General features: G+C 40.1%; 6 protein-coding genes, 1 non-coding gene and 1 pseudogene across 16 annotated transcripts; 4 read left to right on the top strand and 4 right to left on the bottom strand.

The window, feature by feature from the left end:
- Positions 1-13,205: 13,205 nt before the first annotated feature.
- CCMH (cytochrome c biogenesis protein family) lies at positions 13,206-15,628 on the top strand. Its single transcript, XM_089615386.1, has 4 exons — positions 13,206-13,384; positions 13,888-14,049; positions 14,289-14,420; positions 15,214-15,628. Exons 2-4 carry the CDS (start codon positions 13,906-13,908, stop codon positions 15,418-15,420), a joined length of 483 nt encoding a protein of 160 aa, XP_089471512.1. The 5' UTR covers positions 13,206-13,384; positions 13,888-13,905; the 3' UTR covers positions 15,421-15,628.
- A 6,630-nt stretch (positions 15,629-22,258) lies between these two features.
- Positions 22,259-22,397, top strand: LOC149397887 (small nucleolar RNA Z247). Its single transcript, XR_016299316.1, has one exon. It is a non-coding gene; the product is annotated as a small nucleolar RNA Z247 (small nucleolar RNA).
- Positions 22,398-30,496: 8,099 nt separating this feature from the next.
- On the top strand, positions 30,497-32,722 carry LOC149397886 (Small nuclear RNA activating complex (SNAPc), subunit SNAP43 protein). Of its 5 annotated transcripts, none has more exons than XM_089614749.1 (8): positions 30,497-30,799; positions 30,931-31,015; positions 31,126-31,252; positions 31,549-31,665; positions 31,791-31,986; positions 32,136-32,181; positions 32,307-32,382; positions 32,490-32,722. In XM_089614749.1, exons 2-8 carry the CDS (start codon positions 30,959-30,961, stop codon positions 32,720-32,722), a joined length of 852 nt encoding a protein of 283 aa, XP_089470875.1. In that variant the 5' UTR covers positions 30,497-30,799; positions 30,931-30,958. The 5 variants fall into 5 exon arrangements, with proteins under 5 accessions (XP_089470875.1, XP_089470871.1, XP_089470874.1 ...); XM_089614745.1 differs by having other exon boundaries at positions 31,788-31,986; XM_089614748.1 differs by having other exon boundaries at positions 30,497-30,804; positions 30,956-31,015; positions 31,788-31,986.
- An 8-nt stretch (positions 32,723-32,730) lies between these two features.
- DIN10 (Raffinose synthase family protein) lies at positions 32,731-37,322 on the bottom strand. Of its 3 annotated transcripts, none has more exons than XM_089614743.1 (8): positions 37,118-37,322; positions 36,951-36,990; positions 36,400-36,873; positions 35,387-35,744; positions 34,376-34,835; positions 33,750-33,959; positions 33,531-33,665; positions 32,731-33,429 (listed from the first exon to the last, which is right to left on the bottom strand). In XM_089614743.1, exons 3-8 carry the CDS (start codon positions 36,823-36,825, stop codon positions 32,838-32,840), a joined length of 2,181 nt encoding a protein of 726 aa, XP_089470869.1. In that variant the 5' UTR covers positions 36,826-36,873; positions 36,951-36,990; positions 37,118-37,322; the 3' UTR covers positions 32,731-32,837. The 3 variants fall into 3 exon arrangements, with proteins under 3 accessions (XP_089470869.1, XP_089470870.1, XP_089470868.1); XM_089614744.1 differs by having other exon boundaries at positions 36,400-36,866; XM_089614742.1 differs by having other exon boundaries at positions 36,951-37,006; positions 37,118-37,312.
- A 4,360-nt stretch (positions 37,323-41,682) lies between these two features.
- LOC149397884 (WRKY transcription factor SUSIBA2-like) lies at positions 41,683-46,479 on the bottom strand. Of its 3 annotated transcripts, none has more exons than XM_089614909.1 (8): positions 46,304-46,479; positions 46,173-46,222; positions 45,861-45,967; positions 44,697-45,007; positions 44,042-44,191; positions 43,047-43,834; positions 42,802-42,960; positions 41,683-42,716 (listed from the first exon to the last, which is right to left on the bottom strand). In XM_089614909.1, exons 4-8 carry the CDS (start codon positions 44,979-44,981, stop codon positions 42,053-42,055), a joined length of 2,046 nt encoding a protein of 681 aa, XP_089471035.1. In that variant the 5' UTR covers positions 44,982-45,007; positions 45,861-45,967; positions 46,173-46,222; positions 46,304-46,479; the 3' UTR covers positions 41,683-42,052. The 3 variants fall into 3 exon arrangements, with proteins under 3 accessions (XP_089471035.1, XP_089471032.1, XP_089471034.1); XM_089614906.1 differs by having other exon boundaries at positions 44,697-44,973; XM_089614908.1 differs by having other exon boundaries at positions 44,697-44,973; positions 46,433-46,479.
- A 2,448-nt stretch (positions 46,480-48,927) lies between these two features.
- Positions 48,928-49,881, bottom strand: LOC149397883 (uncharacterized). Its single transcript, XM_089614377.1, has one exon. The coding sequence runs from the start codon at positions 49,879-49,881 to the stop codon at positions 48,928-48,930; it is 954 nt and encodes a 317-aa protein (XP_089470503.1).
- A 13,814-nt stretch (positions 49,882-63,695) lies between these two features.
- Positions 63,696-65,243, bottom strand: LOC149397882 (delta(12)-acyl-lipid-desaturase-like). 2 transcript variants are annotated; one of them, XM_089615147.1, is made up of 2 exons: positions 65,107-65,243; positions 63,696-65,002 (listed from the first exon to the last, which is right to left on the bottom strand). In XM_089615147.1, the coding sequence occupies exon 2, from the start codon at positions 64,981-64,983 to the stop codon at positions 63,832-63,834; it is 1,152 nt and encodes a 383-aa protein (XP_089471273.1). In that variant the 5' UTR covers positions 64,984-65,002; positions 65,107-65,243; the 3' UTR covers positions 63,696-63,831. The 2 variants fall into 2 exon arrangements, with proteins under 2 accessions (XP_089471273.1, XP_089471274.1); XM_089615148.1 differs by having other exon boundaries at positions 65,103-65,198.
- Positions 65,244-69,238: 3,995 nt separating this feature from the next.
- Positions 69,239-70,052, top strand: part of LOC149397881 (leucine-rich repeat extensin-like protein 2 pseudogene) — a 3,849-nt pseudogene continuing 3,035 nt past the window's right edge.

Below are 70,052 nucleotides of genomic sequence, written 5' to 3'. Positions count from 1 at the left end.
GACTATCTCTTGTGATTGCCGTAGTTCTTCCCAAATTTCCCGCGCTATTACAAACGGCTCGGGAATTTCTGGCCGATGGGCCGCTGCGGGCCGAGAGGCCGCTTCGGGAGCGGGATACTCGAAAAAATCGACACGAGGAAAAGACGTGGAATGTTTGATAAGTGTTCGTCGTCGGAGTCTTCGACAAGAACATCGGCCTCCTCAACGGTAGTTGCAACTCGATCTATTTCTTCATCGATATTGCGCGGCTCCGTCGCTTCTTCTCCCTCAACGTCTTTCTCTGCTGCCCTTGGTCTCAACATATGAAGAACGCCCACCTACAAAACCAAAAACAATTATTAATATTCCAAAAATAATTTAACATAAATTTATAAATGTTAACAGAAAAGAAGTTACCGATTTTTTTTATTCAGGACGGCCTCGTTGTCTTTGCCCATTATGACCACGTTGCTGGACCACAAATGCATCTTGGGCACTCGAATACCTTGGCTTGACCTGAATCTCATCCCAATCTCTAGGATAGCCTCGTATGCCCAGTAATGAAGAGTATGCAGATTACCCGTCAACGTGTACTTCGCGTCTTTCTGAGTCACGTACGGCTTGTCCTTCAACTTCTTCAGCAACGCCTCGTGATAGTGCTTCAAGTTCACTGAGAGGCTTGAATACGTCTCCGACCAACTAATATTTTCCCACGGCATCTTGAAGAAGAAGGGGAGGTCTTCAAGAAATTTCTACCACCTTTTTTCAATAACTTTGTTGGTCGGCTGCTCCAGTAGATAGCCCAACACAAACAGAACGAGACCGAGCTTCAACGCATCATCCTTGCTCTGACATATGTTGAACGCCGTGACCAACGCGCTCAACTTGCAACCGACAACGCCGTTCAGGTGCTCTGTGATCAACATGTCGCTCTTGCGCTCGTCTTGTTCGGTCTTAGACGGACCATCTTCGTAACTCAACCCACAGATGAAGGAGTATTCGAGGCATCCAAATCTGACTCGTTTACCGCCTATTCCAAACTGTATCTCCCCACGTGTCGTTGCCTCAATTTTACGCTGAAAAAGTGTATGTACGTGCACCAGAGAGCAACCGAGTTCGGTCTCGGTAAAAAACTACTCGAACGGAGTCCCGACTACTCAATTTTTTTATCTTGAGCTCTTCAAATCTCTTTCTTGTTATCTTCAAGATACCGGCCCCACCGTATGTGTACGATCCGGGAAATGTACGTTGTAGATATAGTTCAAATTTTCCTAAAAAAACAAAAAAATGAGGTCAGAATCATAAAGCATCGTAGAACATCGTATGAAAAAAAAAATTAAACCCATCGTACAGCATCATACGACATCGTACAACATCGTATAGCATCGTATGATAAAAAATTTGAAATTTTTTAAAGTCATCGTACAACATTGTACGACATCATACAACTGTATGAATTTCATCGTATGACATCATACAACATTGTACGACATCGTACGATGCATGAATCTCATCGTATTCCAACCTCAATTTCAAATCCTAACTTTCTAAATCGGATCCAAATCAACTCAAATCAACATAAATAAGATAAATACTAAGTCCTAAATCCTATTCTAACTATTTCCGATGAGATTTAACAAGAAATTAGTTGAGAAACTTACATTTTTCATCGTTTTGAGAGCTCAGGATTTCTGAGCTCCACCGCCGCCGGAGTTTGAAGCTTATCCATCGTACGCCATCGTAGTATATCGTATTGAATCGTACAGAGTCGTAGAATATCGTATGGAATCGTACGAGATTTTTTTAGTTGAGCGAGAGATGAGTTCGAGTGAGATAAAGTTTTTCAAATATTGGTCAGATGGGCATTTTTGTCCGTTTTGGGTACAAAAGTCCATTTTTTGATATTTTTAAAAATTAAGGTTTAATTAACTATTAAGCCTACTTAATGAAATTTCTCTTTTATTTCCCTTGGTCGAGAAAGTCTGGTCTTTCAGATATTAGTTTCAAATTATTCTAATTTTATTATCAAATTTTCTCAGTATTCATGCATTTTTTTTATTGTAATTAAAGACTATTTACAATTATTAACCTGTGAACAAATTGATTATTTTTGCAGTCAAGTTGTTCGAACGTCAATGTTTTGAATCTAGCAGTTCATCATTAGCGGGTTCAAGTTCAACCTTCTAATAGGTTGAGTCCAGTACTTATGATCTTTCAGATGTTTAGCTTCAAATTCTTCAAGTTTAATCTCATCGTAGAAGAAGAAGAGGGACATCGTATTTTTCTTAAAAACATCCAAACCATAAACTAAGTGAGCAGAATCTCAAGAAAATAGAGTACAAGGAAAATTTTAACTTTTCATTTGCATAATCTTGTAATATTATATAAAGAAATTGCCTCAACTACCACCATTTACCATTTGATAAGTTTTTTTTTTTTTTTTTTTTTTTCCAATTTTCCACCAAAAGTTTAATTTGACCTAAAATTACAATTAACATCTATTGTTGACATCTGTGAGTTTGGGTTCTCTGTTTGTTGACATAGATGTCAACAATTGAATAAATTATTGAGAGTAGAATTGTATTTGTACAAGTGGATTAGTAGTATTTTTAGCCAAATTAAGCTTTTGGTGGGAAATTGAAAAAAACTTATCAAATGGTGGTAGTTGAGAGAATTTCTCTATTATATATTGCTCAACTTATTTCATTAAATAATTATTTTTTTTATCATCTGTCTATTTCTGATCACTTATATTTGTTAATTATTTGTACTTTTCAAGTTGTGGTTAGCGGATTTTAACCAGTTATGATGGTTTTTAATTTTTATGGACAAGCTTTCAATTCTTGATATTTTGAATTAAAAAAAAATAAGTACTGTATACCAATGATCGAAATACCGTTATTGTTACTATTTCGGGACACAGATTTTACTGATATCCGAAGGTAAGCCAGAGGAATACCGTGGAATTCATAAAAGAAAAAGGAAAACTGTACCGCAGAATATATCGTTACTGTCGAGGAATACCATCAAATACAGTATTTACCGAGAGTAATGTAGTGGATAATTTTTTTTTTTTAAATCATACAAAATATAGGATAAAAATAGAAAAAGTCTACAATAATAGTTCACCAAAAATCCAACACAAACTTAATTATATAGTTCAATACAAAGTACAAAATCAAAATAATTATAATATGGGTAATTAAGTTAAATGGCCTCCCGAAAATAAGCAATTTTTTTAGCCCACTTTTCGTTAATATGCTGTAAATAGCCAGTGTCATTTATTTACAGCAGACGAAATGACGCATATGTTCAGCAGTTTCCCGCCCAAGAAATATATTCATTTAATTAAAAAAAATAAATCAGATTTCGGCATTAACTACTCGCGCGGATTTCGTGGGATATTCATTTAAACCAAATTAAAACCACCACAAGTAACCGAACGAAACACAATCCAAAAGGGAAAAAAAAATGCAGAAACCCTAAGCAGCGATTCGACATTAACCAGAGGATCTATCGCGCGTTTGAAGATCTAAGACAGAAATCAACACCGACGGCGAAATACCCAAAAAAACAGGTATACATGGACTATTTCCTTGCATGCTCAACATTTTCGTTTTTGGTTTAACATTCATACATTCATATTCTCGTTCTTCGTCCTCTTCTCGACGTTCCACGCTGAGAGGCAGATCTGCCACGAAAAACAGCCTTGTCGCCCGGAAAAACTCTGGCGCCTCTCACTTCATCCTCCTCTCCGCGATCTGCCACGAAGAACAGCCTCGTCGCCGGGAAAAACTCCGGCGCCTCTCACTTCGTCCTCCTCTCCGGGATCTGCGTCCAAAGGTCCCGATCGGAATCATGGACTCCGCGAAGAACTATTTTTTTTTTTGTTGTTGCTCACATTAATAGTGTGTTCGTGTAAATAGAAAACATATTTACAGTATATTCATTGTAAATACAAAGCATATTTACAGTATATTCACTGTAAATACAAAACATATTTACAGTATATTCGTGTAAATAAACTGAAAAAAAATTCTGGAAATATTTTGGGCACGAAAATTCTGGAAATTATGAATATATAGAAGACAAAATAATATCAATAAATGAAGAATATATTTACAGATTTTATCCATAATGAATTGCCACAAAAATAGATACTAATTACCTAAAGTCAATGCTGAAAACTTCCAAATACATAACAATAAAGGAGGTAATTACTTTCAAAATCTGCAAGAAATTTCAAATTTCAAATTTGAAAACTTCCCTATTCGGTTTCATTATTTGATTCGAAATTTGAAAGAAAAAAAAACTGCCTAATTAAAAAAATCTGCGAATTAAATAAGGGCAAAAGTGTAAACCTAATTTAATTAATAAGCTGCCACGTAAACAACATAGCTATATACAGGAAATTAACGAAAGATTGGCTAAAAAAAATTGCTAGTGTTTAAGATGGCTACGCGACCAATTATTTGTTATAATATTGATGTTAAAAATAAACTAATTATACATGAAATTTCATATTCTACAACTAATTCAAAAAAAAAAAAAACACATTCAATTCTAAACTCTATTTTCTGATGTAACCAAAAAATTTGGATGCAAACTCCAATTAAACATAATTATGAAGTTAGAAACTAAGAATTTGAACCATAAAAAACTAACGACAAATTTCGTGAAAAACAATAAATGACATCATATTTTAATAATTGTCAGTATTTGACAACTTACCGGTAATTTTCCGTCGGAATGCGTGAGAATTTTCTTAAACACAACCGGAAAGTGTAAAGATTCCCCGGAAAACACCTGAAATCTGAACGGTTTTCTCGGAATCCAGGAAAAATTCTGGTTTTGTACATATCGGTTTCCGACCGGCGGAATCCGCGGGATTTCAAACCTACTATAAATCATTTTAACCAAACGAAAAAACTAACTAAATAAATACACGTTTGATATAATCCACTATTCATAATTACAAACGGACAAAAAAGACTAAAAATTAATTATTATTATAAATCATATATGACTATGAATCAAGGAAAAAATAGTGAGCGTGAGAGAGAAATAAATACACTTAAGAAAATAACGTCACATATTAATTAATTTATTTTTCTACAAAAATATGTCTGATATTTTTATTTAATTTTTTAATTAAATTTGGTGAAAGAGTATTTGTTAGTTTTTAGTCGATTAATAGTAGAAGTGAAATTTTTTTAATTCTTAATTTAGCATGATCTAAAATACAACTTGAAAACGTAGCTACAATACTCTTATTTTAAGTAGAATTTTTACAACAAAAATACTCAATATTTTTTATTTGTAATAATTTAATATTCATTCTTTAAAAGTTGCTAGAAAAAATATTCAATGTTACAATATCCTTCCCCCTTTAATACATGCAGGGGCGGACCTGCCCTATGCCGAGAATGAGCTTCAGCCCACACTGAAATTTCAATGTAATGTAATGTGGGCTTTATATTTTATTTCAAATACTTAGATACTAACCAAAAGCCCACACTCAAAAACTTTTGGATACTAATATTAGCCCACTACACTAATACGCCCACACTGACTTTGATCTCTGGCTCCGCCCCTGAATACATGTATGTTAAATTAGATGGAAAGACACATATAAACCATCTAGATGAGAACTATTAAATAAAATAAAAAAACAAATTTTTATAACATTTGAATTAAAAAATAATTGCTCTTTTTCTCTCTCCTTGATGCATCTTCGTTTATTAAAATATTTATTTTACATTAAAAAAGACTTGAACACTTTTAAAAAAATAATAATTACAAATATGTTAAATGAACAATAAATAAAGAGTTAAAAACCCTTTTATTTTAGGGCGTTGTAGATTTGTAGTCAAAACTAAACTATAAAATTGGGATGTAGCCAACGTCTGCAAATATTTAGGAAATTAGCCAATGAAAATTATATTTGATTTAGATATCGTTATATTAAACATGTTATAATTAACAAAAAAATGTAAATAATTTAAAAATTCGACAATTAATGATAGTTAATGTATCAATGGTGAACTCCGGCGGAATTCTACAGTAGTAGACAAGATTTTTCACCCAACAAAATGAGTCTATTTTTGAAGCTCTCATCGCTACGAATTTGTAAGATTTGGAATCACTCAATTTTGAGATCATACGAGGAAGATATTGATTTTTAAAGTTTTGATTAAGAAAAAAACTGTGAGAAAAAAAAGTGACGAATCACTGTAGCAAAAAAAAAAAAAAAACAAAAAACGGCGACAAGGAAAAAATGGAAAATTTTGATGGTTTATTCAAGTGTCACCTCATCTGTTTGACTATTTTTTAGTAAGTTAGAAATTTCTTTATTTTATTTTTTAATATAAAATTATGTATATAAATATACATGCTCATGGTTAGAAAAGAGAGAAGAGTGGAGAGAGATTTTAATTTTTTTTTATTTTTGAACATAATACAAAAAATATGTTTATTTTAGTTTTGCTCACTTAAATGATTTAAACATGTCTTTTCATTCATTTTAACGGACATATAACAGAATAAAAATATTGTAATATTGAATATTTTTCTCCAAATTTTAATAAAAAATGATTATTAACTACCGATATATATATATATATATATATATATATATATATATATATATATATATATATATATATCGAGTATTTTTACGGCCAATCGCTCTTTCTAATTTTCTTTTAGACCTTCGATCGTGCAAAAAATGTGAGATTATTCCTAAAGTATGACATCCACAATAGTTTAAGAGCAAAATCCAATATGTCTAATTTAATCCAAAACTATGACGAACCTTTTTGTGCAATTATCTTTTTACCCTTTATCATTTTTCTTAGCTTTTTTTTCTCTTATTTCTCTTCAAAAAAACTAACCCACGTTATTATTAACCCTAAGATTACCAGCCCTACGCGACGAAGAAAAAGCTCACCATAAAGATTTTTTTTTTAATTTGGAAAAACTGAGAAAAAAAAATATCCGAATTTGTTTAAAGATTTATTGACATCTTTGCCTTTTATTGACATCGATGTTAATAAATCTTCAATGATTTTCCAGATTTTCATAAATTATTTACAAACTTTTTCAGAATTCTAAGAATCGTTATTGAACATGAAGTCATTGAAAAATGTCTTCTGTCAAAATGGCCGAAGTAGAAGAGTGAGACTTTGTGTCTTTTGTCGTGTAGTGAGTTACTTTTCTCTCCGTACGTTTTGAAGTTCTGTTGCTAAATTGATTATTGCAAGTTTCTAAAGTGAGATCTGAGTGCTTTCTGAGAGTCAAACGGTGGGGTTGTGGGAAACATGAGTGAAGTTATTGCGAGTTTAAACACTGGGAGTTATTATGGATAACACTGGGGGGATTTTGAGGACGAGGTGGTACAAACTTCGTCGATTTTAGCTAGGAAACTAGTAATCTCTTAGAGGGAGGACGCTAATGGAGAGAGAGTCGAGCCCTTTCTTCTCGTCGGGAAAGTGCTGTCCAATACCCCGGTGGGTGCCAAAACGATCTGGGATGTGTTCAGTACAGTTTGGAGATGCAAAAAGAACTGGATGGTCAAGGAGTTGGAACCAGGGTTTTATCAGTTCAGGTTCGACGATGGTGACGACTTGAGGAGGATCATGGGGGGGAGACCATGGAAACTGAGAGGTTCCCAGATGTTGTTGAAACAGTGGCCAGCTTAGATGTTGGCGGAGGAGCTGGACTTCTCTACTTCTCCGTTCTGGGTCCGTCTTTGCGGCCTACCACCGGGATACCACAACATAGCAAGTGCGAGAGAGTTGGCGCCGCTATTGGGTGTTTTCCTGGGCTACTCCGGCAGATCCGGGAATGATTTGAAAATGAGAGTTGAGGTGAATGTCCAGAAGGCTCTCTGTGCGGGGTTTTTTCTCGATCGAGAAGACCTCCCGCCGTTGTGGGTTTTGTGTAAGTTCGAGAATCTTGGAAGGTTGTGCTATACCTGTGGTATTTTGGGACATAACTCGGAGGCTTGCACGAAGAGGAGAGAGGCGGTCGTTAAAGCACACCATTCACCGGAAGTGAAGATGTACGGTGGCTGGATCCATGAGGAAGTGGCGACTCGCTCGTGCTTTGCCGGTTTAGAGAGGCTCATCGGGAAAGGGAAGTTCACGGAGGCAGTGGAGTGGCTGAAGAATCCTGATAACACCGGGGTTATTCCGGAGGAAAAGCTTCGTTCATGGTTGAACAGTCCGGCAAAGACCCTGTGCACAGACAGTCCGTACAGGCGCGCGGCTCGAGGAGAGGCAGTGAAGTCAAACCTGGAGCAGAGCTTGTGGGGACCGCTGGCTGGTTAGGTGATGGCCTTTTATCCTCTGGGCAAACGGAGAGTCCGGAGCGCAACTCGCTGGGTGTCAGAGAAACAGGAACAACAGAGAAAGAGCCTGGGGTTGGTACGAGAAACATGGAAGAGAACAAGAGGAATAATGCTGAAGAGGGAGCAGTGGTGTGGTTTTAGATGCTGACGTGGAGAAAAGACAGGGAAGTGTTGGGCGGGCTGAGAGTGGGCCTGAGGGATTGAAGGCCCAACATAAAAAGGCTAAGGCAAAGAGATTGGGCTTAAAACAAGACAAGACAAATGAAATTGTCCTCTTGGAAGAGCTGGACGTGGCCGAAGGTTTATCACAGGAGGGATTGGAATTTCTCGATAAGCTAGCGAGTCCACTAAGAGGGAGTGGCCAGTAAAAAAGGAAGCTTGGGCCTGGAGGAAATATTGATGAGGATATCATACACAATAGCAAGAGAAGGGTGGGAGTTACCGGGTCACGTGATGAGGCTCCGGGGTTCGCCAATATTCAGAGAGATGAGGATATCCTTTCGTTGGCGTCTAAATTTAAATTGTCCTTCGAAACCGGTGTAGGAGGCGGAAAGGATGTGTCTAATAATGATGGGAAGAATAAGGTGGGGAGTGGGACAAATCCTAGAAAGCCACAGAGAAGGGGTCCCGGAAAATCTTCTAAAAATACCCCAAAGCAGGCTTCACCTCTTGTGCTTTCCCCCTTGAGGGATATGTCGGAAGAGCTCTCAGTAAACGGATCGGCGGCCGGCCAGAGGCGGGCTGACCGGGCTCAATGATTGTGATATGTTGGAACGTTCGTGGGTTGGGAAATCCACGAGCGATGGGCCGTTTGCGAAGACTTATTCGCGAGCGGAAGCCGGACCTCCTATTTCTTTCGGAAACGAAATTAAGAGGAACCCGACTATCAAGGTTGAAGAGAAGACTTGGGTTTGAGAATGGTTTGGGGGTACAAGCGGAGGGTCGGAGTGGCGGTTTGTTCCTCGCTTGGAGAGAGGAGATTTTGGTGACTTTGCGGAGTGATAGTAAAGGTCACATAGACGTGGGAGTGAAAGACAAGGAGGACAAGTTGTGGCGTTTTACCGGGTTTTACGGGGAACCCGTTGAGGCTAGGAGACATCTCTCGTGGGACCTCTTGAGACGGCTTGATGATGGGAGTGACACGCCTTGGCTATGCGGGGGTGACTTCAACGAGGTACTTTTCGAGTTTGAGCATGCGAGCTCGGGGCGCCGAAGGGGTTCCGATATGGGGGCTTTTGGAGCCGCGCTAGACGATTGTGGTCTTTGTGATCTCAGTTACAAGGGTGAACTTCTCACGTGGAGTAATAAGCGAAGTGGTGATGCTAACGTGAAGAGCCGTCTCGATCGTATGTGTGCGAATGCGAGTTGGAAGAGACTTTTTCCAACAAGCGTGGTGGAGGTGCTAGACTTTTGGGGCTCCGATCATCGGGTTTTGGTGATTGACACGGAGTCTAGACCCTTGATCTCGGCCCCTCGGTCGAGCGCTAGAAGGAGGTGGGCTTTTGAGCCGGGGTGGCTTACCAATGACGAGTGTCGAGAGGTGATTAAGAGGGCTTGGAGCCAAGTGCTAAGGCGGAACGGGAAAGAAGTTTGTGTTGGCAAGTTGGATGAGTGTCGGGAGGCGTTGAGAGGTTGGGCGAGGACTTCTTTCGGGCATCGAGATAGGCGGTTAAAAGAGCTCTCGGCACGTCTTGAGGCCATCAACAAGGAGGTATGTAATTTTTCCAACTGTAGGGAGGCGAAGCGGTTGGGCCACGAGATTGAGTCGCTAATCCTCGTCGAAGAATATCATTGGATGCAAAGAGCCCGCGTCGATTGGCTTAAGGGGGGAGACAAGAACTCGGCGTACTTCCATGCTAGAGCTACTAGAAGAAAGAGCCAAAACACTATTCGGGGAGTCTTCGATGAGGCGGGTACATGGGTTTTGGACGAGGAAGGTGTGAGAGATGTCTTCGAGCGCTACTTCACCAAAGTCTTTGGATCTAACGGAGCCGGCGCCGAGGAGTTCCGAGCGATTACGGAGGAGGACATCCAAAGGATTTCCGTCGAGCATCGGGATTCGGTGGATGACGATTTCACCGTTGATGAGGTTGATAAAGCTCTTTTCTCCATGGGTGCTCGCAAGGCACCGGGACCCGACGGGTTCCATGCTCTTTTTTTCCGAAATAATTGGAACGTGGTGGGTCCGGGTGTGAGGGAGGAGTGCCTCGGGGTGCTCAATAAGGGTGAAAGTATCCGAAAGTGGAACGATACGAATATCGTGCTTATACCGAAAGTCAAGAAGCCGGTCAAGGTGGGGGACTTCCGGCCTATTAGCTTATGTAACGTGGTTCTAAAGATGGTGACGAAGGCGGTTGCTAATAGAATCAAGGTGACCCTCCCGGCGATTATTTCCGAGGTCCAAAGTGCCTTTGTTCCCAACCGGCTTATCTCGGACAATGTAGCGATCGCTTTTGAGCTTCTCCACTCGTTGAGGAGAAAAACTAGCGGGAAACGTGGGGTGGCGGCAATAAAACTTGACATGAGCAAGGCCTATGATAGAGTGGAGTGGGGCTTTGTTGAGACTATGATGAAGAGAGTGGGATTTGGGCCTAAAATTGTTGCGGTGGTCATGGAGTGTATCTCTACTCCCTCGTTCTCGGTGGTCATTAATGGTCGGGTGGGAGGGAAAATTGTTCCGAAAAGGGGGCTTCGCCAAGGGTGCCCCCTCTCACCCCATCTCTTTCTCTTGTGTGCGGAGGGGTTCTCCGCCCTCATCCGAGGCCAAGAGAGGTTGGGCCTTTTGAGAGGATTCGCTTGTTGCTCGGGGGCTCCTCGGATTGCTCACCTCTTGTTTGCCGATGATAGTCTCCTCATTTGTGAGGCAAATGAAAAGAATTGTCGGGCTTTGCGAAACGTGTTGGAAGTGTATGAGCGGGGGTCGGGGCAAACGGTGAATCTTGAGAAGTCTACGTTTTGTGTCTCTCGGAATGTGGGAGAGGAAGAGGCGGAGATGGTCTCTCAGTGGCTCGGTATTCCTCTCACATTGGAGCTTGAGAGCTACCTAGGACTCCCGGTTCGGGTCGGTAGAAGGAAAGTCTTGCTTTTTAGCAACATCACGAATCGGGTCCAAAAACAACTCCAATCTTGGAGGGCGAAAGTCTTTTCGGCGGGGGGTCGAGAGGTGCTTATCAAAGCGGTGGTTCAAGCAATTCCGGCCTACTCGATGAGTCTTTTCAAGCTTCCGATCACCATCATCGATGAGCTCCATCGACTCATTGCCCGGTTTTGGTGGGGAGGGGGGGGGGTCGGAGGACAAGCGGAAAATTCATTGGAAACGATGGGAGCTCATTGCGAGGCCTAAGGGTGAGGGCGGGCTGGGCTTCAAAGATCTCGGTGACTTTAACCGGGCGCTTGTTGGCCGTCAAGTGTGGCGTATGATCCGATTCCCGGAGTGTTTGATGACACGGGTCCTCAAGGCTAAATACTTCCCGAATTCGTCGGTGCTCGAGCTTCGAAGTAAGGGCCATTTCTCTCACCTTGGCATTTCGAGGATAACAGCATCTACTCGGTTCGTTCCGGGTATCGTTTGGCGAGATCGGAGATCAAAGGGAGCGCCTCGTGCTCTAGTGGGGAGGAGGCTCGATGGTGGACTAAGTTATGGGCCTCCCCGATTCCGCCGAAGATCGAGCATTTGGTTTGGCGCGTGTGGTTCGAAGCTATCCCATCCATGGGAAATTTGCGGAAGCGGGGGGTCAAATGTCTTCCTTTTTTGTGGGGCGAGCTCGGAGAGTGCGTTACATGCCGTGTGGGGCTGCGAGTGGGCACAAGCTCTTTGGCGGGCCTCGTTGTTGAGGAGGTGGGTCGGCAAGACGGGGAATCTCTCCTTCAAGGAGATTTGTTTCCGGGCAGCCTCGGCTCTCTCGGGAGAGCATTTTGAGCTCTTCTGTGGGTTGGTCTGGGTAGCGTGGTCGGACCAGAATTCGCGTCTCTTTGAGAACGCCACGAAAACGCCGGAGACGTGGGTCAACGAGGTGGCTGGCTGGATCGAGAGTTTCAAGACCTGCTCTTCGTCGCTGGAGCAGGTCGAGCGGAGAACCGAGGCCGGGGCTAAGGGGTGGACGAGACCGTGTAGCGGCGAGTTGAAGCTCAATGTCGACGCGGCGTGGTCGGATGGCGTCGTGCTCACGACGGTTGGATGGGTGATCCGTGACCACAACAGAGGTGTGGTGGGGGTTCAGTGGGTCGACTCCGCGCTTCCGCGGAATGTTACGCGATTTGTGAAGGCCTCCGGTTTGCAAGGAAGCGAGGTTGGCGGGTTTCAGTGATCGAGTCCGACTGCCTCCGGGCGACGCAGTTAATCCGCGGCGAGCAGACCCTCGGACGGCAGGGTACGATTGTGGCGGACATTATCTCCGAACTCAGGCGATTACCTCTGCGGGACGGGCTGCTGTGGATCCCCCGGAAGTGTAACACTGCAGCTCACGAGGTGGCTAAGTTCCGGCGTGATGGCTTAACTGACGATGTTGAGTTGTCTTATTGCCCACAGTGGCTTTCTCATTGTATTGCTGCTGATATTTCTGCCTCTAGTTGAGGTTCTGTTCTGTTAGTGTGGTTTGAATAAAAAAAAATTTCTTTTTAGCTAAGCACAAGGAGAGAGAGAGAGAGAGAGAGAGAGAGAGAGAGAGAGAGAGAGAGAGAGAGAGAGTAAATAAAACGAAATTAAAAAAAAAAGTTTTATTGAGAGTATTTTTGTACTAAAAAATCTAAGGTAGTCATAGTTTTGGATTAAATTATACATATTAAATTTTAGTCATAAACCAGTTTGAATGTCATAGTTCAAGAATAATCCCAAAAAATATCACAGGCCACAAAACTCAAAAGGTCCAATTAGCCCTTCTGTGGTTGGTTCTAAAGCAAAACCCAAATTTCTGTCCATCGCGGCAAAATACGGATCTTGATCGACCCATTTGCCGTGCCTCCGAACCACGGCGATCAGTCTCCGGCCTCCAGTATTTGACTATCTCTCTCTCTCTCTCTCTCTCTCTCTCTCGAGCTGTCATCTCCGATTCGTCGGTAAGAAAATTCTCCAACGCTTTTAGTCCCATTGTAATCGTATACGAGTAGAAATACTTGGCTGTCTTTCCGATTTCTTAGAGTCTTCGAAGAAAGTCGTGCCTTTTTATTGTAATTTTTCGTTTACTCAGATCTAATCTTAGTTTCAATCTGGAATTAGTCGTCTTCACTTTATAAATATCTGCTATGGAGTGCTTAAGCCAGTCTCGACTTACCTCTTGCTATTGCTATGCGGACCAATTGTTTGATGAAACGCCTGACTGAATAATAATAATAATACTTAACCCGGTTGAATTCGAATATCGTTACCGATGTACCGGGACTCAAATTTTGCTGCGTTTTTGGGAGATACCCTTGATTTACCAGGATATCCAGTGAGGGTAATGGTAAACTGTACCCCAGTTCGTAGGGAAAGCTATGGTTTTGGTGCAAACCGTACCGGGACCCCTTCAATTTCCGGTTCCCCCGAGATTTTAAACCTTAACCGGACTCTTTATCTTCAGAACTATTGCTCAGCAACCATGGAGAACGAAATGGATGCAGTGAAGAAGGCACAACTTGTTGATGCTAGAGCTCGGAACATAAGCCACAATGTCAGGTGCACTGATTGTGGGAGTCAGTCCATCGAAGACTCGCAAGCGGATATTGCCATTCTTCTTAGAAAGGTTCTTTTTCTTTTATTTTATTATTATCATGAAATGCATTCCATCTCAGCCTTCACTTTATATCACAAGTTTCTAGGTTTAGACTCTTTTAATCTTCAATTAGGGGCTGCGATTGATGTAATTCATGCTACGAAATGACATTTAATATTATTTTTCATTGATAAAATTTATTTTTGTATAATCCTATGCGGCGAGAACACATTTGGATTCATTTGTCATTTGTATTGGAATTTTGACAGTTGATTCGGGACGAGATTCATGCTGGCAAGTCAGACAAAGAGATATTCAAAAAGCTCGAAGACGATTTTGGAGACACGGTTCTATACACACCGGCTTTTGATATGCAGACCGCAGCGATGTGGCTGACACCGGTATGTTGATCGTAAAACGCTGAAAATAAAAAAGTATATCCTTGTCATCTAAGAGTTGTTGGTCTAGCATCTCTAAGGCTGTGCATAGAACCCAGGCTTTTTTTTTTTTTTTTTTTTTTTTTTTTTTTTATGGAAACTAAAGGAAATGTGAGGGAATAAGAAATATCATCAATTGTGTTTGGAAGTCAAGGAAATTTACAGACGGGAATAGGGATTACGTGTTGCCCATGAGAAGAAAAAATTCCATCATATGCAAATTTGTTAGGATTCAGAAATCCCAATTTTTAATCATCCATTTTTCTTCGAAAATTTCCCTCGATTTTCCTCAACCCAAACGACGCTAAGAAAATACAATCGAGTCTCAAAAAAATTCCATCAGATTTTTCCGGGTAGAAATAGAAACATACTCTAAGGTAAGGGAGGCAAAGAAAAGTGGAAACCCCCTATTTTTCTTGTGTTGCTTGGATTGAGGGAAAATAGGGGAAAATATCAAAAGGGAGAAAATGTATAATTTGAGAAGGGATACAATTTTCTTCTTTTGAAAATTGGTGGAAAGTGAAATCCATTCAAATTTCTCTTTTCCCACTTCCTTCTATTTTCCCTCATATTTTCACTTTCTCTCGCATTTTCCAGGTTCCAAACGGAAGAAATAGCTAATGATTTAAATTCTCTGAAACGATGGGATCGATTGGGCGGGGGACCTAGAGTCCAAACTCTTGTAAATAATTAAATAAATAGGCGATTTCTTATAAAAATGAATCGTTGACGTGTTGGGGTTTTTTCGTGTGCGCAGGCTCTAGTTGTGGGTGCAGGGGCGGCAATGTGGGTTAATCAGAGGCACAAGCAAAGGAACAACGTAGCCTTAATGGCTTTCGACCTCATAAGGCGCGTTCCATTGACATCCGGCGAGGAAAATGCTATGATGGACCTTCTCGTACCGCCTCCTCGTCAAAGATCCGCTCTTTCCTCTTTTCTTACAAGGTTTCGGCGTTCAAGTTGATCGTGTAACGCAGAGAGGCCAAATAGAGGTAGATCTGTTCATGGCATACACATGCTTAGTTTTGGTATCCTTAAAAGATCTTGTCCGATGATGGCAATCCCTTTGTGGCTACTCTGCCCAAAATCGGGTTTGTGACCGTCGAGGCTCGTCCATCCCAAGGACTGGAATTACTTAAAATTATTTTATTCATGTGAAAAAATTTTCACAAAGTGAGAAAAAAAAAGATATAAATGTAAAAAATTATCTGATGTATGATATACTGTGTAGGAATTTAGCTCTCTTATCTCTGCCCCTCTCAAATGAAAAAAAAATGTAGAGGAAGGAGTTAACTCTGGTGATTTTTATCAGTTAATTATTGATTGACAACTGAAAAGATTGGATTATGAATATTATATATTTACAAGAGAGTTTAGCTTACTGTTCCCTCTCGCCAAAAACAAGTCATTTAGGATTATCTCCTCCCATTATCTCCGGAGGCTCAAACAAATCCAGTATAGTCCCTCTCCAGATTAAGATGAAATGAAAGTTTGTTCTATGGTGAAAGATTTTAAATGTCGTTTCATAGAAGGGACCAAAACTACGGTTGTTCGAAGCATTAACGAAATGAGATTCAGTGATCAGTAATTCAGCATCGGTGATGATAAGGAATGAACTAGAAGAAGGTGAGCCCAATGTACACCCGCCTCGAGTTTATTCGGGTCCTAGAGCAATGTAGCACCATTTTCTTGTACTGGCTTTAACGACAAGCATTCTATTCTACAATACCACCGGTATATGTTATATCTATACCACTGATTAGTTGTATAGAACATAGAAAGAACTACAAAGAACATCTCCAACGTGTACTCGGATTCGATTGCATTCTTAGGGTGCCACTTCGTATTGAATTATATAATCTAAAACGGTCAGTGTGCACATTGTTAATTCTTTCAATTATCAGTCCATCTTCTAAATTTTGAAATGAAAATCAAACCAATTTTGAGATTTACTGATGTTTTATGAACAAGTATGAAATGTTTTAATAAAAATTAAGTGGATTTGGTAACTTTTTTACAATTTTTAGTATATAACAACAGGTATTAGGTCATCTCCACCCGTACGCTATATGGTGGGAATAGCGTTTATTGATCCTCCACCCGTACGCTATATCTCAAGCCAAATATGGCGTGACACTATTCCCTACTCCAAAATATTTTTTTAGTCCCCATAAAGTTTATAATTTATATATTTGTATTGATTTATAAAATTATATTATATTTATCCTTAAATTATTCATTAAATTTATTTTCAAATACAACATTAACATTTGGAGTTTGGGAAAAACTAAAACGACATTAATATTAAAAGAGAAATAAAATAACATAACAACGACATCGAAATGTAAAAAAAAAATTAAAAAAAAAAACAAAATACAACAAAATAAAATTAAACATAAATTTACAATACATAAACTAATAGTCGGGAAGATTAGCGCCGGATCCTCCAAGACCGGTGAAATATTGTGAATATGAATCAGAATTGGAAAATGGTGTTTGAGATTGTTGTTGTTCGGCTCTCTTTTGTAAAACTTTGGCTTGTTCAGCTTCCCAAAATGCACGATCCTGAGGATTTGGTATTTTATTTAAATTCATTTTCATTATTTTATTTTCTTCTCTGATTGTTTTCAAATTATTAGCCTTATTTATACTTTCTAAGATGCGTTCCCTCATATCACCTGACTTCTTCATCTGCTCAAGAAGTAGTTTATTTCCTTCATCAACCTTGCTGATAGAGGAAGCTACTTTGTCATCCGTTTTCATTTTTAGTTTGACTTTTTTTCACTCCAATCGGTCGCTCAGAAGGAGATGGTTGTCTAACCGACTCAGGAACTTGTTGTTCGGACTCCGAAAAAGAACACGAACCTCGAGATGTTTGTCTCGCACTTGAGGCCCGCCCTACTGCGTATGGCCCCCACCGCCGCTGCTGCCGAATGCCTCACCACCTCCGCCGCCACCAAGTCCATACTAATACTCTCCGTCATGAAATTTTTAAAAATTCTTGATGATGTTCCACACATGATCAAACTTCCTACCTTTCTTGAATTTTTCATCATTTGCAAGCAACACTTTAGCTTCATCCAAAAGCAAGTCGATATAACCAATTACAATAATATAATATTAAAAAAAGGGATAAAAATAGCTAAAATACTCACAATATCTTCAGCTGAAGCACCGCTTGGGTGTCTATTCTCGATTTGCCGAATGTATGGATGCATTTTCCTTGTAGCTTTCTCAATTATTGGATTCGGGACTGAATTGATCGCTTTGAACGCATCTCTGAAGTTGGTTTTTTTGCATTGTTGTAGCTGTCTTCAACACGGCTCCAAAAACTATCAGATGATTGGTATATACCAATGATATGGTCTTGAGAAATCTCCATGTAAACTCGACAAAGAAGTCGGTCTTCTTCATGAGAGTATCTAGAAGCTCGACTTGTCATTTTCTTGTAATGTATCGTACTCAAGGCTCAGTAATTTTTTGGATGAAAACACAACTTATAGAAGATACTATTTATAGAATATTTTCTCACTCAAGGCTCTCACGCTTCCCGGGCTCTGACGTGATGTGACCAATCAATGCCACTACTCATCAAATCTCTCACGCTTCCTGAACCGGTTCTGACGTAATGTGACCACTCAATGCCACTACTCATCAAAGCTCTCACGCTTCCCGGGTTCTGACGTGATGTGACCACTCAATGCCATTACCCATCAAGAATCTCACGCTTCCCGGGTTCTGACGTGATGTGACCACTCAATGCCACTACTCATCAAAGTTCTCACGGTTCTCGGGTTCTGATGTGATGTAACCACTCAATGCCACTACTCATTAAAGCTCTTACACTTTTCGGATTCTGACGTGATGTGACCACTCAATGTCATTACCCATCAAGAATCTCACGCTTCCCGGGTTATGACGTGATGTGACCACTTAATGCCACTACTCATCAAAGCTCTCACGCTTCCCGGGTTCTGACGTGATGTGACCACTCAATGCCACTACTCATCAAAGCTCTCACGCTTCCCGGGTTCTAACGTGATGTGACCACTCAATGCCACTACTCATCAAAGCTCTCACGCTTCCCGGGTTTTGACGTGATGTGACCACTCAATGCCATCACCCATCAAGGAATCTCACGCTTCCCAAATCGGCATCTACACTCAACGCCCTATAAATAGTCTCAGTTCAAATGAATTTGAATTCACATTCTCTAACACACTTCATCTTTCATCATTCATCTCTCAAAATGAGTTTTAATTCATCTTCTTCTTCATCTTCTTCCTCTGATGATGATTTTCAACTTCAAATGGCTCAAATTGATGAGCATGAGGATGCTATATGTCATCAAATTATCCAAAATAATATCACGATCATGCAAATTCTCAACGAATATGCCGCCGACCAAACCATTGAGTGCAATGTAGGAGGCTCGATTCCAGGACATGTTTTCATCAATCGGGATCGAGAGAGTGCAGACCGACGACTTTTCAATGATTACTTCTCAGAATCTCCGCCCTACAACGAGGCCATGTTTCCCAGAATCTCAGAATCTTCGAAAATTTCCCTCGATTTTCCTCAACCCAAACGACGCAAAGAAAATACAATCGAGTCTCAAAAAAATTCCATCAGATTTTTTCCGGGTAGAAATAGAAACATACTCTAAGGTAAGGGAGGCAAAAGAAAAGTGGAACCCCTCCTATTTTTCTTGTGTTGCTTGGATTGAGGGAAAATAGGGGAAAATATAAAAAGGGAGTGAAAATGTATAATTTGAGAAGGGATTCCATTTTCTTCTTTTGAAAATTGGTGGAAAGTGAAATCCATCCTAATTTCTCTTTTCCCCCTTCCTTCTATTTTCCCTCGTATTTTCACTCTCTCGCATTTTCCGGGTTCCAAACGGAAGAAATAGCTAATGATTTAAATTCCCTGAAATGATGGGATCGATCGAGCAGGGGACCTAGAGACCAAACTCTTGTAAATAACTAAATAAATAAGTGATTTCTTATAAAAATGAATCGTTGACGTGTTGGGGTTTTTTGTGTGCACAGGCTCTAGTTGTGGGTGCAGGGGCAGCAATGTGGGTTAATCAGAGGCACAAGCAAAGGAACAACGTAGCCTTAATGGCTTTCGACCTCATAAGGCGCGTTCCATTGACATCCGGCGAGGAAAAAGCTATGATGGACCTTCTCATACCGCCTCCTCGTCAAAGATCCGCTCTTTCCTCTTTTCTTACAAGGTTTCGGCGTTCAAGTTGATCGTGTAACGCAGAGAGGCCAAATAGAGGTAGATCTGTTCATGGCATACACATGCTTAGTTTTGGTATCCTTAAAAGATCTTGTCCGATGATGGCAATCCATTTGTGGCTACTCTGCCCAAAATCGGGTTTGTGACCGTCGAGGCTCATCCGTCCCAAGGACTGGATTTACTTAAAATTATTTTATTCATGTGAAAAAAATTTCACAAGCGAGGAAAAAAAAGATATAAATATAAAAAATTATCTGATGTATGATATACTGTGTAGGAATTTAGCTCTCTTATATCTGCCTCTCTCAAATGAAAAGAAAAAATGTAGAGGAAGGAGTTAACTCTGGTGATTTTTATCAGTTAATTATAGATTGACAACTGAAAAGATTGGATTATGAATATTATATATTTACGAGAGAGTTTAGCTTAATGTTCCCTCTCGCCAAAAACAAGTCATTTAGGATTATCTCCCGAGGCTCAAACAAATCCGGTATAGTCCCTCTCTAAATTAAGATGAAATGGAAGTTTGTTCAATGGTAAAAGATTTTAAATGCCGTTTCATAGAAGGGACCAAAACTGCGGTTGTTCGAAGCATCAACGAAATGAGATTCAGTGATCAGTAATTCAGCATTGGTGATGATAAGGAATGAACTAGAAGAAGGTGAGCCCAATGTACATCCGCCTCGAGTTTATTCGGGTCCTAGAGCAATGTAGGACCATTTTCTTGTACTGGCTTTAACGACAAGCATTCTATTCTACAATACCACCGGTATATGTTATATCTATACCATTGATTAGTTGTATAGAACATAGAAAGAACTCCAAAGAACATCTCCAACGTGTACTCGGATTCGATTGCATTCTTAGGGTGCCACTTCGTATTGAATTATATAATCTAAAACGGTCAGTGTGCACATTGTTAATTCTTTCAATTATCAGTCCATCTTCTATACTTTGAAATGAAAATCAAACCGATTTTGAGATTTACTGATGTTTTATGAACAAGTATGAAATGTTTTCATAAAAATTAAGTGGATTTGGTAACTTTTTTACAATTTTTAGTATATAACAACAGGTATTAGCTAAAGAGTAAATTGAAACTAATTAATTTGTAAATAGTGAATATTGTCGTACTCGTCCATTCCAAGGTTTGAAATTTTCATCATCAAAATCGCTCTTTTTAATCTGCATCTATTTCATTCATTTTGGTCGCATAGATTGGTTCCGGTTTCTGATCTTAGTAAGATTCGCTAGAGTGATATGATAAACTTTTCAATTGACCTTATTATGACTACTCGTATTTTCGCTCCTTTTAGCCGTTGAAATTAAGACTCTCTTAGCATCAACTATGGCCAATCGTGACTTTAGTCAGCTATTTGTGAAGTTTGCTCTTTGCACATGCGTAGCTATGTAGCCTATGTTCAGTCTTATTTTTGTTTTTCAAAGTGTCATATTATTATTATTGTTCCTTTCTCCCAATGCTGATAAATGCTGCTTGATGGCCAGAAACTATGATTTGTGCTCTTTGATAATTGCAATGTTGTTCTACGGCAGCGACACCGATGGAGAGCTTCTTCTTCGTCGGAGCGAAGCCAGAGCGGTGTCAAAGCACCTCTCAACCCAGAAACGATAGTAGCAATTCAAGAAGACAAAAACGACCTTAAAATTATCTTGAGTCGTTTTTGTCACTCAGAGACTATGCCACGATGTATCAGAGGTTCTATTGTATTCTAGAATAAATGCTACACATTTATTCTTATATGAATACCCACCTAGTACAGCGTTGGAGGCAGCCCATTGGGCAACGGTTTTTTGGTACAAATCACAACTGTCACAACTGTGATATTGATGTTCAAATTCCCTCTTGTATTGCTTTCCAATTCTCCCGCCTATGTAATCAAGCCTGTGTATAAAAGGCAACGTTGAATAGTGTAATAAATGAGCTGAGAATATACCAGAAACAGAAATCTTTCCCTGTCGCTTTCTTCTCATGGTATCAGAGATTCCATCAGCTTCAACAAACAAAAATGGCTAACCCACAGCAAAATATGAACCCTGAAATTATCAACCAAGCTCCAGAAGAACCACAAAACCCTCAACCGATTATCCATCTTCTCCCTCAACCAATAGTGAACCCAGGTCACCAAGTCCTCACCATCAGACTCACCGATGCAAACTACCTCATTTGGCGTCAACAATTCCTCACAGCAGTTTGTGGCTATGGCCTCACAGAAATCCTCATACCCACTACCCCTGAACCACCAGCGACCATAAACAACTAGCCCAATCCAGCCTTTGACCAATGGGAGAGACAGAACCAGTTGCTTGCATCATGGCTCCTCGCCTCCATTAGTGAAGTTGTGCTGATCACGACTGTTGGCCTGAACAACTCACATCAGATCTGGTCTTCCCTCGAACACTCCTTTGCAGGACAATCGAAAGCAAAGATCCTGCAATACAAACTTCAAATCCAAACCATGAAGAAAGGGTCAATGTCAATGAGAGATTACCTTTCAAAGATGAAGGCTTGCATGGACGTGCTATTCTCAGCTGGCCACATACTCAGTGCAGAAGACCAGATCCTTCATGTTCTTGCTGGACTTGGCAGTGAATATGATCCGATCGTGATCTCAATGACCACCAGATCTGAGCCCTTTACTCTAAACGACATCGGTTCTCTGCTGCTCAGTTTTGAAGCTCGCCTCGATCGAAGCATGCAACCAACCAATGACTCCGTTCTCCCCAGTGAACTACACACAATACCCCGTTCACCGAAGATCCAACAGTCCACGACCCAACTACTCGCCACCACCCACCACCTACAATCCCTCACATAACAACACCTTCAACCGAGGTGGTCGTGGAGGTCGTGGAAGAGGCAGGAGCTCCTTCAACCGACTCCAATGCCAAATCTGTGGTAAACCAGGTCACTCGGTGGCGCACTGCTTCAACCGCTTCAACAACGTTGTCACCGGTTACGGCAACAACGAGAGCAACTCCTACTCCAGCAACAACAGTGGTGGAAACTGTTGTCAATGGTGCCCACAAGAAGAGTTGTAATCTTTATTTTGTACATTTGATGTAATAAAGTCTCATGAAGACTCTTGCTTGTAATTGCCTATTCATTCATTAATAAAGTTGAAACGTTCATTCATTCTTTCTTTGTTTAAAGCTTTATGATAAAACCTTAGTCTTTTAGTCCATAAACAAACTTAACAACTTACGAAGAGACAAATGTAGATATATTCGCAAACTTGCATGAACAAACTCTTCGTAGTTTGCTTAAAACGATATATTCGCAATCTTAGGGTCAAAGGACTATTGACCTCAGTATGATAATTAGAAGAATCTATGATGTCTGGTTATGAGGCATTGAGAGTTGGAGACTCTATAGTTCTTCTAGGTATCTTCCGAAGGTATTGAATTGACCAGTGCACTTCTAGAGACAAGATAAGAACAAACCATTTAACCTTTTATGTCTCGAAGTCACTATGTATGAATTGCATCATGCTTACCTTAATCCTGAAATGAGACATGTCATTTCACACCTTAGTATTCTCATTTGAGAAAGTCAGAGTTCGGCCTCACTATGTGATTCCGAACAGGGCCTATTGGTGAAGTACTAAGTTCTGAGTATGTCATGAGTAACTTTGTGAAGTTCTTATAGATATGGAATTCATGTACAAGATTGCTGAAATGCAATGTATGTCACCTCATGCTTTGTTCCTTGGAGTGTGAATAAATGAACTGGCCAGTGTCCAAATTGAGTCCTGACTCTTTTGGATGAAACAATGTGACTTGTTAGCTCCTCGTCAATACATTGTTTCTAACTTATTCACAAGCGACAAAGGAGTTGAGGAAATAACATCTAGAAGGGTAAAATGGTAATTTAGTAAATCCCGACTAGCTGATGACAGTCATGAAGGGTAAACATAGATAATATTCAGTGGATCCGCTCATCATAATTAGGTCGAATTCTTGAGTAGAAAATAAATTCATTTGAACCGAGAGATTTTCAGTGTCAGCTCTTTAGTGGAGTCAGTTGGCATTAAGCTAAACTTGGAAAAGGTTTGTGAACTTTTGAGTCCAAGTGTTTAGCTCAAGCTTTGTTCATTTGGGTCCATGAGGTCACTGTCACGAATCACTTCGATAGGAATAGTTAAACTGGAAGCTAAGTCAAAACGAGAACGAAAATAGTCAAAAGGGTATTTTTGTCTTTTGAGACAAATGATGAAATGAATGTCAATAAATTTTTTGACAAGTTCATTTGATGACTTAATGTCACTCGGCCATGACTTGATCATTGGGCCTCGTGAATTAATTTCATTTCATAAGAGTTTTATTGAAAATTCTTAATGGGCCTTTTTCATGTTCTCATGAATAAATGAAGAAGCTTCTAGAAGCTCCTTCTAGAGACATGTTGGGCGCCTACCCTATAGAGAAATATGAGAGTTTATTTTGTGCATAAATGTATTTAGATACTCGCCAAAAGAAAAAGAGGAAACAAATTTGCATAAGGATGCATAAGGAACTTCGGCCACATGAGATAAAAGGCAAGGCATGGAACAAAATAGGAAACAAATCCAAGGCTTAATGAAGCCTACCTTGGCCGAGTATGTCATAGAGGAAAAGAGGAAATTGGCTCATGAATATGTGATATTCTATAGAAGAGGAAACTACCTTATTGAAGGTAAGACCTCTCCTATAAATAGGAGCCTCATTCTTCTCATTTTTCATTCCACACAAGTTAGAGATTGAGAGACTCTCTCTCTAGACATTGTGGCCGAAACTCCTCTCTCTCTCTCTCTCTAGTTCATTTTCGATTATTCTTGTTTTGGCACCTAGGTCCTTACTCGACCTAGTGTTTAGCTCTGCGACTTCAAGACTTGTTCTTAAGTCGTAGTGTTTAAAAGTGCCCACTCACTAATTCCTTTATTTCGAGTGATTTAGTGATAGAAACTTTCGTTGTTGCTCGAGGTGCCGAGGAAAGAAAGAGAGACGTGCTGCGAGGGGAGACGAGCGTTGCAAACTTTCCAAAAGCTTCTTCAAAGTTCAAGCTTCAAGAAAGGTTAGTAAACTTCTTATACTCATAATAGTTTTTAATTACATGTACTTGCTCTTTTGTCTAGGTTAGTAAAAACTGTTTTTACTTGAAAAGAAATTTTTTAAAATTCCGCCGCTTCCCGAAGCGTTTAATCTTTTTCTTAAACCCTAGATCAATTCCAACAGAAACACCGGGAACAACCCCTCTGCACTCGCAGCGATATTCTCTCCTTCAGACCAGACCGTCGACGGCGTCTGATATCCCGACTCAGGTGCGACACACCACGTCACCAACGACCTGAACAACCTGAACATTGCCTTGGATTATCGTGGGAACAACAGAGTTGAAATGGGAAACGGTTCAAGTTTGTCTATCTCCAGTATTGGTAGTTCTTTTGTTTCCCAAGACTCATCAAACCAGAAAAAAATTTCTCTTCAAAGGCTTTTACACGTACCAGACATAACCAAAAATCTCATTAGCGTTTCTAAATCTGCCTTGGATAACTCAGTTTTCTTCGAATTCCATCCATCTTATTGTCTTGTGAAGGATCAAGCAACGCAGCAGATTCTTCTTCAAGGGACGGTTGAGCAAGGGTTGTATCGATTCAGTCTCAAACCAACAAGTCAGCCATCCACCTTCCTCACCAAGCCAGAGTCCATCCAATGTTTTTTTCATTCCCTAAAAACCATTGAACCCAATGAATATAGAGTCTTGACAACCTTCTTCAATACCCTAGTCATAGATCATTTTGTCTCATGTCCTTACACTCCAGAGCAAAACGAAGTTGCAGAGCGCAAACATAGACATATTGTCGAGACTGGCCTCACACTCCTCGCTCAAGCACACATGCCACAAAATTTTTGGGATGATGCCTTCTTTTCTGGAACCTATCTAATCAATCGACTACCCTCTAGTCATTCATTTCATAAGCCCATATGAAAAACTTCTTCACAGAGAGCCAAACTACAACATGCTAAAAATTTTCGGTTGTCAATGTTTTCCTAACCTAAGACCATACACAAAGCACAAACTCGAGTTTCGCTCTCAGCCTTGTACATTCATAGGGTACACACCACAACACAAAGGTTATAAGTGTCTTGCAAAGGACGGCAGAACCTACATCTCACGTGATGTCGTTTTTAATGAGGCAGTCTTTCCTTACAGCCTTGTCCTTGAAAAGTCCACACCCGTCGATACAACCCCGCCGGCAATCCCTTGTTGCTGCTCCAAACACCACAGGTAACCGTATCCAATGACCATTCTTTTGAATCTACATTACAACGCACACATTCACAAGATAACACTCCTAACCCTACTTATCACAGCCCACCATCTCACCACACATCTCACATCCCTCAACAACACTCTAATCCTTCTCATCTGTCTTCGGGTTCAAATGAGCACTACAATACTGAAACAGACACTTCTGCACATGTTTCTAACGATTTCAATTCTCATCCTATGATTACAAGAGGAAAGGCAGGGATCAGGAAGCCAAAGACCTACATCTCAATTATCACCGACTCGCACGACCTGGTTGAGAATGAGCCCAGGTGCCTTCAAGAAGCCCTTGAGACCCCCCATTAGCGCACAACAATGATTGAAGAACTGAAAGCTGGTCTTTGATTGCGCCACCTGCAAATCGAAATATCGTTGGGTGTAAATGGGTTTACAAAGTAAAGCGAAACTCAGACGGCAGTATAGCAAGATACAAAGCTCGCCTTGTGGCGAAAGGTTTACACCAAGTACCTGGATTCGACTGCACCGACACCTTCTCTCCGGTGGTGAAACCGCTCACCATCTTTGTGATCTTCACCATTGCCTTGTCTCGAGGTTGGCGCGTCAATCAGCTTGACATCAACAACGCCTTCCTCAACGGGGAGCTGACGGAAGACGTGTTCATGGATCAGCCACCGGGCTTCGAAGTCACAACCACTCAGCCTCGAGTATGCAAGCTCCACAAGGCGATTTATGGCTTGAAACAGGTGCCACGAGCCTGGTTCGAGAAGCTCTGATCAACCCTCATTCAGTTCAGGTTTGTCGAATCCCGTGCAGACACATCATTGTTCATGAAGCTCTCGAAAACCTCCACCGTCTATCTTCTCGTCTATGTTGACGACATTATCATCACTGGCAGCGACAACAAAGAGATTAAAAAACATAACTGCTGCACTTGACAAGATCTTTGCCCTTAAGGATCTAGGAGCTCTTACATTCTTCCTTGGGATCGAAGTTCACTACACTGACAATGGGGTCCTTTTATCTCAAAAGAGATACATCACTGATCTACTTGCTCGAACCAAGATGCTGGAAGCAAGCCCGACACCAACTCCAATGATCAACAACCTCCGCCTTTCCGCCCACAACGGAGATCCAGTCGATGATGCTACCCTACACAGGAGCATAGTTGGTGCCCTCCAATATGCGACCATAACCAGACCTGAACTTAGTTTCAGTGTTAACAAGGCAAATCAGTACATGCAGTGCCCTCTTCAACCTCATTGGAAAGCAGTAAAAAGAATACTAAGGTACCTGCGAGGAACGATGCACTACGGACTGTTCCTTCAACACTCACCATCATTAGAAATCACCGGTTTCTCATACTCGGATTGGGCAACTGATGTTGATGACCGAAGATCCACCAACGGCGTTTGTATCTACCTCGGAAAAAATCTTGTGACCTGGAGTTCAAAAAAGCAGCCGACGGTTTCTCGATCCTCGAAAGAGGCAGAGTACAGAAGTCTCGCAACAACCACCGCTGAAATCCTTTGGCTCCGCTCTCTTCTACAAGAGCTGCGAGTACCAATTTCTCAAACACCGATTGTCTGGTGCGACAACCTCAGCACAGTCTTACTCTCAGCCAATTCGATTCAAAACTCACGAACAAAACACATGGAACTTGACCTATTTTTTGTTCGTGAGAAGGTACGAGACAAGACCCTACAAGTTCGCCATCTTCCAGCTCAAGACCAAGTCGCCGACATCCTCACCAAGCCCCTATCACACTCGTTCTTCAACAATCTTCATTACCGCCTCGGAGTTCGACCATGGGAGGTGGGGCGTTCGAATTCAAAGTTGAATGTCAAAGCACCTCTCAACCCATAAACAACAGTAGCAATTCAAGAAGACAAAAACGACCTTAGAATTATCTTAAGTCGTTTTTGTCACTCACAGACTATGCCACGCTGTACCAGAGGTTCTATTGTATTCTAGAATAAATGCCACACATTTATTCTTATCTGAATACCCACCTAGTATAGCGTTGTAGGCAGCCCATTGGGCAACGGTTTTTTGGTACAAATCACAATTGTCACAGCTGTGATATTGATGTTCAAATTCCCTCCTGTATTGCTTTCCAATTCTCTCGCCTATGTAATCAAGCATGTGTATAAAAGGCAACGTTGAACAGTGTAATAAATGAGCTGAGAATATACCAGAAATAGAAATCTTTCCCTGTCGCTTTCTTCTCAAGCGGTAACAGACAAAGTCGCGCTTGTAGACGTCGAGCTGAAGGCTGATACAGGTTCCTGGTAAGATCTTCTTGGGGCTCTGGCTTGTTCGGAGCCGCGAGCGAGATTGAGAGACAAAGAAGAAGAAGAAGAAGAAATACCCGAGGGGGCCACCAGGAATGGAGCGATCGGCGGAGTGGGCGACGAAGCTTCAGGGAGGGTGTCATGGCCTTGGAGATCAAATGATGAGGATGTGGAAGTGAATAAATATGAATTCGGAGAAAAGAGCATTTTGGGAAATATGATTAATATCGGCTATTTATCTAAATAAGTTGATAGTTTAGCTACTATTTAAAAATGGTATTTTAGCTATATAACCATTTGACTTATAGTGTTTTGTATAATAGTAAACTTTTTGTTGATTTTCTGTAAATAATCACCCCAATTTATTTACGGCACTCAAAAAGACAAAAAAAGACCAAAAATAGGCAGTAATTTTTTTTGGGTATTTTTGTCTTTTTAGTGTCGAAAATAAGTTGAGGCGGTTATTTACAAAAAATTTACAAAAGATTGGATATCTAGCAATTCTCAGTTTTTGGTGACTTATTTGACTAATTTTTTTATTAGGGAAATGGTGGCAATAATACTCTATGTTAGGTCAAAATACTACTTATATACTCAAAGTTTTTTTCTTTGGCAAAAATACCACATGTTACATTATAGTGGATCTGTTACTACTCGGACCGTTAAGTTCAAACAGAAATTTTAACGGCAAAGTATTAACGTGTAACTAAATTTGAAACTTTGAGTATTTTTGCCCAAGAAAAAAAAAAGAATGAATATATAAATAGTGTTTTCTCTAAACTTTAAGTATTTTTGCCACTATTTCTCCTTTTTTATTTAAAAAATAACCCGCTGCTTATTAACAAATCTCTTATTTTAAACCAAGGATTAAAATTCCGGGGGAACCGGACGGGAACCGGTCCGGTTCCCCCTTTTTTGAGCTACCCGGCACCGGAACCACCAAAACCGGTGTTTTCCGGTGGTTCCGGGGGAACCGGACCGGGATCCGGGTAGGAACCCGGTTCCCATTTCCCGGTCCGGTTCAGTTAAAAAAAAAACCCGGGTATAAATACCCGGTTTCCTCTTCAAAAAACACAATTCACGTCGGTTTGAGGAGCTTCCATTTCCGCCGCGACCTAGACGTTTTTTTCCCAGATCCTGCCAAACCGCCACCTTCCCGACGCAGCCACAGCCATTTTCTCCCAGATCCTGCCGGTTCCCGGATTTCCCGGTGAGCTTCCCGGATTGAAGAAGATGAACGACGGGAAGGAGAAGAAGAAAAGGAACTTACCCACAACTCCGGCATCTCTCACGGTCGTCGGTCTCTCACTCACTCTCTCGGACTCTCTCGCTCTTTCTCTCTCTCGTAAAATCGCTCAAAATGAGCTCTGTTTCTTTTTTTCTTTTTTTTCCTTCTTCCTGCGTGTTTTGGGTTGTCTCAATGTGTTCCCATTTTGTTCCCACGTTGATAAGGTTAAATGAACTTATCTCCTTTATTTCTCATGTTGACAAGTCAAATGAATACTCTAGAAAGCTTAAAATATGACTAATTCCTACTTCATCCTTACTTTACTTTGCTTTTCTAGTATTCTACCACAACAACTTTTCTTTGTTTCAATTTGGTCCATTTTTCCTCAATGCTCACCACTTCGTCCATAATTAAATGGAAACGATTTAGAAAATAAACCGAGATCATTTCTCGTTGATTCTAATTTATTTTGAATATATTTAAGGTGTTTCGAAAATTATTCTCACTCTCGAGACTCTTCTTAGTACTCGAGGACTCACCGAAAATATTATTCGGGAAATTAAAATCATTCGAGTCTAACTCGAAATTCTCAACTCATTCTGAAATCTTTAATTGACCTTAAATATTTATTTTCTAAATCTAGGACCATTTCACGCTCTAGTGAAATTATAATTTGCAACAATACTCAATTCGTATTGTGTTGAAACATTCTACACTATTTTTAATTTTATGAATTTTATCCTACGTACTTTGTATGTTTTTTTGTATATTTCTTTTCTGAATTCCCCTCGGTAAATACGGTATTTGATGGTATTCCTCTACGGTAACGGTAAGTTCAACGGTACCGGTTTCCTATTTTTTTCTCGCTTCCTCCGGTATTCTTTTACGGTACGGATGGTTACCAGTAAATTTGAAGGCTCAGAACGGTAACGGTAATGGTAACGGTGTTTTAAACCTCTCTCTCTCTCTCTCTCTCTCTCTCTCTCTCTCTCTCTCTCTGTCTTTTTGATGAGTTAAAACTCAACACCTCCTTCTCCACCGAATCCTTTTCAAATTCTGGAGACTAGAACACTCCATCGGAGTCACACCGGAGAGTCCATTTCCCACCACCTTCAGCCTCAACTATAAATTATATAGGAATCGGTAACCATAGAAATTTCGAATCCACAATAATCCGCAGCCGCCAAGTCGTTAGCTTTTGATCACTGAATCTCATCTGGACTCAACCGCCCAACACTTCCTCGTCGGCTCAACCCGAACGACCAATTACACTTCTCGAGCAGCTAGAGGAACGCTGAGGCAAGTCGAAGGTTTTTTTCCGAAGAAGTTTGTGCATAATTTAGTGAGATCATACAACCCTCATAGTACAGGGGTTATTTTAGTAAAATGATTATCTCAATATCCAGTATTTGTATGCATTGGAACCTTAGGTTTGACATCAAATATCCAGGCAATGGACTTTACCCAATTCAAGAAGGACATAGACGAGCTTATAGCTGATTTCGCCAAGGTAAAACTAAATTTGATTATTGTTATTATTATTATTTTTGTGTGTGAATGGTCTCTGAAAGTATTCGGTTAGCTGTGTGATGATAGTGAATCGGTGTGTGTCAATGGCAGATTGAGTCAACAAGTTTTCGGGACATGAAAAGTATATGGCTTTTGAAGAAGTTCTCTTACATATTTGAGGCTTTCCCTTCAACAAACTTGGCCTTCTTTGTCCAGTCATTGTATTCCCATGCCATTGGTATGTTCCAAATTTTATTCGTTCACTCTTTTTTCATTTACAACACTAAGAATTGGGTAAAATTTCATGCCTAAATAAATTGTCACTGTTACTGCTATATTTGCAGTACCAATTAAAACCAGCAATTTTTCAGCTTTTTTGTTCTGATGTTATGTGCATTTTGACCTGTCTCCGGATAAATCCGTTATGACATTTTACTTTTCGAAAAAAACCATGTTTTTTTTTTTTTTAAATATGGTCTCAGACCGAGCTGTGTTTAAGTAGTAAGTTTTATGTAAAGGCATAAATGAACGCAGCGCATATGAACGCTACTAAGGCTTCTCTATCGGTCAGATTGGGTGGGCTTTACTGTCTGTATTGCCTTCACGAGACCCAACCATTCAAACCACCTTTCAAGATTTACTTATCGATCGGTATGTTGGCATTATGTTTTTCTCACACTTGAAACTCTACTATGTCTTTCTTTCCCATTTCTGGTTTGCTTGTATGATTTTTTATTTTATTAAATTATATTTGCTTCGAGTCTTTTTGACAGAAGAGGTCAAAAAGCTTAGAGAGCTTGTTGTGGCCGCGAAAGAGAACGGTTCGAAAACCGTGCCTTCTCTCGTGAAGAAAATGCTTGAAAAGAATGTCTTCCTTTTCGGGTCCCTTGACTTCACCGAAGGAGCCGTTGAAGATACCGTTAACCAGCTCACCGATCTACAGAATGCTCGTGTCCAAGTTGCATATGAGCAGTACGTCTCTCTCTCTCTCTCTCTCTCTCTCTCTCTCATCTGTATACACTAAGTATTAAAAAAAAGACCCCCAAAAATTTATTTTGCTTTTACATTTGATGTAAAATCTTGTATCTGAGTGTGTATTGTGTTCATCTTTTCGTTTACAGGTTGTTTTCGAACACTAGGATTCAAGACTTTGTCCACTTGGACATGGTAATCAGATTCATAACTTGTAATAATCATGAGTTTCAATCATTATATATTTGTTCATCTTCATTGTTTCTTTAGCATGTCAAATATGTATTTTTCTTTGTTGCTGACGGATTTTTTTTAACCAGGGTACGGAAATTGAAGCGGACGCGATTAAGAAAATATCATTAGACTACGAAGAAGCTAAAAAGCTTGCAATTAGCGGTACACCTCAGCCACACTCACGCCATACAGTTTAAGCCTTTGGTTGTTTTTTTTTTTTTTTGTTTCCTTCTGATTTCTTACTATTGGCACTGTCTTTGCTCAAAAAGAGGCGAGCGAGGTCGTGAACGTCGAGAACATAGAGCACATCACGGAAGACGACAACCACATGAGAGACGCGGTGGAGAAGATCGCGGACGAATGGGAAGACCACAGAGACCGTTTCTGTCAACAAACTGGAATCAAACGGCCAGAACGTCACGAAGAACCCGAGCCACAGCTCTTGCTTCAAAACGTCGAGAACTTCGATCAAGAGCTCGAACAACTTCTCTCTGATACGTGATTCTGTATAGAAACCTTACTTTTTTTAATTTATTTTAGGTAATGTTTCGGTACAATGAATAGGATTGGAACAAAAATATATCGGGAAATCTCGTATTTGTGCCCAGGATCTTCATTCATAAGTCAACCTTAACATCATGAAGTTGACCCTCTTTGGGCAAATCCCCGAGATCGAATGTGACCATCCCAGAACAAAGATCGTAGTCGAAATCGACCGATCGAGAGTCGACAACACACCTCCTCGGCTCGACCGAAGAATAAGCTCCGAACACGCCGCAGCCTTTGACCTCCATGCGAACCGCCGAGCCCTCGTAGCTCAGGCCGTCGATGGCTCCGCCGGAGTTGTACATTCCGACGAGCCCCAGGGGAGCGAACCGGATTCCGGGGGCCACGGCGTGGACTGGCGAGACGGTGAACGTCTCGTGCTCGAGGACGCCGAGGGACAAAGACAAAGTGTCGTCTCGCCGGAGCACCGAGAGCTCGCCGGAGTTGAAGCGGTGGATGGCGCAGTCGCCGTCCCAGCCGGGCCCCACGGCCGCCTCGGAGATGAGGTGGACGGCACGACCGCTGACGTGGCCGGCGATGGCTTCCTCGACCGACGGCGCGTGAAAGGCGTTCTTCTTCTCGGAGGCGCTCCACGCGGCGCCCTGGCAATTGTAGACTCCCAAAACCCCCGTGTGCTTGTTCATGTTCCATATCTTCAACAAACTATAAAAAAAACACAACAAAACCAACATACTAGCATATGAGAGATTTCTAGGGCATTGATGTTTGATTGGGTTTATCTTTTTTTTTTTTTTTTTGAATACCTGACTCCGTCTCTGGTGGGGTCGGAGAACAAGCAATCCTGAGTTGGTCGGCCGGGGAGGCGTGGCCGGAGAACGGTCCCGTCGGGCAAAACGAGCTTCTTCAGAAGCTTGAAGTCGTGCTTCCCAGGCGCGTCACTACAACGGCAAGTACACACGATCAAAAGTCTAATAATAGTAGGAGCTATGTAGTATCGACTTTATACGCGTATAGATACATACCTGACGTAGATTGGGCCGCCGCTAATGGCTCGAGCGGAAGCGTGATAATCGGCGGCGGGGTGGAGAGAGTGAAACATGTCCCAATCCGGCTGCATAAACTCCCCAAGAAACAAGCTGTTATAAGCCACCGACGCTACATGGATAGTGTGAGACATCTCGTCCCGAGGGTAAAAATCGTCCGACGCCCTCACTATCGCCGTCTGCTTAGAACTTCCTCCCCACAACAACAAAAAAAACCTCAAATCATTAAGATCCAAATATAACAAAAAATTTAAACGTCTCGTACATTCTCTCTACTATTTTCGTTTTCCTTCAAATTTTCACGCTCCTACATTTACCGGGTTCCAAACAAACTCTTACCTAGCACAATGCCAATATATTTTAAAAAAATTAGGTAAATAGCCAATTAAAACGTTAGAAATTGATATATAGTCAATATTTCGTAAATTGTAGATAAATAGCCATAAAGATGACGTGACCTAATAAATGGAAATGACTATGTATCTAAGATTTACGTCTTTAAATATATGAAAATGAGTATTTACTTACAATGTCAAACTATAAATGTGGCTATTTACCTATTGAACTCATATATTTTTTAAGGGATTTTTTTTTTATTTCCTCACCAATAAAGCGCGTCGGTGTTGTGGCTCATACACGCGATACACCCGTTATCCGTAAAATTCTTTGCCACGGAGGCGTCGAGCGCTTGGTGGTAGCGTCTCGTGAGCTCGACTCTGCCGCCGAGCCCTGACCCGAGTGTCTCGAGAATGCACTGCACGTCGACCTTGACCCCGTCCACTCCGGCTCGTGCCAGGTATGAGTGGAGCTCCTCGTAGAATTCGTGGACCCGCTTCGGGTCCACTAATCCTAGCCCCTCCTCGGCTGCCATCTTATCGGTATTCCAAGTGGGCTCGTTGGAAATCACTCCCTCAGACACTGATACCCGCCTCGTCTCTGCCCCGAAACCATTGACCCCGGGTCTAACACCGCCCCAGTAGCCAATGATCGCGTGCCACACGTACACGTACTTCACACCGAGCTTCTTTTTCGCCACCTCGACCAAGCTCTCTATCCCCGCGCCTCCTAAATAAGTGCGTTTTAAACCGTAAATGTATTGCGGGAAGTGACTACTACATTTATTTCCACACCGAGGTTTACACTCTTTATAACTATTTTTCAAATTTAATTTGGAATCGAACCGCTAAATTACATACGACGTGAGTATATGCAAGTAAGGAGAGTTTTCTCATGTACCTGTTTTTTATGCTCATTCCAAGTATGTGAGTATAGTTTAGAAAAGCCTTTATTTAAATTGAAACAATATATACTCCTTATTCTAAATAAATGAAACAAATAGTTAAGAAAAATGAAATTAGTTACCAAAAAAAAAAAAAATTGTGAACATTATGTCTACAAAATAAAAGTTGTTCATCATTTGCCAAATAAGTTTTGAAAAGCCGGTATGCTAGATGATTTCTTAATCAAAATGAAACTCAAAATTAACCGGTAAACCATAATTTCCATTTTAAATTTAACCGAAAAGTTAATTCGGGTCATTTTAATCGAGTAAAACAAGGTTAAAAAAATTATTTGTAAGAAAACTTTTCAATCAAGGTTAATAATCTAAGTCTCACCTTTAGCGGGTTCTCGAAACTTGGAATTTTCTTGTATCCCAGTGAGCCGGTCTATCCCGGCGTCGGCCTCGTGATCCGGAGCGACCGATTGCCAACCGTCGTCGATGATGACGAAGCGGGCGGGGGACCCGCCCTCGGCCAGCGACCTGAGCCCGGCCTCGACCCCTTCCCGAGTCACGTCTTGGTAAAAAGCGTCCCACGTGCACCACCCGAACACGTCCGCGATCCCCGGGACCCGCTTCTCCTCCCGCCGCCGGAACGTCCCGAGGCGACGCTGCACCGCCGCCACCGCTTCCGAGACCGCCTCGAAAGGGTCGGGCCCAAAGTGGACGTACACGGCCCGCTCGAAGGATGATGCCTTCAACACCGGGAAAATTAAGATATTTTAAGTGTAATATTTTAAGAATAGGTGATATTATATTTTATATATATATAAAATAGAAAAATCCCCTCTATTTAGAAAAACACTATTCAATGAACAATAATTGTTTTTTTTAAATCTTTTTTTTTTGTAAGTAAAAACAAGATATTAGAACCCTAAACATTAAGTAGTGTTCATTCATACTCATTTTTTTTATCAGAAATATAAAAATGTATCAAAAAATCTTTAAATACATTTTTTTTCAAATATAAATATTTATGAACTAGTCTATATATTTATTCATACAGACTAAAATATATTAATTATTCCGTAGCAACTCGCATGACATATTACTTGTTTTAAATAAAGTCCAAAACTATAAATAAGTGTAAAACATGTAATTTTTGCAATAAATTACAAAAAAAAAAATTGTCTTTTTTAAACGGTAAATTCTTGTTTTTTTTATTTTGAAATTAAATTATAAATAATAAATAAAATTAAATAATTAAAAAAAAAAAACTATTTTGTAAACGTAAAAAAAAATACCGGTTTACTATTTAAAAAAAAAAAACTATTTTATAATAAAAGCATGAACATGCTATTTTTGCGATAAATAAATTACAAAAAAAAAGCTACCAAAAACAATTTATACCTTAATGGCCGAGTCTCCGCTCTCGATGCAAATCTCGAGCCCGTCATCATCGGCGTTTCCCTGAAGGGAGGCTCGGAAGGAACCTTCTAGAAGCGGGAGGAACACGGCGTTGACTCCCTCTCCGGCGTTGACCAAGAGGAACTGGGTCTCGAGAGGGATTTCGCTCCCGTTCTGGCCCGTCTTCTGGGCCATCCACCAGAGCTTGAACCGGAAGCACGCCACGAACCGGACCGATCGGAGGGTTCCGAGTCTGATGACGTGGCGGCAATTTTCCTCGTCGAGATTCGCGCCGAGGAAGAGCCCATCGGCTTTGCCGGAATCTAAACCGGATGTGGAGATTACTTCGTTCGGTACTCCGGTCAGGATGGTCCGGTTCTTTACGGTCAGCTTTCCGTTAGCGAGTTTTACCGAGGGCTTTATCGTCATTTCGGCCTCTCCTTCTTCGTTGTATGGGTTTTCTGTTAGCTCTGTTTCCTAAGCATTAACAAAACAAAGAAATTAAAAAATATATATATTAATCTGAAGAAATTAGTATTTCTAAACCATCTAACCTTGAAAGCCAACGCTTGAATTGATCGGTTCGTAGAAAATCTGCGAGTTCCGAAACATGAACGAGAAAATACAAACAAAGATCAGTTACATATGTATTTGTTCCTTCAATTTTTTTTTAATAACAAATCCGTAAGAAGAAGAAGAAGAAGAAAGGAAATGGGAGTACCAGAATTGTATATTTTATTGTTCCTTTGCGAATATCTGAAGAGAGTGTTGCGATTATTGTAGCTCAGAGCTCGAGCGATTTGGAATTCGAATGAGCGAGTGCTAGTACAAACAGGTCTCGTATTTATACCGCGTAGAAGAGAACTGTAGCACGAAATTAACGCCATTTTTGTGCTGTTTAATAAAAAAATATATATCAGACTGAAACAAATAATGGCTTTATGTTTCACTCTCGTTGAAGAAGAAGAGGAAGACGACGAAAAAAGCCGGCGTTCTGAGTCATCAGATCTTATCCAACTGCGTACGAGAAACCGGATGTTGATTGGCCGTTAGATTTAAATACCTAGTCAGATCCACGTATAACCAATAAACGACATCGTTTTGTTTGGGAAAGCGTTACATTATGATTATTTTACTAACACAATGGAGAAATGTAATTTAAAATTAGATTCGTTAAAATAACAAATCATTAACGGTTTCTGAATGGTCGTGTCTTGTGTGTAACCATGTGGTTCTGACGTGTTTCCGCGTACTCAAGCTGTTGAAGTTGATCTGATTGTTTGACACTTTCAATGATGAAGAAGAAATTTATAATAGCAAACGAACCAATAGGATAAATCCAAGCGGATCCACTTGCGTCTTAGGCTGACGTTTCTTGTTCCAACTGAATTCCATTTTTCGATAATAATAAATAAAATAAAATAAAATAAAAAAACTGAATTCCATTTACATGTAGACGTGTTAATGCATCATACCATAACACCGGATATATTGCTTTTGTTATATGTATATATAAAATTTAAATACCGGATATATTAGTTTTTCATTTATTTTATTTTAAACACATATCAGTTGACAATAAACTTAGCCACGTGAAATAGTAGATATGCAATCTTTTGGTCCGGTCTCATAATTTACAGAAAATGAGACTCAGTTTCAGAAATCCTGAAATCATTTCTCTCGGGATCGAGAATTTTAGGTACCATATTCTCATATTTTTGTCTTATTTAAATTTATTATTAATTACTTCAATTTTAAAGTAACTTACAGAAATAAATATAGAGAAATTGCCCTATCTGCCACTCTTTTGATAATTTTTTCCCACATTCCACTAAAACCTTAATTTGATCCAAAATGCCACCATGACAAAAGTAAAAAGTCAAGTTTGCCCTTCACTATCTATTTTCTTTACAAATTGGCAGACATCTTTACTCACCCATTTTCTCCCGAAATGAAGACCGATTAATAGGTGAGTCTCAGTCAATCTCTCTCCTTCGTCAATCTCTTCTCTCTTTCTCGTCCAGTACATCTAGGTCTCAGTCTATCTCTCTTCCAGTCCATCTCTCTGTCTTTCGTCCAGATCTTCTCTCTCTCTCTCCCTCATCTCGTCCAAGCTCTCTCGTCCAGATCTCATCTCTCTCTCCCTCACTCTCCCGCATCTCGTCCAAGCTGAGAAAACTCGTGACCACGGCTCAAAAAATTTGTCGGAGGAGCTCAGTTATTGTTGGAGGAGCATTCCGACCAAAAAAAAAAAAAGAAGTTGCAATCCACGAAATAAAACCCTAGGTTCGTTTTTTTTTTCATTTTCTGGGTATAAAAAAGTTTTTCGTCTTGAAATAATGAAGATGACGAAATAAAACCCTAGGTTCGTTCGTTTTTGTTGTTTAAAAGCATGGGTTTGTTATGGGTATGTTATGTGATTTTTGAAGATGACGTTCTTATTTGTTGATATATATGTCAACAATGTTGACATCTATGTGAAGGGATTGTTGACATCTAAAGTCAACGTTGTTGACATTTGAATGCTTTTTTTGTGGCCTGAAGTTTTCTAGTTATTCATTTGCTTGCATTACATGATGGTGAGTTTTTGTTCTACAACTAATGAACGTTGTTGACTCTAATATTGTAAAAAATATGCAGAAATGTCAGAAAAACACTCCATTGAATCTCCGGTGACAAACTATGACGACTTCGAGCCCCGAAAGAGAAAATGTTCTAAAAATGAGGTACATTTTGATGCCAAGCAAAGCTGATTTTTTGTTATTATTTTTTTATGATTGTAGACATTCATACCTATAATTGTAGACAATTACTAAAATTGTAGTCAATTGATGTTAATAAGGCAAGCGGATCGGAACTCGGTGATGCACAACTCACGGAGTTTCAAATGAGCTAGGCTGAGTACATATGGTACTTGGATACTTTTTGTAGTGAAACTGAATCGGGTCCGATCATGTGTCTCGAAAGTGTTATGAAAGAAATCATCGGAGACGACTGGGAGACTCAGTTGAAGAAAAAATGAGATTTTATGGAAGTCGTGCCCAAGGGGACACAACTGTTTATGCTGAAAACACAGAGAGAAGAACTTCTCTATTATAGGAGGATGAGGATCAACAAGAAATGACTCTGACGATGAATTTCTCACATCATTGGTCTAAACTTCGTAATATTTATATTTTTGTATGGGTTTTTGTATGACTTGAATGCTTGAAACTGCTTAATATGTCTATTTACACTATGTTTTATATATGTGTAATGATGTGAATTGCATGCCTAAGTGAAGAACTAAATTTAAATTCATCTCGCCGGTAATTTGAAGACTGCTTTTAAGGGGATTTCGAAGGATGTGAAGTGGAAATTTTACGGTGCCGCAAAGGCATACACGATGAGTGAATGAGAAAGTTACATACCATAATCATTAAAGTACCATAATTTTTACAAAAAACTAAGATTAAGTTAAAGTTTTACATACCATAATCATTAAAGTACCATAATTTCAACAAAAACTGATATTAAATAAATAAGAGTTTATGAATCAATTTAGCTCATTCATCCTTGTCGACCAACCCTGAAAAACTGAAATTATGGTCTACAATGTTCTCTTCGGGAACAAATCTCGACCAACCCTGAAAATAAAGATTATCAGATAAGGAAATGATATGAGAATCAAGAAATAAAAACAATAAATTGTTGACATCTATGTGAACATTGTTGACATCTATGTCCACATTGTAGACATCTGATGTCAACATTGTAGACATAGATGTCAACATTGTAGACATCTGATGTCTACATTGTAGACATAGATGTCTACATTGTAGACATCATTGTCCACTGTTGATATAGATTTCTACAATGTCTACAATGTTGACATATATGTCTACAATGTTGACATCGTCGATGTCAACATTGTTGATATCTATTCAGAGACAAATACAAGACCGATTCCCATGTTCAGAGACAAATATTCCAACAAGTATTCAGAGACAAAATCACCAAAAAATATTCAGAGACGAACCGATTCTCATGTTCAGAGACTAATATTCCGAAATATCAAGAAAATTTCATCAACAACACTAACCCATAATTTCATCAACAACACTAACCCAAAATAAATCAATAAAATCGAAAAAAATCAAGAGAATAACTGTTAGGGATTTTGGATCAAAGACTAACCTTTAAAGTTCCCATTTTTGTACGGGGTTTTTTGGGAACCAGTTCTTCCTCTTCCGTGTCGGACGAACTCGCCGTACTCCGACGCGGGGGTGTCGGACGCGGGGGTGATGAGTTTGAGTCCGCCATTTTTCTTCTCGATGTTAGGGGTTCGGGTGAGAAGTGATGGGTTTGAGTGGGTTGAGAAATGAGAGTTACTGTAGAGACGAAATGAGTGAAGGGCAAACTTGACTTTTTACTCTTGTCATGGTGGCATTTTGGGACAAATTAAGGTTTTAGTGGAATGTGGGAAAAAGTTATCAAAAGAGTGGCAGATAGGGCAATTTCTCATAAATATACAACTCTAAAAAAACATTAAAATGGTATTAAATATGACTGAATGGGGATCCATCTCACTTAACGGATAATACCAAAATAAAGATCTTGGTGCCATTCTTTTAATAAAAAATAAAAAAAAAAAGAGTTTCTCTTTTTTCCGGATGATACCAATAATATTGGAAATTGGATCCCACAGAATCCCATATGATCAACCTGCGTTTTAGTTGGCAATACAAATTCCAATATGTATAATGTGACTTTTATGAGAGAGCCAGTGAAACTGAGCTAGGCCCATCGGTCCTCATCCATTCGCAATTTTTGGATTCGCCTGTTAGACGAACTTAACTCGTCTATTATGCTCGCGCTGTGAACAGTGACCTATTTTAACGGAGTACAAATTTCACGGAAGACCAAGTTGAGTAAAACCATTCTTCAAAACACTTTGTATACTTCAAGTTGAGAAAGACACTTAATGAATATTCTTTAGTCTACCTCTAGTTTGACGGTTTATCCTTATGAATAATCACTAGTTTTGAAATATTAACGATACATCTTTGGAATACTTGATTTAGTGTGAAGGTAATCTAATCATTACAAATATCTATGTTGTATCAAATTCTAGCTTCAAATAATTTGTTGGTCAAATTCTAGCTTCGGTTACTTTTTCTTTTTTTTTTTGCTGATAATCTGAAACTGAATAATCCCGAAAATGTGGATCTAAACTTCATATGATTCTTTTGAGATAATTTGGACCATATATATACCTTGCATTGCTTCATAGAAGATAGAATACTTTGTCTGAGGGGTCAGAAATTGTTTGCCGCGTAAGAAAATTTGAAAACGGATGAAGTATTATGGTAAAGTTAATGACAAGTTTCACACCATGATATTGCTGCGTTTGGTTTAGCTACTTTGAATTACACATAGCTGTTGAGAATTGGATATTGAAATTTGTTACAGGCAAAAGGGCATATAAACTCTGATTATTAGATACGCTTTGCAGTATCCAACTTCTGTGAACAAACAGCACAATGGCTTCCTTTATATATAACAAAATTTATTTGCCGGAGGAGAAAACTACTGAAAAAAAAAAGAACAAAAAAAAACCCTCCATAAACAGAGAGGACTTCAAAGTCTGTTGTGCCTCGGCTGCGCTGTAACTAAACTAAGATTGGAAACCTCCCATCAATCCCCGATTATACGGCGAAGAAGAAGAAGAGGACGAGAACACCGCCGCCGGATCTCCGATGCCCATCCGGGGATCGTAAACCACATCATCTCGTTGCTCTTGCTTCGGCCGGAGAAACCTCACGGCGGCTTCGTGGTGGTGTTGATATCCCGAAGCGGCGTTGAAGTCGAACCCGACCATCCCGGGCGGAGGGAGATTCGAAGGCAACGGCATCGGAAAATCGGGGAGAATCGACGACATCGGGCCCGGGCCGGGCTGTTGGGCCGCGAATCGTCCGAACGGAGCGTAGCTCTGCAGCGAAGGAATCTTCATCTGGTAGATCGACGGCGGTCCGAAATCCCCCGGGAAACCGGCTCTCAGATACTCGTTCCCGAATTCGGGTTTCCGGTCGAATTGGTGGTGTGGGAAGTCTTGCATCTGCGTTTCGGGTTTCGGGATCGCGGGGTTTCTCGGCTGAGGATTTCCGGCGGCGGGTTGGTGGGCTCCGCCGCCGGAGTTCAAGTGGTTTCCGTTGCGGGCCGCCGGAACTTCGTGGTCGTGTTTTCCCTCGTAAGTCGTGATCACGCACTTGAGATTGTGCGAGGCTCTTTCCACGTGCTTTCGTACCGAACAGCCCGTGCTCGTGCACTTGTAGTAGCTCCTGTTAAAAAAAAAAACATGAATACTTGCGATATCAATACAAAGCCGTCTTCAGAATCGATATACGTAATACTCGATATACGTACCTCGGGTTCGGATTTCCTTTGACAACCTTTTGGCCGTATTTTCTCCAGCGATACCCATCGTCAAGTATGTCCACTTCACTCTCGATTTGCACGACCACTCTCGGCTCTCGAGCAGCTCTCGAGGTCAAACTCGTTTCCGCTAAGTAGCTCTCCTTCTTCCTGTAAGGTTCCCAAAAAAAATAAAAAATAATTATCATCATCGTTACTGCGCTCTCTCCGAGTCCGAGAAGTGATATTATCAGTACCTTCTTTTGGATTCAGATTCCTCGGCATCCGCGTCTCCTCCGACGGACATGCTTTCCTGAGTAGCGGGTCCGTCTTCATCGTCGTCGTGACTGGCGACCGTGGCCGAAAGCTCCGGCGGAGTCGCGATCGATTCGATCGACTTTCCGAGAGTCGTCGAAAACGGATCGGACAATTCGGTTAATATCGACGCCGAGGACGTGATTTCCACGCCCTCGGAACCCGACTGAACATTTGTCCAACCAGACCCGGCCTCGACTCTGAGGCAAGCGCCGATCCCTTGGCTTACCTCCGAGATCTCGTCGGACCCGAGCGCCGCTCTGCGATTGGGCAGCGGCTTCGCGTGGTTGTGAGCGCCCTTGTAGATGATCTCGGTGACCTCTCCGTCGAGAGACCTCTCGACCTTCTTCTTCACTTGACAGTTCGGGTTAGTGCACTTGTAATAGCTCCTCGGATACTCGCTGCCTTTGACCTGTTTCTGACCGTACTTTCGCCAGCTGTACCCGTCCTCCGAGCTCCTCGACGGTTCGTGGTGGCTCGTCTCGTCTTCTCTGTGAACGGGCTCCAAGGAACGGGATTGCTCGCTGACCATGTCCGGGGCGAGCCTCGTGTTGATGACGGGTTTGGAATCCGCAGTGTTGTTGTTGTTGGCCGAGAATATCGTGATGTTCGAAAGGTCTTCTCTGAAGTAATCGGCGGCAGAGGAATCTCCGGGAAACTCTGTTGGGAACTCGAAACCCGTTAATGGCTGGTGCTCCGAAACCCCAGCTTGATTACCTCCTTCGATCTCCTGAGACAAGGCGTGGACTTCAATTTTCCTCAGAAACCAGATTCACTTTCAATACAAGGTTTGATATAGCGGAATTGAAAAAAGAGGTTGAACACTATCTTTTTTAGACGATCATAAACCCTTTTAGCAAGCACACTTTCAAGCTAATTTTTTTATAAAAGATTACTTGTTAGGAATGGAATATGAAGTTGTGATTCTTAAATATACCTGATTCCCGAGCAGAGACTTGTGATCCAAATAAGGCTTGAATATAGAGGACTCATCGGCGTTACCATTCTGACCATCTTCCCCGGGGAACGGATTTTCAGGACAGTAAAACGGCAACGAAAACGTTCCTGTTGTAGGAGATGGAATGGCCTGCCACATATTGATAACCATCAAAAGATGAATCAAAACATCAAAGAAACGAATTTTTTTAATAATAATTCCATAGTTTTTCATTTCCCAATCATTCACATGGACATGGGTACTTTCTTCTATCATTGATTGAGTGCTAAAAGATTAGGTCTTTTTATTTATATACCAAGTGACTGTCAGTCCTTAACCAGTTTAAGAAAGAAAAAAAAAACGACCCACAATATAGTGGAAGTGGTTAAGCGGATAAGGATTGTGAAGAAGTTTCAAAAACATGAAGAAAAATTGATAATTAACAAATTACACAAGATTATATGACAAAATTGTCTAAAATCTCATTCATCATCAACTCAGTGAATTGGAAAGAAAAAAAAAAAAAAAAAAACGTAAACAAACAATTAGATCTCACAGCTTATAATTTATCATTTCTACTAAACGGTTATAGTACACACATTTATAAACCCAAAAAAAAAAAAACACCAAATCTTAAGAACTTAAAAAAATATACCAGAGAATTGTGGAGCATAATGGGAGAATCGAGCAAAGCCGTGGGGCTGATTCCCGGAGGAATGGTGAGATACGGTGACCTAATCGTCGGAGACGATGTACGAAACCTCGCGGTGCTGATCTTGACGGCGTTAAAGCCAAACTTCGCAGCTCTCCGCTCGGCAATGCTAGCTCCGCCGCCTTTTGCCGAGTCCTCCGGTGTCGGAATCATTCCATCCCGATCATCGGAGCTCGGAAACGCCATGGCTCCGATATCCTCCTCCTCAACAGGGAAAATTCTGGTCATCCGATTCCGACATCGAGAAACGGAAACTAGGTCGAGAAGATTCGTGAAAATGAAAGCTCGAGGGTTTAGGTTTTTTCAGTTTCGATTTCGGGATAAAAGAGACGAAGAAGCTTCTTTCCCTTCTTCGAATTTCACAGGAAAAAATGGACTTACGGAGAGACAGAAAATGGACAAGAAAGAGAGAGTGCGTGTGTGCATTTTGTGTTTGCTTTTTGGTCTTTCTCTTCTGTTTTTAATTTTTTTTAAATTTAAACTTATTTTTTTTTTAACTATGAATTTCTATGTGGGACAATGACGTGGGACCTACTCCAGGTCTAATTGGGATATCAAAGAAATGGAAAACTCTTCTATTATACCGAGTCATAATACCTAAATATCTCCTATAATTTCTCTAACAAATTTCTCTAACAAAATATATATTTTCGACAATAAAATATCATAATTAAGTTTAGAAATATCACACTCATTCTCCGGAGAATGTAATCCAAAAAAAAAAAAAAAGCAACGACTTTTGAATTTCTAGGTTTGAGGAAGAAATCGAATTGGGGAAAAACTCTGTTCTTTGAATTAGAATCAGAGTGAATAGTTTATTCGATTCACTTGAGAACTGAACATGATATTCAGCTTACATACAGCTGTGAAACAGACTAAACGACACTTAATACAAAAGAATCAGAACAAAAACTATACACATACAAGGAAAAGAATAAGGAAACAAACACAGAATACGCTAATGCTCCAATAACTACAATAAAAAAAAAATTGAGAAAAATTCTCAGCGTATAGAATAGTAAGAGAACAAAGTCAGAATCTTGAGATCAAAAAGGTATTATTTTTTTTAAAATCTGCTACAGGTGTTAAATAAACCATTTATCTTACATCTTTCGGTTTTGAATCATTGTAGGGAAAAACAATCCTTGAGGAGCTGCAATCATAATTTCAGTTGATCATCAAAAACCCCACCGAATTTGCCTTCGGAGTTCAAACTGAGAAGAAGAGGAATCAAGGTTAGTCTTTTCCCTTTGCGTTTTCTATTAAACTCTACTAAAATATTGATATTATCAATAAAAGATGAGCGTGATCTTCTTGTAAACCAGATGGAACTTGATCTTCCTACTGAGCTTTTTGAATTATCAGAAATGGTTATGAAACAAAAATAAATAAATAAATAAATCCGATAAAAATAATCACCAATTCTGCCATGGCCAGGACAGCCTCGGTGGGCCATGGGCATCGCCAATCTGAAGCACAAAAAATGAAGCAAAATTAGGCCTCCAAGCTCGAAATCTATTTAAGAAAAAAAAAATTAAAGAGTATAAAACCTAGAGCCTGTCGGTGGAATTTCGCGAAGCCGATGAAACCTAAAATGGGTCTCTTCGATTCGGCCGAGCTGAAATTCCATCTTCAACACTACTCGAACTTTCCACTTCTCACTCTCTCTCTCTCGATACCTCTCGCTCGTAGGTCTCAAATCCTCAATTCTCACTGTGTCTTCAATAAGAAACATGTGGAAAGGTTAGAAGATTTTGTGGTTGCGGCAAATTAAAAGTAACTATGGTATTACAAACTAACTAGAGTTAAGTTTAGTTGATCTTTTAATTTTGCTAAAACACAGAAACCGTCGTTCAATATACAAGTAGATACGATAGCTTTTAAATACCATTTTATAGAGCCATTACTTTAATTTAATTGAAAGAGTTAATACAACAATTTTTTTTATATAGCCATACTTTAATTGAAAGAGTTAATACAACAAAATTGAGAGGACAAAGTTAAGGAAAGCCTCTTAAATTATTTCAATATTGGACCTTGGACATATAATAGTTCCGCTTCTCTTCGAAGTTTTATTTTCCTATTTCTTCGCCTTTTAGATAATAAAAATAAATCATGTAAATCATATAAAGACAATTCCTATTTAATATAGCAATTTGTGCAAGTATTTTACCCACACCAGAATAAATGAAGTTTTCCGAAAGATGTCGGACGCAGTCGAACCATCCGCAGTAGGGGATCAAGGTTGTTCTAACCCCGGACGTGGGGGTGATTTAGCCGATGCGGTGAGTGAAGTACTCCAGACACAAAGTAGGGAAAGGTGTCTAGAACTTCCCCGCCGGGTCCTACCAGAGCTAGCTGGTTCTCCCCGAAATGCGTTGAGTCATATTCTGATGAGTGGGGTTTGACAATAGGTTTGAGTCCCCCCTGTGATATTCCAACCGCCGTCTATTATTGAATTCACCCGACCCGAGCGTACCCGTTTTGGGTACATTCAATGTACTCTACGGATAGCTACTCTGGTATTCATTTAAGACTCATGAATTCGGATCGGATGACAGATCCTTTTAATCCAGTCCATATGATGTCCTTTTCGGGAGCGAGGGAAAAATTGGTTTTTAATGATTACATCGGCAATAATCCTGCAAAGAAAAATACGTAAATAAAAATGAAGTTGAAGTAGAATGTCAGGAACAACGAATCTCTTTATGATAAAGAGATTCCTTTTGCAAGTTCGTTATTACCTTATTCAAAAGGTCGGTCTCGGGGGCTTATTCAAAAGGTCGTTATTGCAACTAACTGGGGACATCAATATACTTTTAATGTCGAATCAGGATCAACTAGGACACAACCCCGTTTTCACGGCTTAGGCTGCTCCCATTTCGCTCGGCTATGGCGTCATCATTCGCCGGAATTGAAATATCGGTTATGAAATTCTGATTAGTTGCAAAGGCAAGATGTCGCACACAATGTGTGGACAATGTGTCCGACAACGTGCTTGAACACAGATATGGATAAACAACAAAAAGTGCAGTAAACAAAGTACACACGATATGGTTACCCAGTTCGGTGAAACACACCTACATCAGGGGGCACGCTGCCAGTGGAAAGGATTTTCACTATCTTGTAGTCAATAGTACACACAAGGTTATATCTGATTACAATCAACAAATCAATAAAACCTAGAGACTATTACTACCAGTGATCACCTAGACAAGGACTCCCCCTGAATTTGAGCTCCGTCTCAATTCCACTCTTCGAGCAACCTCCTGGCTCGGATGACCTTCAGTCTTCAGTGATACGTGAACCTTCAATCACGAAAAGCACAAGAACCCAACTCTCACATACACTCAATCTGTGGAATAGTGTTTGACAGAATACACCACTTAAAACCAAAACACACAGCCTCTCAGTTCGCCGGTCTTGCACGTCTAAGAGCTCTGAGTGTTTGATCAAAAGTGTCAAGGCTGTTAAGGGAGAGCGTATGGCTTTTATAGCAGCTGGACAATCCTGGAAGATATCTCGGGTTTCCTTACCCGGTCTCAAGCGAATATCACAAAATAAAGACTCCATCAAGGCGAATATCATGCAATGAAAACAACAGCGAAAGATATCAAGCAATGAAGGCTCCAGCGAGGCAGATATCTTGTAATGTAGACAGCGAGGCAATAACTTAGCAATAAGTCACCAGCGAAGCAATCTGTCAAAACTGGAAACTTGCCTGAAATACTGTCTGCACACACGAGGAAAGATGTCAAACCAGAAGTGAAAACATAACACCCGACATCTTTCCATACCACTTGCACTAAAAAATAAAGCCAACAAAACAACGTAACAACAATCTCCCCCTTTGGCTATTTTTTTTAGGCAAGCACTTCCAGGACCAGTTTTCATACAAGCGTCATGACCAGAGAGAGAGTCAAAATAAATGACCTCATGACACTTCTCCCCCTGATTGCCTCAAAAAGATACCAAAGGCAAGGATTGACCAACACAGAGGGAGGAACAACAGCCTGAAAAGGGAATGAGAACTAGGAAAGCAGCATATCATTCATCAGAAAAAGTACGATAAAGCTGTCTTACAAATCATCCAAACGAAACACATTAGTCTGAAGCACACAGGAGCAGTAGCAAAAGATGTCTTGGAAAGAGAATATTACAGACCAGAAAAGAATCAACCAACAATATCCTGATCATTCTCAGAGACATAAACATCGTCTTCAGATTCATAATCTTCAGCAGCCTTAGAGACATGAGACCCAGCGGCTTGACCTGGCTGAGAAGAGGTAGCAGAGCTCGGGACAGTAAGGTCCTTGATAAGAGCTTCACACTTGACTTTCCTGGAGGAGAGAGTCTCGATGGTCTTTTTCAGAATCTTAACCTCTTCAAGAAGTTCCTTCACCACTTTTCTCTGAACATCTTCTGTCATGGAACTCAAGTGAAGATTGCTCGCAGGGGCGTCAGATGTCTCGTCAGAAGGTCTGACAAGATCCTGAACATGTTTCCCTTCAAATAATTTGGGACTGAAGGAAATAGCACCAGGACGTTTACCCACCACATCTGAACTCCTCAAGATGTTATTGTTTTGATCAAGCAGGATCCCAGTGATAAGAGAGGGAAAGCCGATGGAAAGCTTTACTGCAAAAGACTTGGCATGTTTTGCCAAGTGATCAAAAACAAAATCACCAAAGTCAAAAGAGGAGCGAGTACCTATCTGAAATATGAGCCGAGCGAGATCTGCCGTGATGCTGGACCCATGAGAGGAGGGAGCCCAGTTGGCGATGCCAATGCGATACAGGACGGAGTATTTGACAGTAAGCTCGGCTGAAGGCAAAGTTCCCTTTGAAGGCCAGACATTGGTCTCGTTTCCAGTGATTTCTTGCACAATGATGTCCAGAGAAGGTACCCGATCAGCTGTGATGATCTTCCCACGGCCCAAAAACTTGTTTATCACATCAGGAGAGATCTCAAAACAGTGACCTCTGACAAAGACCTTTCTGAACTCTGGGTCTTCTGGAGAATCAAAGGAAGAGGAGAGATTAACAATGAATTCTTTTACCAGCGCTGGATAGAACACCCCAATGCCAGTGACCGTCCTCAGCATCTCGGCGTCGTGAAGGAGCTCCATAATGGCATCAATTTTTAGCGCCTCAGAGGATAATTCCTTTTCAGGAAGGCGCGATGGTACACATATCTCCACTTGAGAACACCATCTTCTTTGTGGAAGGAGACACTATCCATAGGAGGAGCGGGGATATTCTTCGGCAGCTTTTGCCCTCCTACAGACCTCTTGTTTCCCAAACCAAGAGGGATAACAGATTCTTCTTCTTCAACCACCTGGTCTTCAACAACCGGAGACAAGGGAGTCTGAGCCGACTTCTTCACCCGTTTCTTAATCATGCCCATCTTTTCCTTTTTCTTTTTCTGGACCGGGATGGGGACAGCCGAGGTGCTTTCTTCTGGAGACTTCTTCTTCTTCCTCTTCTCAGACAGAAGAGTGGCTAAGCAAACATCATCATCTCTCTGAATCTTCTTCTTCAGAGATGCGAGAATGTCCTCTGCATCCTCCTAAACATGATCTCTCTTCCTCTTTTGCCCCAGGGAAGATGTGGGCACATCTTTCGTGACATCTTTATTCAAGCCCATCATGCCTCCAATGGCATTCTCAGGAGTAGGCTTATGAACATCAGGACGCGAATTCCTATCCCTAGAACTATCATCAGGGATATTAGAAGCTTTAGGGTTACCTCGAACAATCTTGTGAGGACTCTCGATAGGGGACTCTCCAGACCTAACTTCTTCTTCGAGATCAGCTTTGTCTTGTCTCTTTTCTTAGGAGGAACTGCTGGAGCTTGCTTCTCCAGTGATGTCGGCGATGGAAATGGCAGCTTTCTTCAGAATAGCGCTTCTGGCGGCAGAGAGAGATGGGTTCTCAGGAGGAACCGATGACTCAGCGATCGCACCTCCGGCCTGACCATCGGCGCGTATGCTGGGTCTCAGACCTCGAACCCGAACACCATGCATGTTGCTCTCTGCCCCGGGTTTCTTTGTGGCGACATGTTTCTTCTTCATTGTGGCTTTCTCTGAGGGAGTGGTGGTACTGATACCGCTTCTTGTACCCACCATTTTGGAAATAAAAATAAGGAAACTGCCACACAGGTAACTGTCAAAAGAGGTAAGAAAGCAAATATGGGAAACAAATCTTAAGAGCGCCGAAGAAGAATGGGAAATTTCGAAATTCAAACAAGAAATAACTTCCCCTTCTTTCTCGGGAGAGTAAACGTCTGCATGAGTGAGAACATGGCATGGAGAAAAATGACGTCGCGACTTCAAGTGGGCCTTGATCGTTCCTAGGCCTAAAGAGACAACAATTGGCATTTTAGCCCGGCAAACCAGTCGAATGGGCCAACCAGATACATGGGCACATGAGAGAGAAAACACAACAGTAACACGAACAAGAATCAGCGAAGGATTAGCACATAAGTTAAGACCAAAAAATCCTCCGATAAACAGTAATTGCTATTGATCAATAACGCATAACCCAAGGGAAGATCTGAGATTTTCAAACCGGTTAGCATCCAAAGCCTTGGTGAAAATATCTGCAAGCTGTTTCTCGGTGTGAATGTATTCGAGTTTGATCTTCTTTTCTTCTACAAGATCTCGAATAAAATGATGTCTGATCTCAATATGCTTGGTCTTACTATGTTGAACTGGATTCTTTGAGATGTTGATGGCGCTAATGTTGTCGCAGAATAATGTCGTGACATCTTGTCCAACATCATATTCAGCGAGCATCTGCTTCATCCAGAGGAGCTGAGTGCAACTACTCCCAGCAGCGATGTATTCAGCCTCAGCTGTGGACAAGGAAACACAGTTTTGCTTCTTGCTGAACCATGAGATGAGATTGTTTCCAAGATAGAAACATCCACCAGAAGTACTCTTTCGATCAACCGTGCTACCTGCCCAGTCAGCATCACAGTATCCCACAAGCGTAGAAGAAGTATCATAGGTATACAGTAAGCCAAAGTTAGCAGTTCCTGAGATGTACCTTATGATTCGCTTAGCTTGAGCCGGATGACTAGCTTTGGGATTGGCTTGATAGCGCGCACATACACCTACTGAGTAGGCTATGTCAGGTCGGCTGGCAGTGAGGTAAAGAAGGCTGCCAATAATACTCCTGTAGAGGCTTTGATCAACAGATTCTCCATGCTCATCCTTAGTGAGTTTGATGTGAGTAGCGGCAGGGGTCCGCTTGTGAGAAGATTTCTCCAGGCCAAACTTCTTCACCAAGTTTTTGGCATACTTACTTTGGGAAATGAAGATACCATCACTCATTTGTTTGATCTGAAAACCCAGAAAGTAGTTTAACTCGCCGACCATGCTCATCTCAAACTCTGACTGCATTTGTCGAACAAAAAAAAATCCACCATCTTGTTTGACATTCCTCCAAAGACGATTGCCATTTTCCTTTTTCACGAACAAAGTCTTGTCAACGCCACCTCGGGTATAACCATTCTGCACAAGAAATTGGGTCAGTCTCTCATACCACGCACGAGGAGCCTGCTTAAGGCCATAGAGAGCTTTTCTGAGTTTGTAGACATGCTGTGGAGAGCTGGGATCTGTAAACCCTTTTGGTTGTGCTACATAGACTTCCTCATTCAGGTACCCATTGAGGAAAGCACTCTTAACATCCATCTGATAGAGCTTGAATTGCAGGTGACACGAGATGCCAAGCAGAAGTCTGATAGCTTCAAGTCTCGCAACCGGGGCAAAGGTTTCATCAAAGTCTACGCCTTCCACCTGTGAATAGCCCTGTGCCACAAGTCTAGCTTTGTTCCGAGTTATATTACCATGTTCATCAGATTTATTCTTAAAAATCCACTTAGTTCCTATGACATTCACATTGTCAGGTTTAGGAACCAGCTCCCAGACTTCGTTTCTTTCAAACTGACCAAGTTCTTCTTGCATAACATTAACCCAGTATTCATCATCAATAGCCTCATTAACATTCTTAGGTTCAATCTTAGAGACAAAGCAGAGATTACCAATCATCTCCCGGTAGTTAACAGGAGGTTTTGGACGAGTCTTTATTCCTTCACTGATTTCTCCAATCACCTCATGAGTCGGATGATTTTTCTGAATTCTTCGGGAAGGAATTCTCTGTTCAGTCTCAGGAGGGGATCCTTCATCTGGAATAATGTCGCTAACTTTGTCATCAGCATCAGTCACGACATTTGGATTTCCAGTGGAGATGTCGTCCAAGGAGTTTTCAGCATCAGTCCTGACATCTGAGTTACTAAGAAAAACTTCATCCTCATCATTAGGACTGTTAGTAATATCATGATCATCATTTATCACCACATTTATGGATTCCATCATAGTCTTAGTGCGTTTGTTAAAAACACGGTATGCACGACTATTTCTAGAGTATCCAAGAAATATACCTTCATCACTTTTCGGGTCAAATTTACGCCGAGGATCTCTGTCAGCAAGAATATAACAGACAGAACCAAAGATATGAAAGTATTTCACATTCGGCTTTCTCCCCCTCCATATTTCATAATGAGTGCTGGAAGTACCTGGACGAATAGTAACTCTATTGTGAATATGGCAGGCAGTATTGAGAGCTTCAGCCCATAAATGTGGTGGAATATCCTTGGCCAACATCATCACTCTAGCCATCTTTTGGAGGGTTCGATTTTTCCTTTCAACAATTCCATTTTGTTGTGGTGTGATAGGAGCAGAGAACTCATGTGCTATCCCTTCTTCAGTACAAAACTTAGCAAAGCTCATGTTCTCAAATTCCCTCCCATGATCACTCCGGATTCTGATCACTTTGCCTATGCTCTCTCTTTTTTCTCTCTGAACCTTCTTACATAGAGCTTCAAAAACAACAAAAGTGTCAGATTTCTCACGAAGAAAATCAACCCAAGTGTACCTGGAGTAGTCATCAACACAGACGAACACATATCTCTTCCCTCCAAGGCTCTCGACCTGCATCGGTCTCATTAGGTCCATGTGGAGGAGTTCCAGAACACGAGATGTGGTAAGATGTTGCACCATCTTATGAGACTTCTTGACCTGTTTCCCAATCTGGCACTCACCACAAATTTTTCCTTCGACAATCTTCAGGTTTGGGACACCGATGATGGCTTTCTCAGAGACAATTTTATGCATGCTCCTGAGATTTAGATGACCAAGCTTTTGGTGCCACAGCTTGGTTTCGTCAATTTTGGTCAAGAGACAATTGCTGTTTGGTACGGGAGACCACATATAGCAGTTGTCACGAGATCTGTTTCCTCGCATAAGTTCATCATGTTCTTCATTAATCACCACACACTTATCACGAGTAAAGTTGACATGCAGATTCAGATCACAAAGTTGACTAATACTAATAAGATTAGCAGTAAGTCCTTCTACCAACAAAGCCTCAGTTAGACAAGACATACCAAGATAGTTTAATTGACCTTTACTCACAATTTTGGCTTTTACTCCATCTCCAAAGGTAACATGGCAGTTGGAATAAGGTTTCACGTTGGTCAGGAATGTGTGATCACCAGTCATGTGGCGAGAGCAGCCACTGTCGAAATACCAGTCATTCCCGGTGGATGCACTCAGAGATGTGTAGGCAATATTGGCACGATAGGAGGCATTTTTCACTCTCCATTCCAGCCGAGTAGCAGGTTGTTGATGAGATGAGACATTCCTGTGAATGGACCTGTGCTGACGGACATTCCTCCCATACAATCGATAGCAAAAAGGACGGATATGTCCCTTCCTACCACAATAATGGCATACCCAACGAGGTCTGTTGACAGGAGACCTGGTTGGTCCAAATTGATGATGTCGAGAAAGGTCATGAGACTTGTTGTTACCAGATGGTTGAGGCATGTTTCGTGACATCTGGCTAGTCTGCTTTTAAGGAACGAACGTAGTCTGGGATGATGAAGCTCCATGGGTATATCCAAGCCCCTTCATGTTCTTCGCAGGTTTGCCGATGGTGAGGATTTTGTCAAGGCTGTCAGTCCCAGAATTCAGCATTCTGACAGTTTTAGTCATGTGCTCGAGTTCGCCATTCAGTCGACTGACTTCCTTCTTCAGATCCACAATTGTCTCCAGGAGCCTTGCCTTATCTTCAGTCAGGGTAAGGATAAGAGCACTCTGTTTGTCTAGAATCTGGGATTCCTCAACCCATTTGGTGTGTAGGGTATTGTATGCTTCATTCATAGCATCGTCAGATAGTTCTTCATCTAGAACATATTTCTGAGAGCATTCACCAAATTCGTTAGTAGACTCATGAGTATGGACAGAGGCAGTAAAGGCTACAAAGTTACTTATCTGATCTGAGTCGCTCTCTTCATCTTCTTCATCCGAAAGAGTAGCGTTGTATCCCTTTTTCTGTTTCTTGAGGAAGTTGGGACACTCCCTTTGAATATGACCAAAACCTTCACATTCGTGGCACTGAATGCCTTTGCATTTCCCAGATCGTTCACCACTTTTACTATTCCTGTGAGGATAAGTGTTTTTCTGGAATCGTTGTTGGAAATTGTCCTTGACATCTTGTGAGACATTTTTTCCATTCATCTGGTTGAGTCTTTTCATGACCCTGCCATAGTTTTTTGCAAGCATAGCAATAGTATCGTCAATATCATTGTCAGAGTCTGAATATACCTGATCCCTTGGTTCATGAACAGAACTTTTGAGGGTCATCCCTCTTTGTTTCTTTTCCACCTTAGGAAGGGAGAGCTCAAACGTCATGAGAGATCCCATTAGCTCGTCGAAATTCAACGTCTTTAGGTCATGAACTTCCTCAATGGCCGTGATTTTCATTTTGAACCTAGAGCTCAAAGCTCTCAGGGTTTTTCGAACAAGATCTTCATCTGTCATTGGTTTCCCGAGAGAATATGATTCATTGGCGAGATCACGAATGCGAACGTTGAACTCAGCGACTGTTTCATCCTCGAGCATCGTGAGGGCTTCAAAATTGGTTGTGAGGTACTGAAGTTTTTGTTCACGGACCTTTGTAGTTCCCTCACAGGCAACAACGAGGATTTCCCAGGCCTCTTTGGCAGTAGTGCAAGTATTTATCAACCTGAAAACATCTTTATCGACACCGTTAAATATAGCATTGAGAGCACGGGAGTGACCAAGGTCCGCCTCATCTTCATTGGGGGTCCAGTCCTTTTCGGGCTTTGTGCCAGTACGGGCTCCTTTGTCATCAGTAGTCATAGGAGCTTCCCACCCATGTATCACAGCTTTCCATGTTCGGCTATCAAGGGACTTCAAGAAAGCGGTCATGCGTGCCTTCCAATATCCATAGTTGGTTCCGTCGAGTACTGGAGGGTGATTGACAGAACCTCCTTCTCGGGAACTATCCATAATAGGCAATCAGAAAGAAAATACAGGAAACCACCTAAGAGATCAAGGTGCCTGCTCTGATACCAATTGAAATTCTGATTAGTTGCAAAGGCAAGATGTCGCACACAATGTGTGGACAATGTGTCCGACAACCTGCTTGAACACAGATATGGATAAACAACAAAAAGTGCAGTAAACAAAGTACACACGATATGGTTACCCAGTTCGGTGAAACACACCTACATCTGGGGGCACGCTGCCAGTGGAAAGAATTTTCACTATCTTGTAGTCAATAGTACACACAAGGTTATATCTGATTACAATCAACAAATCAATAAAACCTAGAGACTATTACTACCAGTGATCACCTAGACAGGGACTCCCCCTGAATTTGAGCTCCGTCTCAATTCCACTCTTCGAGCAACCTTCTGGATCGGATGACCTTCAGTCTTCAGTGATACGTGAACCTTCAATCACGAAAAGCACAAGAACCCAACTCTCACATACACTCAATCTGTGGAATAGTGTTTGAGAGAATACACCACTTAAAACCAAAACACACAGCCTCTCAGTCCGCCGATCTTGCACGTCTAAGAGCTCTGAGTGTTTGATCAAAAGTGTCAAGGCTGCTAAGGGAGAGCGTATGGCTTTTATAGCAGCTGGACAATCCTGGAAGATATCTCGGGTTTCCTTACCCGGCCTCAAGCGAATATCACAAAATAAAGACTCCATCAAGGCGAATATCATGCAATGAAAACAGCAGCGAAAGATATCAAGCAATGAAGGCTCCAGCGAGGCAGATATCTTGTAATGAAGACAGCAGCGAGGCAATAACTCAGCAATAAGTCACCAGCGAAGCAATCTGTCAAAACTGGAAACTTGCCTGAAATACTGTCTGCACACACGAGGAAAGATGTCAAACCAGAAGTGAAAACATAACACCCGACATCTTTCCATACCACTTGCACTAAAAAAATAAAGTCAACAAAACAACGTAACAACAGGTTAGGTTCGTTCGCTCTTTCATGTTACGAATTGTTTTCATTATATTGTTCTTTTCTTTTGGAATGCTCCAAATTCCACTTGAGCATCCAAATCCGGGTCAATACCAAATTCACTCATCGGAGAAACATTACACTGGACAAGTCGGAGCCGGGATTTATCATTCATGGACGTTGATAAGATCCTTCCATTTAGCAGCACCTTAGGGGATGGCATAGCCTTATAAAGGGCGAGGTTCAAACGAGCCTCCGTTATGTTGGTGCATGTATTATTTATCTAAATATTAATTATGTATAATCTGTTTTGAACGATAATTAAGAATCTTCTTTTCATTATCAAATGATAACTCTATGAAATACAACCCGGTTGTTCAATCATTTGATAACCAGAGAATAAGCATCGGGTAACTCTGTGCCAGCAGCCGCGGTAATACAGAGGATGAAAGGGTTCATTTAATAAAAAAAATAGAGAATTTAAAAATTAATTTAAAATTTAAATTAAGGGCGTTTTATTAAATCTGACCCCTTCCTCTGTTTCCGCCTATGTATATGGGAAATGAATTCAAAGGGAAGAAAAAACTCTGAGATTCCTAACATATCATAAGATTCTCTTTCTTGAAAATCCACACTTTTCCAAACCCAGAAAACGGACGGCCCAGAGATCTTTATCATTAATGCAACCTTCATTTTGCTACAATCCGAACTGAGGACGGGTTTTTGGAGTTAGCTTTTTTAATTTCAAAAATATCAAGATGCTAGCCGCACTTAAAAGCCGAGTACTCTACCGTTGGAAAAAAGACATACAAGGGGTTGCTCGAGCAGTCTCTTGAAAACTTGCTTCGGATATGAAACTTTGAGTATTGAGAGATGCTTTCGTTATTTCCAATAATATAGCTCGGTAACAAATCGCTTCTTCCAAAGCTCGCCCCATTTGTTCCGCACCCATCATAGGGCTTTCTATCTATAGATTAAGCCAGAGCTAATTCATTATATAGAGAGATTCGCTTCTTTTTAACCCGAAATGGGGCCTATTTAAATACTTCAACAATTTTGGAACACCTCATATTTATTTTTCGAATATTAGATGCTTAAATTGGTTCAGAAAAAATAAAAATTGTATCCATTAAAATTTGAGCGATAAGTACGAAATAAATCATATTAATTTATCGATCAAACGTATTATGTGAAATCTTCACCTTCTTCTGAAGCAAAGATCTCCATGGAACGGTTCGTTCTATTCATGATACTATATTGAGTTTTTGAAGTATTTTTAATTATCTCATTTTTTGTGAGATTATATCATTAAAGCACAAACAATTTTTTTGAAGTACTTATATATTTATTTTTAAAATTCTCATCTTATATATAAATGTAGTTACTTATATAACTCCTTAAAACAATTATACAATCTAGAAGAAAAATTCGTCTCATTCTAAAATTCGAGTAAACTTTAGTATTGAATTTATAATTTCCAGAAATTTGCTTATATATATATACATATATATATGAGTGAAAATCATGATACATGGCTGCGAAGCAAAGCGCTATGGGAATTAGATGCGGTTGATATCTTATGCGACGTTTATATTACAGAGATTGAAGTTGGAAATCGACCAGGAACAACCTTCTCCAAAACAATAGGAACACCAAAAATAAGACTCCTCAATATATATAAGAGTTCCAAGTTCAAAAAACTTGGTGGAAGGAGCAAAGTTACTGGAGCGGTCAAATTATCAACTCAGATTGAACGTCTTGTGAGTGCGGTTTAAGATCGAATCGACACCGTATATGTATTACGCAAAGAAATGCATGGTACTAGTTTCGTCGATGTAATAAAAGCTATTATGTCTCTACCTCGATAGAAGTTGGACATCCATTGTGGTTTTTTGCGACTCGACTATTTCATAGTCGGGAGAAGAGAGGGGTGTTTGCAACCATGAAAGAACGGCATGTTAGATTATGTTGGCTTAATTACTGAATATGTACAAAGTGGTGTGTCCGGTCAAGGAGGAGCCCAAAATCCCACACAATTTTGTATTTTATTTTATTTCAATAATCCCCATAATATGAGAACTATACTCTTGTGTTCGTTGGTCGATTGTATTTTCTTTATAATTTACTTCACTTTATTTGTATAAATAATTGTTGCATTAAATGATGTTGCTAGTATTATGATGTTATGATATGTATTTCAAAACAAATGGATACGACATAAGATGAGGAGTTGAAAATTATTGCAAAAAAAGGACGAAGAACACCGATATAACCATGAACTACCTCGTCGTCAACCTCGAAGCCCTAGAATTGATTAAACAAGAGAGTAGGAAAGAAAATCCACAAAAAAATTTCAAAATTGTAACCAAATTGCGAACCTCTGAAGCCTGGACGCATTTCAAGAATTTGTAAAAAGGTGCGTTATTGACATGATACTGAAGGTCTTGCATATGCTCGTCGTCCTCGGGATCAATGTATTCAATTTCCTGATTTTCCATGTCACTTGAGATATGTGTTCCTAAAACAAAAAAATCAAGAGTTAAAACAGGCTCTGAGAGAAACCTCAAAACAAATTAAGCATCAACATACCGCAAAAAATTAGTCAGAATCGGATCTTTTCGCGATTAAGGAATGGTGGGAATTCGTTTCGTATTCAGGAAGAAGTAACTCACACAGATTTTATGATAATTTTCCTTGTGGGAAAAGAAAATAAAAAATGAACTTTAATGTAGCAAAGCTGGGCCCAAGTCGGGAATTTTGAAGGAAAATCGACGTGACTAAAATCAAGTGAAAATTACGTTGCCGCTTTTTCAAAACTTTTCCTGAAAATTTTCTCTATTCTTAAACATATTCTAATTCTAAGAATAGTTTTTGTTATTGGCAATTTTAATTTTGTTACGGTTTACAATTTCAATTAACTTTTTCTTTAAGTGTTTATAGCTCTTGTAAAATATTATCAAAATCATACAATTTTAAAAAAAAATCTAGAATATTTAAAAAATTTCCGTACACTATAAAATTGTAATCTTTAAAGAGATATTTGTGAAATACCTCTTATAATCTAATAAACGGTCTTATAAATTTTTTATGATCCATTTTGTGAGAGAGAAGGAGAGATCTCCATGATATAAATACCATTTATGTATAACCTGTCGATACAAACCCAAAAATTATGTCTTATTTTGTGTTCCACTGGTACCGCCTTTAAGCATAGATCAAATGGCATCTAATAGAGGCTGTATGTGCCTACCTTTGGGCCATACTATCACTACACATACTAGAAAAGTATTATACTTCCATGTTAAAAAGCGTTAGCTTTCATAAAGATAGGATCTGGTGGTCTCCTCAGATTCCAATCATGAGTTGTTGCGACGGTTTACGGAGGACGAGGTGTGCAAAATGCTTTCTTAGGTATCGATAATTTGAAAGTCCAGGGAAGGATGGTTTCTCCGGCCTTTTCTTCCAAAAATATTGTGACATGGTGGTTATAGTGTAACAAAGGCGTGCTTGGACGAGTTGAATGAATGAAAAAGAGTTCATAGCTTTGAATGACACGATCCTAGTTTTGATCCCTAAAATCAAGTCCCCGATGCACATTTGCGCTTTCCGTCTCATAGCTCTTTGCACCGTTATTTATAAGGCTATCTCCAAGTGTTTGGCTAATCGGCTTAAGGTGACGATGGAAAGGGCTATCTCGAAGAATCAAAGTGCTTTCAGTGATGAAAGACAAATATTTAGCAATGTTATTATTGGTTTTGAAGGGCTCTATCCTATGTGAAGAGGTCGTTTCGGGAATAAAAGGTGCCGGCGCTTAAGATCAATATGCCCAAGGCCTATGATCGTATGGAATAAGACTTCCTTGAAGACGTTATGTTTCGTCTTGGGTATGCTCGAAAATTTGTCTGATTAGTTATAAGATGTGTTAGATCAATGCGTTTATCTTTCATTCTAAATGAGAAGGTGAAATTGAACAATATCTTCGGAGAGGATTTAGACAAGGAGATCCGCCGATACCAATGCTCTCACTTTCTCTTTCTTTTTTGCTCTAAAGGTCTCTCGGCTTTGTTTCGTCTGGTGTAGAGGTTGGTCTGATCTTAGGATTGAAGTTTGGAGGAGACATAGTGGTGATGACACTTCTTTTCTTTTCCGATGATAGCATAGTGAAGTTTGGGTAAGATTGTTACGCGTATTGTCTTAATTAGTGTAGGATTTTGGCAAAACAATCTCTTAATTAATCCATGATATACATGAGAAAATTTGGTATTGAACTTCGTTGTTAGATCATTCCAAATATCCTCGACGTGATCAAGTGTAAAACTAATGGCCTTCTAGAACAACATTTTTAAGAGGAGCGTTTTATTTGTCAAACATGGTATGGTATATGTAGCGAAACATGATTTACTAATACAAATCTAGTTATTTTTCATATTTGTAGCCATGTAAAAAATTAAAAAGGGAAACACACAATATTCCGATTGGGACCCATACGTATCTCTCTCATTTCATACTTATCGCGGGATGGTGGGATCTGCATTGCTTTCTTTCTAGATATATGGATAAACTTGGGCCTTGTGGTATGGAAGAGGATTGAAAATCCCATCCTTCCGGCCTTGAAAATCGAATGGACGGATTCCTTCCATGGGGACGCGTGAATGGAAGGATTTCCTTCCGTTGGACATGTGGTAGAGCGCGGAAGAAAGTGGAAGTCCTTCCTTCCATGTGTTCCAATGATTATTTGACTTTTGATTTTAATATTTTTATTTTAAAAAAAAATCGGCCGTTGGATTTGTGACTTTTGTAAATCCAACGGCCATAAATAAACCTGGATGAATGTAACTTTGGAGGCTGAATAATTTTTTTTATTTAATTTTTAGTCCCTCTTTTTTTCATTCTCTAATAAATATCACCCTCTTTCACATCATTTATTCACACTTCACAATACAATCTTCTCATACTCTCTTCCACTCTCAACGTCTCATAAAATCTTCTCATATATTTATTATAATTTTTTCATATATAATTTTCTTATGTAGTTATCAAATATATTTTTAATAAATAGTTTTGATTTAAAAAAAAATGTTTTCTTCTCATCGAAGCTCTTCTCGTCAAAATATATGAAATATAGATTTGTATTTATAACTTTGGAATATATGAATAAATGTAGTCTTTCATCTACCGAGACCATTTTCAATGAATTATTCTTCATTTTTCACTTTTACATTTTAGTCTTTAACAAAATACTACATTGTAATCCTTTAAAAAGTATTTATTTTAATTATTTTTATAAATGTATGAAAGTGAAAATTTACACAAATGGAATGAAAATTTCCCATGTATGGTGAGTGAAATTCCGGTCAACACTAGAAGAAATAATTTCTTCCAATCAAATCCGGAATTCCGTGTCCAATGGAAGTGGATTTTCACTTTCTTCCACAAGCCCAAGTATAATACGGATATAAATTATAATCATGTAAAAAAATTTAGGTAATCAGATTCAAAGCATCTTTCTAAAATATATATTTTAATTTACTTCGCAAGCATTCACATTTTACTTCTGTTTTTATAAAGTGAGATCCAAATCTCTAAGCAATACCCTAAATCAAGATTACCTATCTATAATATAATATAATCTACATAACCAGGGCCGATCCAAACTCACCCGAATTCATTAAAGGTTATAGACGAATTAATATTTTGGGCTCTTCGATAATAGTAAAAATTTAAATATAAAAAAATATAAAAATTTAAATAATTTTGACATATATACAATATATATTTAAAATTTTGAGGCCTAACCCAATCGGAAGCTTTAGACACTGACCTTACTCGTCTATAGTCAGGTCGGCTCTGACCAAGAGGTTTGCCGTCTGTAGTCTGTCTGTACTACTACTATCTAGAATTTTTAAGTCTACTGTCGTTTTAATAAAAAAAAATGGAAAGTGTTGAAATAGACGAACGACACAACATAATTATTAATTATGCATGAAGTCCAAAACACAGACACAGACACGGCTGACCAACCTAGGGGTGAAATCGGTTCGGTTCGGTTCGGTTTTGGACCAATTTGAAAACCGAAACCGAATTTTCGGTTTTGAAAATTTTGGACCAATGACCGAACCGAATTGGTCCAAAACCGAAAATCGGTTAACCGAAAATTCGGTTAACCGGTTTTGTAAAACCGATAACCGGTTTTATAACCGTTTTAAAACTGGTTAACCAGTTTTGAAACCGGTTAACCGAAAAAATCGGTTAACCGATTTCAAAACTGGTTAACCAGTTTTAAAGATGTTACAATTATCCAAATCGGTTATCCGGTTCAAATCGGTTAACCGATTAAAATCGGTTATCCGGTTTTAAAATCGGTTATCCGGTTTCAAAACTGGATAAAAAAAAATCGGTTAAATAACCGATAACCGAATTTTTGGATTTTCAAAACCGATAACCGAACCGATTCTTAAATTCGGTTTCGGTTAACCGAACCGAATTTTCGGTTTGATGACGTGGCACCGAATTTCGGTTCCGGATCGGTTCGGTTATCGGTTTAACCAATTTTCGGTCAATTTTTGTACACCCCTAGACCAACCCCAAAAAAAAAAAAAAAAAAACACAGAGAGACATATACTTAGCCTAAGTCTGGGAAACAACCGATTATTACCACTAATTATAAATATAAAGATTTCCCAGTAGCACTATAGTCGTTGTTGTGTGGACCCCGACGCAGAGGATCAGAGCTTGTTCTTGTACCAAAAGACGCCTTTATCCTCGCCGTCGGGCTCGACGTAGAGACACTCCCGGGCCTCCCGCCACACGGCCTCGACGATCGGCGTGGCGTCGAGACGGTAATACTCTCCGAGCACAGGCTTCACCGCGCGCGTGGCCTCCACGGCGTGATAGTGCGGCATCGTCGAGATCAGGTGGTGCACCACGTGCGTGTCCGTGATGTGGTGGAACACGCGGTTCAGGAAACCGTAGTCCCGGTCGACCGTGGCCAGCGCGCCCCTCAGCCAGTCCCACTCCTCCGCCGCGTAGTGCGGCAGAGCCGGGTGGGTGTGCTGAAGATAAGTGATGAGCACCAGAAACCCGTTCACCACCATCAACGGGACACCGTAGAGACACGCCACGTAAGCCACCCCGTATCCCCGGGCGAGGAAGTATATCCCCAGCCCCGCCAAGAGCACGCCCAGATCCGATATCAGAATCTGAGCCCGCTCGCGGGGGGTGTATATCGGCGCGTACGGGTCGTAGTGGCACGCGAAACGGTCGTACGGGCGACCCGAGACGTTGAAAGCGAGGTACAACGGCCATCCGAGAGTTAGGGTTACGACGAGCGATAGGAATCTCCCGGGAGGGTTGTTGAGGTACTTGGAGAACCAGGCGAGGTTGGATTTGGGTTTGGGGACGAAGACTTCGTCGCGGTCGAGAGATCCGGTGTTGGAGTGGTGGCGGCGGTGACTGTACTTCCAGGAGAAGTAGGGGACCATTAGAGCGGAGTGGAGGATCAAGCCGACGGTGTCGTCGACCAACTGGTGGTCGCTGAAGGCGTGGTGGCCGCACTCGTGTGCGATCACCCACACGCCGGTGCAGACGCAGCCCTGCGCGGTCCAATAGAGGGGCCACGCGAGCGGGCGGAGGGGGTCGGGGAGGGTCGGGATGAGGGCGGTCGCGGCGTAGCAGAGTAGGGACGCTAGGGAGAGATCGAGTGCCACGTAGGCGAAGGAGCGGGCCATCGAGCGCTTGAAGCAGTGCGGCGGGATCGCCTTCTTGATCTGGCTCAGCGTGAACGGCGGGGTCGCGTGTGGGACACGCGCCGTCTTTCTTACCGAATCGCTCTCTTTCTGCTGCGGCGTCGTCGGCGCCATTCGTCCCCCGCCTCCCATTATTATTTGCTCCCTCTTCCTGTGATGATAATATTATGACATGGGGTCAAATTTCTTTTACATTGTGAAATATTTATCAAATGTAAAAAAACAAATAGATGGGGTTTCTCGGACGGTACGAACTCAGGTTAAAACCACGCAAATATCCCGTCCGTGAGCGAGAGAGGTAAGATTTTAGATCTGAAAATGAAGGTTTTATTTATTGATTTATTTTTTTTGGTGAACAATGAGCGGGAGAGTTTTTTTAGGGACGTGAGCGAACTGGAATATTAAATAAATAGTACGACAATTGCTTTTTTTTTTTTTTTTTTTTTTTTTTAAGGTAATGGTACGACAATTGTTGGTTCATTGGTTATTGTTTGGTTCATTGGTTGTGGTCCTTCATTAATTAGACGAATATTAATTACATATTCCAAATTTCCAAGTCACTTTATTGCATTAGAAGGTTGTTGATCTTGGTTGTTATCCTTCATTAACTAAATATAATATAATTAGAACTTAGAAGGGATCTTATATTAACTTAAAAGGTCCGTGTGTTGTACTGTTGTATAACGTTTTCGTTTTCTGTTTTCTATTTTCGTTCAATTCAAAACAAAAATGAATACGTCGTTTTGTTTACGGAGCAAACGAAGTGTGCAGATACATAAACATTTTGGACCAGCATTTACTTCTTTTTTTTTCTTTTTTTTTTCCTTTCCTGCAACTTTGTATTTTATATAAAACTTAGTGGAATATCTAAGGCTATAAAAAAAATAGAGACAAAGTCACCTGACAAGTGTGCTTAAATAGATGCCAAAAAGCCATGCACCACATGAACACGAACCAAAATAAAATAAGAATAAAAAGAGGACAAAACAAAACAAAATACTAGTTCACCACACCACACAAGGTGACTTGGCAAGGATGTGGAGAAGTAAAAAAATGGAAACAATTATCACAACCAAAGGCAATATTAGCCAGAGCTTGAACTCTTTTTTTTGCGAACCTAATGCCTGTAATTATTGATGCCCGGTTTCTGACTACACTGCTACTATTATTAAGTGTAAAAATTAAAAATAATAAACTTGGACCATAGTTCTTCTCCTTCTTCTACACTCACAACGTCCTTTCATTGTCAGCAATCACAGCCGTTGCTTTCATCTGAGTAACATTATATCTTTTTTATGTATAAAATAAAATAAAAAATAATATAAGCTCATGGCTGCATATCTGGGTGAATATATTTGTTTGACCAGGTGTTATTAATTTCACAATGTACCCATTCAATTCAATTTAATTCATTAGAAATTTATATTATTAAAAAGAAACTGAAGGAGTGAAGTGAAATCTCAAACATCAAAGTTTATAACTTTATATATAATATTCATATAAATATTATTGCCGTCACAACCGAGAAATGATTTTCTAACTGGTTTTCCTAGTTGATTACTAGCACACTGTTGGCATAAACGACAAGCGTTTGATAAGGAAACTAGAACTAATAACAAGTGTACGACAATATCACTGCTAACGCATGAAAGCAATTAAAATATAATTAACTGATTAAACTTATTTTTGTTGCTTCGATACAATGAAAAGAAAAACAAAAGCGACTCCCTGGTTCACGCACTCAGACGGCATTTTTTAATTACTTTTTTATTTTATCATTGTTTAGCTTTAGAGGAAAGCTATAATTAGCAGTTTAGCACTACATAAATGTCATCATTAACAATGTCATGTGAAATTACAAAAAAAAAAAAATCATGCTTAATTTTCAGATTAAAAAAACATGGAAAGAGTCGTCTGCAATACTTCTGGAAAGTTCTGAAACCACTTCATATAAAATCCGATAATGGGCGTGTTTGACACAGCTTTTTTAAGCCTGTTTTTGCTGTTAGCAAAAATCAAACTGCAATATTACTGTTTGGTAAAACAGTTTTTAGAAAAAAATTCAAAAGCGATTTTAAAAATTGTACATGAGTCACAAAAGCTACGAATCTTAGCTTTTAGAAAAAGCGTTTTTGTATTTGATATAAAATTACTTTAATATCTTCACGTGATTATCCATAGCACTGTTAAATATTTATTTTATGTCTATTTTAGTCTTTTTACTATAATATATTTATTTTACCAAACACAAAATCAGCTTTTGTTACCAGCAACAACTGTTTTATAAACAGCTTACCAAACACCTGTCAGTTTAAAAAAAAAACAGTTTTTTCCAAAAACTGAATCTAAAAGCGTTTTTTTGTAAAACAAAGCTAAACCAAACGATGTCAATCTAATATTATGTGTTCACAATATATACACCATTTTGCTAAAATTACATCGCCAATTTTGCAACAACAAAAACCACAGCTTATTAGAATTTTGAACGGTCAAAATTACAAAATAAAGAAAACATAACAAACTATTCAATTTTAATTTATGAATACTATTAAAATTCTGGAAAGTGCATTCTTAGCAAGGATCGCCTTACCGTTACCGTTACCGTACCGGGGCCCCAATTTTAGGGGGATACCGCTTACCGAAGAGGAAACCGAGGGGGATTCAGGAAAAAAAAAGGAAACCGATACCGATAGGAACCCGTTTACCGGTAGGAACCCGGCAAAAAATGTAGGAACCCGAGGAGGATTCAGACAAATATTTTACAATAATAAAAATAGTTTTCATAGTTCATACTTCATACTTCAAACAAAGGTTCATGCCAAACATAAACTGAGTTCTTAAACATAAAATACCAAAAGTAGAGTATAAAATAATTACAACACGTACGATAAAACACACTAATTATCACAACTAATCTCGAAATTAATTAAAATTCAACAATATCATCGCAATAATCATCAATTCATAAGTACAAATTGAAAAAAAAAATCATAAAAAATGAAAAACTCGGATGATACCTCGGGTTCCCCGGGTGATGTGAATTCGTCGGAGAGATTCGTCGGAATTCAATTTGAGCGGACCGTCTATCGGAAGGTTTGGATATAGACGAAGCTTTCGTGCTCGAAACCTTCGAATTAGGATGGATCGAATGATGCCACGATGGGTTGCGGAATTCCCGTCGATAAATCGGACGAACGCCACAAGAATTTCGAGCACAAATTCTTGATAAGTTCTAGACTAAGAGAATCCTCTCTAAACACACAAACACACTTTTTTTCATATATATTTCAAGCTTTCATTTCATCAAAAATCTATCTTTTACAAAACAAGTCACCAAGATTTATAGTGCATCTTGAGACCTTTTACATACCAAAAACCGATGAATGTAATTAGGAATAAATACAATTCAACACACATTAATACCTCGAAAATTAAAAATAAAAACTGAAGAGTTACAAAATCGGGCAGAAACTAAACCTTCCATTTTGAAAGCCTCAACGTCAGAATTAGGCTTAAATCCCGAGACCCCACTTTGTGGGTCTTGTTTACTAGGTCGATTCCACTCAGAAAACACTACTCTTTTGTCCGTTTCGGTGATCTCAACATTCTTGAAACTGTAGCCCAGTTTGCCCTGCATCACCGGGATCTGGACAAAAATGGCTTCGGCCGGGAGGGATCCGGCGGGTTCGACCAGGATTCGACCGGGTTTGGTTCACGGGACCGGTTTATGCAAGACCCGTCCCGGTCCCCTCCGGTTCAGGGGATCCCGACCGGAACCCGGTCGGAACCCGCGGGATTGCGAACCTTGATTATTAGGTCCAGAAATGCAGTTTTTTAAAATAAAAATATCTTAATCATTGAATATTTCGAAACACGCAGTCAACCCAAAAAAATAAGAGTAAAATAGCTGCATTAAGATCAAGGATCGCCTTACCGTTACCGTTACCGTACCGGGGCCCCAATTTTAGGGGGATACCGCTTACCGAAGAGGAAACCGAGGGGGATTCAGGAAAAAAAAAGGAAACCGATACCGATAGGAACCCGTTTACCGGTAGGAACCCGGCAAAAAATGTAGGAACCCGATGGGGATTCAGACAAATATTTTACAATAATAAAAATAGTTTTCGTAGTTCATACTTCATACTTCAAACAAAGGTTCATACCAAACATAAACTGAGTTCTTAAACATAAAATACCATAAGTAGAGTATAAAATTATTACAACACGTACGATAAAACACACTAATTATCACAACTAATCTCGAAATTAATTAAAATTCAACAATATCATCGCAATAATCATCAATTCATAAGTACAAATTGAAAAAAAAATCATAAAAAATGAAAAACTCGGATGATACCTCGGGTTCCCCGGGATCTGGACAAAAATGGCTTCGGCCGGGAGGGATCCGGCGGGTTCGACCGGGATTCGACCGGGTTTGGTTCACGGGACCGGTTTATGCAAGACCCGTCCCGGTCCCCTCCCGGTTCAGGGGATCCCGACCGGAACCCGGTTGGAACCCGCGGGATTGCGAACCTTGATTAAGATACGATAGTTTGTGAACAATTAAAAAAAATCGTAGAGTTGAGCAACAAGAGATTGAGTTACATTGTATGTTTATGGATGAGATTTTCCAAAGGAGAAAGAACATAATAGGAATTAAAATAGACGATTATTTTTCTTAGAAAAGCACTTTCGGAAGGAAAATTGTTTTTTCTTATTCTTCTTCTTCTCCTCGTCTCTCTATCTCTCTCTAGCTCCGAACCACTTGCTCTTTCTTTCTGAGATTTTGTTTTCTCTCACTCCGTAATGTGTTGCTATGGTTCCGAGACTCATATTTAAAGACCCAAAATTTATATTTACTAAATTAAAATTAAAAAATAAATGAGAGGCTTCGGAGTTGTGGGTCTCGCAAGAGATTCTCACACGTAAACTTTTAAATACGAAAGAACTCTTGTATTTATTTTTCAACTGCAATGTTATTTCATTTTGATCCATGCAGTTGAATTAACATGATTTCCATTACTGAATCACTTTATACGAATTAATCATCTATTTACAAGATAAGAGCCTAAATAAACAATAGTCCAATTTAACATATAAGATAGACATTGTTACGCCAATATTTTTCGTTTAAGGAAAAACAACACCCTACACAAAAACGACTAGGAAAAGAATATGGAACTAAAAATCGAGGCTCA

This window comes from Urtica dioica, chromosome 5, assembly GCF_054948205.1.
Source record: "Urtica dioica subsp. dioica isolate 48M chromosome 5, U.dioica_male_clone48M_v1_H2, whole genome shotgun sequence".
NCBI classification, from domain to species: domain Eukaryota; kingdom Viridiplantae; phylum Streptophyta; class Magnoliopsida; order Rosales; family Urticaceae; genus Urtica; species Urtica dioica.
The sequence above is the reverse complement of the archived record's forward strand: the minus strand, read 5'-3'. Positions and strand labels throughout refer to the sequence as shown.

Excerpts from the sequence above, each read along its gene's own strand:
- DIN10 (XM_089614742.1), bottom strand. The coding sequence starts at position 37,283 with ATGGCGTTAATTTCGTGCTACAGTTCTCTTCTACGCGGTATAAATACG. Across the intron at positions 36,874-36,950 it reads TTCAAGCGTTGGCTTTCAAG|GAAACAGAGCTAACAGAAAA; the intron begins GTTAGATGGTTT and ends GTTAATGCTTAG. Across the intron at positions 35,745-36,399 it reads GCGGAGACTCGGCCATTAAG|GCATCATCCTTCGAGCGGGC; the intron begins GTATAAATTGTT and ends CCGGTGTTGAAG.
- LOC149397882 (XM_089615147.1), bottom strand. The coding sequence starts at position 64,983 with ATGGGAGGCGGGGGACGAATGGCGCCGACGACGCCGCAGCAGAAAGAG.
- LOC149397883 (XM_089614377.1), bottom strand. The coding sequence starts at position 49,881 with ATGGAGCTCCTTCACGACGCCGAGATGCTGAGGACGGTCACTGGCATT.
- CCMH (XM_089615386.1), top strand. The coding sequence starts at position 13,906 with ATGGAGAACGAAATGGATGCAGTGAAGAAGGCACAACTTGTTGATGCT. Across the intron at positions 14,050-14,288 it reads TTGCCATTCTTCTTAGAAAG|TTGATTCGGGACGAGATTCA; the intron begins GTTCTTTTTCTT and ends GAATTTTGACAG. Across the intron at positions 14,421-15,213 it reads CAGCGATGTGGCTGACACCG|GCTCTAGTTGTGGGTGCAGG; the intron begins GTATGTTGATCG and ends TCGTGTGCGCAG.
- LOC149397884 (XM_089614906.1), bottom strand. The coding sequence starts at position 45,916 with ATGATTGCAGCTCCTCAAGGATTGTTTTTCCCTACAATGATTCAAAAC. Across the intron at positions 43,835-44,041 it reads AGTCTCTGCTCGGGAATCAG|GAGATCGAAGGAGGTAATCA; the intron begins GTATATTTAAGA and ends GCCTTGTCTCAG. Across the intron at positions 42,961-43,046 it reads GAATCTGAATCCAAAAGAAG|GAAGAAGGAGAGCTACTTAG; the intron begins GTACTGATAATA and ends GGAACCTTACAG.
- LOC149397886 (XM_089614745.1), top strand. The coding sequence starts at position 30,959 with ATGGACTTTACCCAATTCAAGAAGGACATAGACGAGCTTATAGCTGAT. Across the intron at positions 31,016-31,125 it reads TTATAGCTGATTTCGCCAAG|ATTGAGTCAACAAGTTTTCG; the intron begins GTAAAACTAAAT and ends TGTCAATGGCAG. Across the intron at positions 31,253-31,548 it reads ATTGTATTCCCATGCCATTG|CGCATATGAACGCTACTAAG; the intron begins GTATGTTCCAAA and ends AAATGAACGCAG.